This window comes from Anopheles ziemanni, chromosome 3 (assembly GCF_943734765.1).
Source record: "Anopheles ziemanni chromosome 3, idAnoZiCoDA_A2_x.2, whole genome shotgun sequence".
Lineage (NCBI taxonomy): Eukaryota > Metazoa > Arthropoda > Insecta > Diptera > Culicidae > Anopheles > Anopheles ziemanni.
This window is the reverse complement of record NC_080706.1, coordinates 59883489-59955577: the sequence shown is the minus strand read 5'-3', so window position 1 is coordinate 59955577 and position 72089 is coordinate 59883489. Positions and strand designations below refer to the sequence as shown.

The following is a 72089-nucleotide window of genomic DNA, read 5'->3' as shown; positions in this document are numbered from 1 at the left end:
GATTAACGACACGTTTGTCCCCCCATTCCGTTTGCTAAGTCTTGGGCGCTTCCTGTTCCATTTTGTACGGAGACCATTTGTGAGATTTACAAACACATCAGAGCTATATGAAATCCAACTTGCTAGATAGAAGCAGTCACTACCACAAACATCCTCGGTGTAAGATCACAACGCAGTTTTGCAAATAGAATACCTTTTAGTTTTTGAGTAGTATCTTATGGCACTTTATGACTCAACATCCTAGTTGACATATTGCTTTGTATGTGTTGCATCGCGTCGTAGGGGGCACATTTCATGTACCCTTCGTCTATTCGATATCAACCAGTCGTGTCATCGGTATTTACAGAATTCAATATCGCAAGTGAAGGATCCTACAATGGTTTTGTTTGATATTTAAAAAGTTTGTAATTCAAAAATTCCAATCAGGTCAATGACACGAACAAAAATTTTAAGGATGTGATCAAACGTGAAAGCATTGATCCATTTCAATAAGACCCATATAAGTACCATAGTCGGTGGAAAATAAAACAAAACTCCAATTGTTCTTACGTGTATCTGTTCTTTCCCAAAGAACCAACACCATTCCACTGCATCACGAGTGTATGTATGCATCCGACGAGTGTGACAAATTGGGCAGTAAAAATCTGTGAGTCTGTTAGCATTTTTCCAACCAACATTTCAAGATGAATGAAACCCACGATCCAATGGTATCCTTTCTAAGGGCAAGTGGTACTGTGCTACACCTCGTTTGGTTCAAGTCGTAAAATATTTTCCATAGGGTTTTCTGGAAGTATTCATATGAGTAAATAAGACGTTCTTTTCACGAGTTGGTTAGACCCAGCCACAGTTAATTTTATGATTGGCCATGGACGGGAGCAACAACAGAAAAACAAATAGAAATGAATTGATGTGGTTTCGAGCCATGGTTTTGCGTAAACGTTTTGGCACTTTGCACTGGTTGTACTTTATTATATTCATACAAATGTGGTCAAAACTTCGCTTTCGTGATTAGTTTTATCAATTAAAATTCAAGAATACACGAAAACATGAATAATTGCTACGTATAACACGAACCTTTGTTGTCAAAAAAGTAACAGCCAAGAAATTGAATTAGTGAAAAAGTTTGAATACTGTTCACGTCGGCTTTGGCACCCCTAGCAGGAAAGAGAGAACAACTGTAGAACAATTTGAATCGATCATGTTCATCAACAGTTCATGAATTTGTGTTAGGGAGACATCGTTCATTCGAGAGAACCTTAAGGATTTTCTCTCACAGATTGCAGTACATCCTTCTCAGTTGGTTATTCAAGTAAGGTTTTTCCTCATCGCAGATCGACAAGATCGAGTAGCGAGTTTTCCGCAGTCTCACTATACCACTGAAGATTCTCTCTCGATAAGATGTGTGGAGCCTCGGAGAGCGATCGTCTTTACTATCTCAGTTTGTACACGTTGAAGCGGTTCTTTGGTGTTCGTCATTTGAGACTGGTCATTCTGTGTTTGAAAGTCTTTGTACATGGAAGTGTTTCGCGGACATTTAGTGATAGTTATTAGAGCCACACCTATTGTCGCGACTAGCATTGATTTGGTGGTAGGCCTTTTGTAAGAAGACGGAGATGAAGATAAGTTAGAAGTGCAAGAGTTGTAGAAGTGACGATTGTAGAAGCAACTTTAATATCTGAAACGATGTAGCGAGTAGGGCTTTCAAGGTCCTGAAGTTACTGCATAGTCTCCATTTGTCGTCGGTTTTTGGCTTGATGAAGTACAAACATAGATGTAAAAACGTGTAGGCTAGAGTGAACATGTGGTAAGCAAACGGTTGTGATACCGGCCAAGTGTAGTTGTACAACATCACTGATATACTGGTGATCTCGTAAAGTTAGGAAAGTTTTGTTTGTTGGTGACTTATTGTTTTGTGTTTTGTAGATCAGCAGTGAGAAATCGAATATACCAACGGGTAATTGAAATAATACTTGATCGATTTAATCGTCTTCTTGTGAGGGGCAATCCACCCATGCTTTGTATTGGAAAAAGCGTGTGTGGATGCTTCCGCACAATGAGATTGATACAACCACCGAAAGACGACGCACAATCAAAACGATGGCGAAAACTTATACCATGTATAATGTAGCGAATATCCTAGGTCCTTAGTAATCATGTAAATGATCAAGGGAGTATCAGTGTGATTGGAGTTAAGCAGTTAAGTTTCATGAGGACTTATTGTTTTGTGTTTTGTAGATCAGCAGTGAGAAATCGAATATACCAACGGTCAATTCAAACAACACTTAATCCATAAAATCGTCTTCTTGTGAGGGGCAATCCACCCATGCTTTGTATTGGAAAAAGCGTGTGTGGATGCTTCCGCACAATGAGATTGATACAACCACCGAAAGACGACGCACAATCAAAACGATGGCGAAAACTTATACCATGTATAATGTAGCGAATATCCTAGGTCCTTAGTAATCATGTAAATGATCAAGGGACTATCAGTGTGATTGAAGTTAAGCAGTTTAGTTTCATGAGGACTTATTGTTTTGTGTTTTGTAGATCAGCAGTGAGAAATCGAGTATACCAACGGTCAATTCAAATAATACTTGATCGATTCAATCGTCTTCTTGTGAGGGGCAATCCACCCATGCTTTGTATTGGAAAAAGCGTGTGTGGATGCTTCCGCACAATGAGATTGATACAACCACCAAAAGACGACGCACGATCAAAACGATGGCGAAAATTTATACGATGTACAGTGTAGCGAATATCCTAAGTCCTTAGTAATCATGTAAATGATCAAGGGAGTATCAGTGTGATTGAAGTTAAGCAGTTTAGTTTCATGAGGACTTATTGTTTTGTGTTTTGTAGATCAGCAGTGAGAAATCGAATATACCAACGGGTAATTGAAATAATACTTGATCGATTTAATCGTCTTCTTGTGAGGGGCAATCCACCCATGCTTTGTATTGGAAAAAGCGTGTGTGGATGCCTCCGCACAATGAGATTGATACAACCACCGAAAGACGACGCACGATCAAAACGATGGCGAAAACTTATACGATGTACAGTGTAGCGAATATCCTAGGTCCTTAGTAATCATGTAAATGATCAAGGGAATATCAGTGTGATTGAAGTTAAGCAGTTTAGTTTCATGTGGACTTATTGTTTTGTGTTTTGCAGATCAGCAGTGAGAAATCGAGTATACCAACGGTCAATTCAAATAATACTTGATCGATTCAATCGTCTTCTTGTGAGGGGCAATCCACTCATGCTTTGTATTGGAAAAAGCGTGTGTGGATGCTTCCGCACAATGAGATTGATACAACCACCGAAAGACGACCCACGATCAAACCGATGGCGAAAACTTATACGATGTACAGTGTAGCGAATATCCTAGGTCCTTAGTAATCATGTAAATGATCAAGGGAGTATCAGTGTGATTGAAGTTAAGCAGTTTAGTTTCATGAGGACTTATTGTTTTGTGTTTTGTAGATCAGCAGTGAGAAATCGAATATACCAACGGGTAATTGAAATAATACTTGATCGATTTAATCGTCTTCTTGTGAGGGGCAATCCACCCATGCTTTGTATTGGAAAAAGCGTGTGTGGATGCCTCCGCACAATGAGATTGATACAACCACCGAAAGACGACGCACGATCAAAACGATGGCGAAAACTTATACGATGTACAGTGTAGCGAATATCCTAGGTCCTTAGTAATCATGTAAATGATCAAGGGAATATCAGTGTGATTGAAGTTAAGCAGTTTAGTTTCATGTGGACTTATTGTTTTGTGTTTTGCAGATCAGCAGTGAGAAATCGAGTATACCAACGGTCAATTCAAATAATACTTGATCGATTCAATCGTCTTCTTGTGAGGGGCAATCCACTCATGCTTTGTATTGGAAAAAGCGTGTGTGGATGCTTCCGCACAATGAGATTGATACAACCACCGAAAGACGACCCACGATCAAACCGATGGCGAAAACTTATACGATGTACAGTGTAGCGAATATCCTAGGTCCTTAGTAATCATGTAAATGATCAAGGGAGTATCAGTGTGATTGAAGTTAAGCAGTTTAGTTTCATGTGGACTTATTGTTTTGTGTTTTGTAGATCAGCAGTGAGAAATCGAATATACCAACGGGTAATTGAAATAATACTTGATCGATTCAATCGTCTTCTTGTGAGGGGCAATCCACCCATGCTTTGTATTGGAAAAAGCGTGTGTGGATGCCTCCGCACAATGAGATTGATACAACCACCGAAAGACGACGCACGATCAAAACGATGGCGAAAACTTATACGATGTACAGTGTAGCGAATATCCTAGGTCCTTAGTAATCATGTAAATGATCAAGGGAATATCAGTGTGATTGAAGTTAAGCAGTTTAGTTTCATGTGGACTTATTGTTTTGTGTTTTGCAGATCAGCAGTGAGAAATCGAGTATACCAACGGTCAATTCAAATAATACTTGATCGATTCAATCGTCTTCTTGTGAGGGGCAATCCACTCATGCTTTGTATTGGAAAAAGCGTGTGTGGATGCTTCCGCACAATGAGATTGATACAACCACCGAAAGACGACCCACGATCAAACCGATGGCGAAAACTTATACGATGTACAGTGTAGCGAATATCCTAGGTCCTTAGTAATCATGTAAATGATCAAGGGAGTATCAGTGTGATTGAAGTTAAGCAGTTTAGTTTCATGAGGACTTATTGTTTTGTGTTTTGTAGATCAGCAGTGAGAAATCGAATATACCAACGGGTAATTCAAATAATACTTGATCGATTCAATCGTCTTCTTGTGAGGGGCAATCCACTCATGCTTTGTATTGGAAAAAGCGTGTGTGGATGCTTCCGCACAATGAGATTGATACAACCACCGAGAGACGACGCACAATCAAAACGATGGCGAAAACTTATAGGATGTACAGTGTAGCGAATATCCTAAGTCCTTAGTAATCATGTAAATGATCAAGGGAGTATCAGTGTGATTGAAGTTAAGCAGTTAAGTTTCATGAGGACTTATTGTTTTGTGTTTTGTAGATCAGCAGTGAGAAATCGAATATACCAACGGTTAATTCAAAAAATATTTGATCGATTCAATCGTCTTCTTGTGAGGGGCAATCTACTCATGCTTTGTATTGGAAAAAGCGTGTGTGGATGCTTCCGCACAATGAGATTGATACAACCACCGAAAGACGACCCACGATCAAACCCATGGCGAAAACTTATACGATGTACAGTGAAGCGAATATCCTAGGTCCTTAGTAATCATGTAAATGATCAAGGGACTATCAGTGTGATTGAAGTTAAGCAGTTTAGTTTCGTGAGGACTTATTGTATTGTGTTTTGTAGATTAAGTGAGAAATCGAATATACCAACGGTTAATTCAAACAACACTTAATCCATAAAATCGTCTTCTTGTGAGGGGCAATTCACCCATGCTTTGTATTGCAAAAAGCGTGTGTGGATGCTTCCGCACAATGAGATTGATACAACCACCGAAAGACGACCCACGATCAAACCGATGGCGAAAACTTATACGATGTACAGTGTAGCGAATATCCTAGGTCCTTAGTAATCATGTAAATGATCAAGGGACTATCAGTGTGATTGAAGTTAAGCAGTTAAGTTTCATGAGGACTTATTGTTTTGTGTTTTGTAGATCAGCAGTGAGAAATCGAATATACCAACGGTTAATTCAAAAAATATTTGATCGATTCAATCGTCTTCTTGTGAGGGGCAATCTACTCATGCTTTGTATTGGAAAAAGCGTGTGTGGATGCTTCCGCACAATGAGATTGATACAACCACCGAGAGACGACCTACGATCAAACCGATGGCGAAAACTTATACCATGTACAGTGTAGCGAATATCCTAGGTATCAGTGTGATTGAAGTTAAGCAGTTTAGTTTCGTGAGGACTTATTGTATTGTGTTTTGTAGATCAGCAGTGAGAAATCGAATATACCAACGGTTAATTCAAATAATGCTTAATCGATTCAATCGTCTTCTTGTGAGGGGCAATCCACTCATGCTTTGTATTGGAAAAAGCGTGTGTGGATGCTTCCGCACAATGAGATTGATACAACCACCGAAAGACGACCCACGATCAAACCGATGGCGAAAACTTATACGATGTACAGTGTAGCGAATATCCTAGGTCCTTAGTAATCATGTAAATGATCAAGGGAGTATCAGTGTGATTGAAGTTAAGCAGTTTAGTTTCATGAGGACTTATTGTTTTGTGTTTTGTAGATCAGCAGTGAGAAATCGAATATACAAACGGGTAATTGAAATAATACTTGATCGATTTAATCGTCTTCTTGTGAGGGGCAATCCACTCATGCTTTGTATTGGAAAAAGCGTGTGTGGATGCCTCCGCACAATGAGATTGATACAACCACCGAAAGACGACGCACAATCAAAACGATGGCGAAAACTTATACGATGTACAGTGTAGCGAATATCCTAGGTCCTTAGTAATCATGTAAATGATCAAGGGAGTATCAGTGTGATTGAAGTTAAGCAGTTTAGTTTCGTGAGGACTTATTGTATTGTGTTTTGTAGATCAGCAGTGAGAAATCGAATATACCAACGGTTAATTCAAATAATGCTTAATCGATTCAATCGTCTTCTTGTGAGGGGCAATCCACTCATGCTTTGTATTGGAAAAAGCGTGTGTGGATGCTTCCGCACAATGAGATTGATACAACCACCGAAAGACGACCCACGATCAAACCGATGGCGAAAACTTATACGATGTACAGTGTAGCGAATATCCTAGGTCCTTAGTAATCATGTAAATGATCAAGGGAGTATCAGTGTGATTGAAGTTAAGCAGTTTAGTTTCGTGAGGACTTATTGTATTGTGTTTTGTAGATCAGCAGTGAGAAATCGAATATACCAACGGTTAATTCAAACAACACTTAATCCAAAAAATCGTCTTCTTGTGAGGGGCGATGCACCCATGCTTGGTATTGGAAAAAGCGTGTGTGGATGCTTCCGCACAATGAGATTGATACAACCACCGAAAGACGACCCACGATCGAACCGATGGTGAAAACTTATACCATGTACAGTGTAGCGAATATCCTAGGTATCAGTGTGATTGAAGTTAAGCAGTTTAGTTTCATGAGGACTTATTGTATTGTGTTTTGTAGATCAGCAGTGAGAAATCGAATATACCAACGGGTAATTGAAATAATACTTGATCGATTCAATCGTCTGCTTGTGAGGGGCAATCCACCCATGCTTTGTATTGGAAAAAGCGTGTGTGGATGCTTCCGCACAATGAGATTGATACAACCACCGAAAGACGACCCACGATCAAACCCATGGCGAAAACTTATACGATGTACAGTGAAGCGAATATCCTAGGTATCAGTGTGATTGAAGTTAAGCAGTTTAGTTTCGTGAGGACTTATTGTATTGTGTTTTGTAGATCAGCAGTGAGAAATCGAATATACCAACGGTTAATTCAAATAATGCTTAATCGATTCAATCGTCTTCTTGTGAGGGGCAATCCACTCATGCTTTGTATTGGAAAAAGCGTGTGTGGATGCTTCCGCACAATGAGATTGATACAACCACCGAAAGACGACCCACGATCAAACCGATGGCGAAAACTTATACGATGTACAGTGTAGCGAATATCCTAGGTCCTTAGTAATCATGTAAATGATCAAGGGAGTATCAGTGTGATTGAAGTTAAGCAGTTTAGTTTCATGAGGACTTATTGTTTTGTGTTTTGTAGATCAGCAGTGAGAAATCGAATATACAAACGGGTAATTGAAATAATACTTGATCGATTTAATCGTCTTCTTGTGAGGGGCAATCCACTCATGCTTTGTATTGGAAAAAGCGTGTGTGGATGCCTCCGCACAATGAGATTGATACAACCACCGAAAGACGACGCACAATCAAAACGATGGCGAAAACTTATACGATGTACAGTGTAGCGAATATCCTAGGTCCTTAGTAATCATGTAAATGATCAAGGGAGTATCAGTGTGATTGAAGTTAAGCAGTTTAGTTTCGTGAGGACTTATTGTATTGTGTTTTGTAGATCAGCAGTGAGAAATCGAATATACCAACGGTTAATTCAAATAATGCTTAATCGATTCAATCGTCTTCTTGTGAGGGGCAATCCACTCATGCTTTGTATTGGAAAAAGCGTGTGTGGATGCTTCCGCACAATGAGATTGATACAACCACCGAAAGACGACCCACGATCAAACCGATGGCGAAAACTTATACGATGTACAGTGTAGCGAATATCCTAGGTCCTTAGTAATCATGTAAATGATCAAGGGAGTATCAGTGTGATTGAAGTTAAGCAGTTTAGTTTCGTGAGGACTTATTGTATTGTGTTTTGTAGATCAGCAGTGAGAAATCGAATATACCAACGGTTAATTCAAACAACACTTAATCCAAAAAATCGTCTTCTTGTGAGGGGCGATGCACCCATGCTTGGTATTGGAAAAAGCGTGTGTGGATGCTTCCGCACAATGAGATTGATACAACCACCGAAAGACGACCCACGATCGAACCGATGGTGAAAACTTATACCATGTACAGTGTAGCGAATATCCTAGGTATCAGTGTGATTGAAGTTAAGCAGTTTAGTTTCATGAGGACTTATTGTTTTGTGCTTTGTAGATCAGCAGTGAGAAATCGAATATACCAACGGGTAATTGAAATAATACTTGATCGATTCAATCGTCTGCTTGTGAGGGGCAATCCACCCATGCTTTGTATTGGAAAAAGCGTGTGTGGATGCTTCCGCACAATGAGATTGATACAACCACCGAAAGACGACCCACGATCGAACCGATGGTGAAAACTTATACCATGTACAGTGTAGCGAATATCCTAGGTCCTTAGTAATCATGTAAATGATCAAGGGACTATCAGTGTGATTGAAGTTAAGCAGTTTAGTTTCGTGAGGACTTATTGTATTGTGTTTTGTAGATCAGCAGTGAGAAATCGAATATACCAACGGTCAATTCAAACAACACTTAATCCATAAAATCGTCTTCTTGTGAGGGGCAATGCACCCATGCTTGGTATTGGAAAAAGCGTGTGTGGATGCTTCCGCACAATGAGATTGATACAACCACCGAAAGACGACCCACGATCGAACCGATGGTGAAAATTTATACCATGTACAGTGTAGCGAATATCCTAGGTCCTTAGTAATCATGTAAATGATCAAGGAAGTATCAGTGTGATTGAAGTTAAGCAGTTTAGTTTCGTGAGGACTTATTGTATTGTGTTTTGTAGATCAGCAGTGAGAAATCGAATATACCAACGGTCAATTCAAACAACACTTAATCCATAAAATCGTCTTCTTGTGAGGGGCAATGCACCCATGCTTGGTATTGGAAAAAGCGTGTGTGGATGCTTCCGCACAATGAGATTGATACAACCACCGAAAGACGACCCACGATCGAACCGATGGTGAAAACTTATACCATGTACAGTGTAGCGAATATCCTAGGTCCTTAGTAATCATGTAAATGATCAAGGGACTATCAGTGTGATTGAAGTTAAGCAGTTTAGTTTCGTGAGGACTTATTGTATTGTGTTTTGTAGATCAGCAGTGAGAAATCGAATATACCAACGGTTAATTCAAACAACACTTAATCCATAAAATCGTCTTCTTGTGAGGGGCAATTCACCCATGCTTTGTATTGGAAAAAGCGTGTGTGGATGCTTCCGCACAATGAGATTGATACAACCACCGAAAGACGACCCACGATCAAACCGATGGCGAAAACTTATACCATGTACAGTGTAGCGAATATCCTAGGTCCTTAGTAATCATGTAAATGATCAAGGAAGTATCAGTGTGATTGAAGTTAAGCAGTTTAGTTTCGTGAGGACTTATTGTATTGTGTTTTGTAGATCAGCAGTGAGAAATCGAATATACCAACGGTCAATTCAAACAACACTTAATCCATAAAATCGTCTTCTTGTGAGGGGCAATGCACCCATGCTTGGTATTGGAAAAAGCGTGTGTGGATGCTTCCGCACAATGAGATTGATACAACCACCGAAAGACGACCCACGATCGAACCGATGGTGAAAACTTATACCATGTACAGTGTAGCGAATATCCTAGGTCCTTAGTAATCATGTAAATGATCAAGGGACTATCAGTGTGATTGAAGTTAAGCAGTTTAGTTTCGTGAGGACTTATTGTATTGTGTTTTGTAGATCAGCAGTGAGAAATCGAATATACCAACGGTTAATTCAAACAACACTTAATCCATAAAATCGTCTTCTTGTGAGGGGCAATTCACCCATGCTTTGTATTGGAAAAAGCGTGTGTGGATGCTTCCGCACAATGAGATTGATACAACCACTGAAAGACGACGCACAATCAAAACGATGGCGAAAACTTATAGGATGTACAGTGTAGCGAATATCCTAAGTCCTTAGTAATCATGTAAATGATCAAGGGACTATCAGTGTGATTGAAGTTAAGCAGTTTAGTTTCGTGAGGACTTATTGTATTGTGTTTTGTAGATCAGCAGTGAGAAATCGAAAATACCAACGGTTAATTCAAACTACACTTAATCCATAAAATCGTCTTCTTGTGAGGGGCAATTCACCCATGCTTTGTATTGGAAAAAGCGTGTGTGGATGCTTCCGCACAATGAGATTGATACAACCACCGAAAGACGACCCACGATCAAACCGATGGCGAAAACTTATACCATGTACAGTGTAGCGAATATCCTAGGTCCTTAGTAATCATGTAAATGATCAAGGAAGTATCAGTGTTATTGAAGTTAAGCAGTTTAGTTTCATGAGGACTTATTGTTTTTTGTTTTGTAGATGAGCAGTGAGAAATCGAATATACCAACGGTTAATTCAAACAACACTTAATCCATAAAATCGTCTTCTTGTGAGGGGCAATTCACCCATGCTTTGTATTGGAAAAAGCGTGTGTGGATGCTTCCGCACAATGAGATTGATACAACCACCGAAAGACGACCCACGATCGAACCGATGGTGAAAACTTATACCATGTACAGTGTAGCGAATATCCTAGGTCCTTAGTAATCATGTAAATGATCAAGGGACTATCAGTGTGATTGAAGTTAAGCAGTTTAGTTTCGTGAGGACTTATTGTATTGTGTTTTGTAGATCAGCAGTGAGAAATCGAATATACCAACGGTTAATTCAAACAACACTTAATCCATAAAATCGTCTTCTTGTGAGGGGCAATTCACCCATGCTTTGTATTGGAAAAAGCGTGTGTGGATGCTTCCGCACAATGAGATTGATACAACCACTGAAAGACGACGCACAATCAAAACGATGGCGAAAACTTATAGGATGTACAGTGTAGCGAATATCCTAAGTCCTTAGTAATCATGTAAATGATCAAGGGACTATCAGTGTGATTGAAGTTAAGCAGTTTAGTTTCGTGAGGACTTATTGTATTGTGTTTTGTAGATCAGCAGTGAGAAATCGAATATACCAACGGTTAATTCAAACAACACTTAATCCATAAAATCGTCTTCTTGTGAGGGGCAATTCACCCATGCTTTGTATTGGAAAAAGCGTGTGTGGATGCTTCCGCACAATGAGATTGATACAACCACCGAAAGACGACCCACGATCGAACCGATGGCGAAAACTTATACCATGTACAGTGTAGCGAATATCCTAGGTCCTTAGTAATCATGTAAATGATCAAGGGACTATCAGTGTGATTGAAGTTAAGCAGTTTAGTTTCGTGAGGACTTATTGTATTGTGTTTTGTAGATCAGCAGTGAGAAATCGAATATACCAACGGTTAATTCAAACAACACTTAATCCATAAAATCGTCTTCTTGTGAGGGGCAATTCACCCATGCTTTGTATTGGAAAAAGCTTGTGTGGATGCTTCCGCACAATGAGATTGATACAACCACCGAAAGACGACCCACGATCGAACCGATGGTGAAAACTTATACCATGTACAGTGTAGCGAATATCCTAGGTCCTTAGTAATCATGTAAATGATCAAGGGACTATCAGTGTGATTGAAGTTAAGCAGTTTAGTTTCGTGAGGACTTATTGTATTGTGTTTTGTAGATCAGCAGTGAGAAATCGAATATACCAACGGTTAATTCAAACAACACTTAATCCATAAAATCGTCTTCTTGTGAGGGGCAATTCACCCATCCTTTGTATTGGAAAAAGCGTGTGTGGATGCTTCCGCACAATGAGATTGATACAACCACCGAAAGACGACCCACGATCAAACCGATGGCGAAAACTTATACCATGTACAGTGTAGCGAATATCCTAGGTCCTTAGTAATCATGTAAATGATCAAGGGACTATCAGTGTGATTGAAGTTAAGCAGTTTAGTTTCGTGAGGACTTATTGTATTGTGTTTTGTAGATCAGCAGTGAGAAATCGAATATACCAACGGTTAATTCAAACAACACTTAATCCATAAAATCGTCTTCTTGTGAGGGGCAATTCACCCATGCTTTGTATTGGAAAAAGCGTGTGTGGATGCTTCCGCACAATGAGATTGATACAACCACTGAAAGACGACGCACAATCAAAACGATGGCGAAAACTTATAGGATGTACAGTGTAGCGAATATCCTAAGTCCTTAGTAATCATGTAAATGATCAAGGGACTATCAGTGTGATTGAAGTTAAGCAGTTTAGTTTCGTGAGGACTTATTGTATTGTGTTTTGTAGATCAGCAGTGAGAAATCGAAAATACCAACGGTTAATTCAAACTACACTTAATCCATAAAATCGTCTTCTTGTGAGGGGCAATTCACCCATGCTTTGTATTGGAAAAAGCGTGTGTGGATGCTTCCGCACAATGAGATTGATACAACCACCGAGAGACGACCTACGATCAAATCGATGGCGAAAACTTATACCATGTACAGTGTAGCGAATATCCTAGGTATCAGTGTGATTGAAGTTAAGCAGTTTAGTTTCATGAGGACTTATTGTTTTGTGCTTTGTAGATCAGCAGTGAGAAATCGAATATACCAACGGGTAATTGAAATAATACTTGATCGATTCAATCGTCTGCTTGTGAGGGGCAATCCACCCATGCTTTGTATTGGAAAAAGCGTGTGTGGATGCTTCCGCACAATGAGATTGATACAACCACCGAAAGACGACGCACAATCAAAACGATGGCGAAAACTTATACGATGTACAGTGTAGCGAATATCCTAGGTCCTTAGTAATCATGTAAATGATCAAGGGAGTATCAGTGTTATTGAAGTTAAGCAGTTTAGTTTCGTGAGGACTTATTGTATTGTGTTTTGTAGATCAGCAGTGAGAAATCGAATATACCAACGGTTAATTCAAACAACACTTAATCCATAAAATCGTCTTCTTGTGAGGGGCAATTCACCCATGCTTTGTATTGGAAAAAGCGTGTGTGGATGCTTCCGCACAATGAGATTGATACAACCACCGAAAGACGACCCACGATCAAACCGATGGCGAAAACTTATACCATGTAAAGTGTAGCGAATATCCTAGGTCCTTAGTAATCATGTAAATGATCAAGGGAGTATCAGTGTGATTGAAGTTAAGCAGTTTAGTTTCGTGAGGACTTATTGTATTGTGTTTTGTAGATCAGCAGTGAGAAAACGAATATACCAACGGTTAATTCAAACAACACTTAATCCATAAAATCGTCTTCTTGTGAGGGGCAATTCACCCATGCTTTGTATTGGAAAAAGCGTGTGTGGATGCTTCCGCACAATGAGATTGATACAACCACCGAAAGACGACCCACGATCAAACCGATGGCGAAAACTTATACCATGTACAGTGTAGCGAATATCCTAGGTCCTTAGTAATCATGTAAATGATCAAGGGAGTATCAGTGTGATTGAAGTTAAGCAGTTTAGTTTCATGAGGACTTATTGTTTTGTGTTTTGTAGATCAGCAGTGAGAAATCGAATATACCAACGGGTAATTCAAATAATACTTGATCGATTCAATCGTCTTCTTGTGAGGGGCAATCCACTCATGCTTTGTATTGGAAAAAGCGTGTGTGGATGCTTCCGCACAATGAGATTGATACAACCACCGAGAGACGACGCACAATCAAAACGATGGCGAAAACTTATAGGATGTACAGTGTAGCGAATATCCTAAGTCCTTAGTAATCATGTAAATGATCAAGGGAGTATCAGTGTGATTGAAGTTAAGCAGTTAAGTTTCATGAGGACTTATTGTTTTGTGTTTTGTAGATCAGCAGTGAGAAATCGAATATACCAACGGTTAATTCAAAAAATATTTGATCGATTCAATCGTCTTCTTGTGAGGGGCAATCTACTCATGCTTTGTATTGGAAAAAGCGTGTGTGGATGCTTCCGCACAATGAGATTGATACAACCACCGAAAGACGACCCACGATCAAACCCATGGCGAAAACTTATACGATGTACAGTGAAGCGAATATCCTAGGTCCTTAGTAATCATGTAAATGATCAAGGGACTATCAGTGTGATTGAAGTTAAGCAGTTTAGTTTCGTGAGGACTTATTGTATTGTGTTTTGTAGATTAAGTGAGAAATCGAATATACCAACGGTTAATTCAAACAACACTTAATCCATAAAATCGTCTTCTTGTGAGGGGCAATTCACCCATGCTTTGTATTGCAAAAAGCGTGTGTGGATGCTTCCGCACAATGAGATTGATACAACCACCGAAAGACGACCCACGATCAAACCGATGGCGAAAACTTATACGATGTACAGTGTAGCGAATATCCTAGGTCCTTAGTAATCATGTAAATGATCAAGGGACTATCAGTGTGATTGAAGTTAAGCAGTTAAGTTTCATGAGGACTTATTGTTTTGTGTTTTGTAGATCAGCAGTGAGAAATCGAATATACCAACGGTTAATTCAAAAAATATTTGATCGATTCAATCGTCTTCTTGTGAGGGGCAATCTACTCATGCTTTGTATTGGAAAAAGCGTGTGTGGATGCTTCCGCACAATGAGATTGATACAACCACCGAGAGACGACCTACGATCAAACCGATGGCGAAAACTTATACCATGTACAGTGTAGCGAATATCCTAGGTATTAGTGTGATTGAAGTTAAGCAGTTTAGTTTCGTGAGGACTTATTGTATTGTGTTTTGTAGATCAGCAGTGAGAAATCGAATATACCAACGGTTAATTCAAATAATGCTTAATCGATTCAATCGTCTTCTTGTGAGGGGCAATCCACTCATGCTTTGTATTGGAAAAAGCGTGTGTGGATGCTTCCGCACAATGAGATTGATACAACCACCGAAAGACGACCCACGATCAAACCGATGGCGAAAACTTATACGATGTACAGTGTAGCGAATATCCTAGGTCCTTAGTAATCATGTAAATGATCAAGGGAGTATCAGTGTGATTGAAGTTAAGCAGTTTAGTTTCATGAGGACTTATTGTTTTGTGTTTTGTAGATCAGCAGTGAGAAATCGAATATACCAACGGTTAATTCAAATAATGCTTAATCGATTCAATCGTCTTCTTGTGAGGGGCAATCCACTCATGCTTTGTATTGGAAAAAGCGTGTGTGGATGCTTCCGCACAATGAGATTGATACAACCACCGAAAGACGACCCACGATCAAACCGATGGCGAAAACTTATACGATGTACAGTGTAGCGAATATCCTAGGTCCTTAGTAATCATGTAAATGATCAAGGGAGTATCAGTGTGATTGAAGTTAAGCAGTTTAGTTTCGTGAGGACTTATTGTATTGTGTTTTGTAGATCAGCAGTGAGAAATCGAATATACCAACGGTTAATTCAAATAATGCTTAATCGATTCAATCGTCTTCTTGTGAGGGGCAATCCACTCATGCTTTGTATTGGAAAAAGCGTGTGTGGATGCCTCCGCACAATGAGATTGATACAACCACCGAAAGACGACGCACAATCAAAACGATGGCGAAAACTTATACGATGTACAGTGTAGCGAATATCCTAGGTCCTTAGTAATCATGTAAATGATCAAGGGAGTATCAGTGTGATTGAAGTTAAGCAGTTTAGTTTCGTGAGGACTTATTGTATTGTGTTTTGTAGATCAGCAGTGAGAAATCGAATATACCAACGGTTAATTCAAATAATGCTTAATCGATTCAATCGTCTTCTTGTGAGGGGCAATCCACTCATGCTTTGTATTGGAAAAAGCGTGTGTGGATGCTTCCGCACAATGAGATTGATACAACCACCGAAAGACGACCCACGATCAAACCGATGGCGAAAACTTATACGATGTACAGTGTAGCGAATATCCTAGGTCCTTAGTAATCATGTAAATGATCAAGGGAGTATCAGTGTGATTGAAGTTAAGCAGTTTAGTTTCGTGAGGACTTATTGTATTGTGTTTTGTAGATCAGCAGTGAGAAATCGAATATACCAACGGTTAATTCAAACAACACTTAATCCAAAAAATCGTCTTCTTGTGAGGGGCGATGCACCCATGCTTGGTATTGGAAAAAGCGTGTGTGGATGCTTCCGCACAATGAGATTGATACAACCACCGAAAGACGACCCACGATCGAACCGATGGTGAAAACTTATACCATGTACAGTGTAGCGAATATCCTAGGTATCAGTGTGATTGAAGTTAAGCAGTTTAGTTTCATGAGGACTTATTGTTTTGTGCTTTGTAGATCAGCAGTGAGAAATCGAATATACCAACGGGTAATTGAAATAATACTTGATCGATTCAATCGTCTGCTTGTGAGGGGCAATCCACCCATGCTTTGTATTGGAAAAAGCGTGTGTGGATGCTTCCGCACAATGAGATTGATACAACCACCGAAAGACGACCCACGATCAAACCGATGGCGAAAACTTATACCATGTACAGTGTAGCGAATATCCTAGGTCCTTAGTAATCATGTAAATGATCAAGGGACTATCAGTGTGATTGAAGTTAAGCAGTTTAGTTTCGTGAGGACTTATTGTATTGTGTTTTGTAGATTAAGTGAGAAATCGAATATACCAACGGTTAATTCAAACAACACTTAATCCATAAAATCGTCTTCTTGTGAGGGGCAATTCACCCATCCTTTGTATTGGAAAAAGCGTGTGTGGATGCTTCCGCACAATGAGATTGATACAACCACCGAAAGACGACCCACGATCAAACCGATGGCGAAAACTTATACCATGTACAGTGTAGCGAATATCCTAGGTCCTTAGTAATCATGTAAATGATCAAGGAAGTATCAGTGTGATTGAAGTTAAGCAGTTTAGTTTCGTGAGGACTTATTGTATTGTGTTTTGTAGATCAGCAGTGAGAAATCGAAAATACCAACGGTTAATTCAAACTACACTTAATCCATAAAATCGTCTTCTTGTGAGGGGCAATTCACCCATGCTTTGTATTGGAAAAAGCGTGTGTGGATGCTTCCGCACAATGAGATTGATACAACCACCGAAAGACGACCCACGATCGAACCGATGGTGAAAACTTATACCATGTACAGTGTAGCGAATATCCTAGGTCCTTAGTAATCATGTAAATGATCAAGGGACTATCAGTGTGATTGAAGTTAAGCAGTTTAGTTTCGTGAGGACTTATTGTATTGTGTTTTGTAGATTAAGTGAGAAATCGAATATACCAACGGTTAATTCAAACAACACTTAATCCATAAAATCGTCTTCTTGTGAGGGGCAATTCACCCATCCTTTGTATTGGAAAAAGCGTGTGTGGATGCTTCCGCACAATGAGATTGATACAACCACCGAAAGACGACCCACGATCAAACCGATGGCGAAAACTTATACCATGTACAGTGTAGCGAATATCCTAGGTCCTTAGTAATCATGTAAATGATCAAGGAAGTATCAGTGTGATTGAAGTTAAGCAGTTTAGTTTCGTGAGGACTTATTGTATTGTGTTTTGTAGATCAGCAGTGAGAAATCGAATATACCAACGGTCAATTCAAACAACACTTAATCCATAAAATCGTCTTCTTGTGAGGGGCAATGCACCCATGCTTGGTATTGGAAAAAGCGTGTGTGGATGCTTCCGCACAATGAGATTGATACAACCACCGAAAGACGACCCACGATCGAACCGATGGTGAAAACTTATACCATGTACAGTGTAGCGAATATCCTAGGTCCTTAGTAATCATGTAAATGATCAAGGGACTATCAGTGTGATTGAAGTTAAGCAGTTTAGTTTCGTGAGGACTTATTGTATTGTGTTTTGTAGATTAAGTGAGAAATCGAATATACCAACGGTTAATTCAAACAACACTTAATCCATAAAATCGTCTTCTTGTGAGGGGCAATTCACCCATCCTTTGTATTGGAAAAAGCGTGTGTGGATGCTTCCGCACAATGAGATTGATACAACCACCGAAAGACGACCCACGATCAAACCGATGGCGAAAACTTATACCATGTACAGTGTAGCGAATATCCTAGGTCCTTAGTAATCATGTAAATGATCAAGGAAGTATCAGTGTGATTGAAGTTAAGCAGTTTAGTTTCGTGAGGACTTATTGTATTGTGTTTTGTAGATCAGCAGTGAGAAATCGAATATACCAACGGTCAATTCAAACAACACTTAATCCATAAAATCGTCTTCTTGTGAGGGGCAATGCACCCATGCTTGGTATTGGAAAAAGCGTGTGTGGATGCTTCCGCACAATGAGATTGATACAACCACCGAAAGACGACCCACGATCGAACCGATGGTGAAAACTTATACCATGTACAGTGTAGCGAATATCCTAGGTCCTTAGTAATCATGTAAATGATCAAGGGACTATCAGTGTGATTGAAGTTAAGCAGTTTAGTTTCGTGAGGACTTATTGTATTGTGTTTTGTAGATCAGCAGTGAGAAATCGAATATACCAACGGTTAATTCAAACAACACTTAATCCATAAAATCGTCTTCTTGTGAGGGGCAATTCACCCATGCTTTGTATTGGAAAAAGCGTGTGTGGATGCTTCCGCACAATGAGATTGATACAACCACTGAAAGACGACGCACAATCAAAACGATGGCGAAAACTTATAGGATGTACAGTGTAGCGAATATCCTAAGTCCTTAGTAATCATGTAAATGATCAAGGGAGTATCAGTGTGATTGAAGTTAAGCAGTTTAGTTTCATGAGGACTTATTGTTTTGTGTTTTGTAGATCAGCAGTGAGAAATCGAATATACCAACGGGTAATTCAAATAATACTTGATCGATTCAATCGTCTTCTTGTGAGGGGCAATCCACTCATGCTTTGTATTGGAAAAAGCGTGTGTGGATGCTTCCGCACAATGAGATTGATACAACCACCGAGAGACGACGCACAATCAAAACGATGGCGAAAACTTATAGGATGTACAGTGTAGCGAATATCCTAAGTCCTTAGTAATCATGTAAATGATCAAGGGAGTATCAGTGTGATTGAAGTTAAGCAGTTAAGTTTCATGAGGACTTATTGTTTTGTGTTTTGTAGATCAGCAGTGAGAAATCGAATATACCAACGGTTAATTCAAATAATATTTGATCGATTCAATCGTCTTCTTGTGAGGGGCAATCTACTCATGCTTTGTATTGGAAAAAGCGTGTGTGGATGCTTCCGCACAATGAGATTGATACAACCACCGAAAGACGACCCACGATCAAACCCATGGCGAAAACTTATACGATGTACAGTGAAGCGAATATCCTAGGTCCTTAGTAATCATGTAAATGATCAAGGGACTATCAGTGTGATTGAAGTTAAGCAGTTTAGTTTCGTGAGGACTTATTGTATTGTGTTTTGTAGATTAAGTGAGAAATCGAATATACCAACGGTTAATTCAAACAACACTTAATCCATAAAATCGTCTTCTTGTGAGGGGCAATTCACCCATGCTTTGTATTGCAAAAAGCGTGTGTGGATGCTTCCGCACAATGAGATTGATACAACCACCGAAAGACGACCCACGATCAAACCGATGGCGAAAACTTATACGATGTACAGTGTAGCGAATATCCTAGGTCCTTAGTAATCATGTAAATGATCAAGGGACTATCAGTGTGATTGAAGTTAAGCAGTTAAGTTTCATGAGGACTTATTGTTTTGTGTTTTGTAGATCAGCAGTGAGAAATCGAATATACCAACGGTTAATTCAAAAAATATTTGATCGATTCAATCGTCTTCTTGTGAGGGGCAATCTACTCATGCTTTGTATTGGAAAAAGCGTGTGTGGATGCTTCCGCACAATGAGATTGATACAACCACCGAGAGACGACCTACGATCAAACCGATGGCGAAAACTTATGCCATGTACAGTGTAGCGAATATCCTAGGTCCTTGGTAATCATGTAAATGATGAAGGTTGTATCAGTGTGATTGAACTTAAACAATTTAGTTTCATGAGGACTTATTGTTTAGTGTTTTGTAGATCAGCAGTGAGAAATCGAATATACCAACGGTTAATTCAAATAATGCTTAATCGATTCAATCGTCTTCTTGTGAGGGGCAATCCACTCATGCTTTGTATTGGAAAAAGCGTGTGTGGATGCTTCCGCACAATGAGATTGATACAACCACCGAAAGACGACCCACGATCAAACCGATGGCGAAAACTTATACGATGTACAGTGTAGCGAATATCCTAAGTCCTTAGTAATCATGTAAATGATCAAGGGAGTATCAGTGTGATTGAAGTTAAGCAGTTTAGTTTCATGAGGACTTATTGTTTAGTGTTTTGTAGATCAGCAGTGAGAAATCGAATATACCAACGGTTTATTCAAATAATGCTTAATCGATTCAATCGTCTTCTTGTGAGGGGCAATCCACTCATGCTTTGTATTGGAAAAAGCGTGTGTGGATGCTTCCGCACAATGAGATTGATACAACCACCGAAAGACGACCCACGATCAAACCGATGGCGAAAACTTATACCATGTACAGTGTAGCGAATATCCTAGGTCCTTAGTAATCATGTAAATGATCAAGGGAGTATCAGTGTGATTGAAGTTAAGCAGTTTAGTTTCGTGAGGACTTATTGTATTGTGTTTTGTAGATCAGCAGTGAGAAATCGAATATACCAACTGTTCGACCAACTACTATCATTTGGTCGAAAGGGCGAATTAGTGCGTTCTCATTGAATCGCCATCTCCAACTGACACTCACTACGTATGAAATCGCCTTTTTATACCCGGATCAACCGCGCTTTTTATTACCCGCGAATTAACCACCGCCCGCGACTATAAAAGGAGTGGATTTCCGCGAAATCGCTCTCTTGCACCTGAACCACCAACCTAGAAGGAAGGAAGACCACCTGAACCTAGAAGGAAGGAAGACCATAGCAACCAGCAGACCCTAAGCAACAGTTCTTTTCAGAACTAAACATTCGTTTACCCGAATCACGTCGCCACCTGTGATTCGGCTTTTGCGACACGTGCAGCATCCTTGCAAGCAGCAACGGGAGCAGAGCGGGACCCACCGTAAGTAAGCGAGTGAGAGAGAGAAGCGTAACCAGCGAGGGGAAAGTCCTTCACCGCTCCAAGGAAGACGTTGGAGGGAGCTTCTTCCTAGCATCCTGTGGTGCCGCAACCGACCACGGAGGGCGCTGCTGTACCAGCTATATCCTACAACGGGCCGACACGAAGAAGTAGCAGAAGAAGCAGAAGAAGAAAAAGAAGGAGAAGTGAAGAAGAAGTGAAGAAAAAGTGAAGAACAAGAAGAAGAAGAAGAGGAAAAATAAAAACACAACGTAGGGGCGCACCAAGAGTCCGTACCCTGACGGAACATTTGGTGCCGTGACCAGGATACCCGATACCAACCAGAGCCACTCACACGCCGACCCGCTTCCGTTATCGTTCCAACCTAAACCTGTTTCCGAGTTGATCCGGACCGTGATCTCCTCACCACCGGAACGATAGCACCTGTGAAATATCCTGTCCAGTGAGTGACTCATCCCAGTAATCCTTCCAAAAGGTGCAGAGAGCAGTAAAAACCATGTCACCAACCCAGCGTGCTCGAGAGTTGAAGCGGCAGAATGCCCTCGACTATATAGAGAGAACCCGTGCCTTCGTCACCAACTACAACGAAGAGCAACAGCATCTAGTCGAACCGAGACTAGACCGTTTGGAGAAAACCTGGCTGGTTTTTGAAACAGCACAAGATGCCTTGGAGGAGCTATCAGAAACTCCTGAGCAAGATGCCGAGAACCGCAAGCTTCGAGGATCAGCTGAGGAGCTATACCTACAGCTGATAGCCGAACTACAGCTATTGTTGCCTATAGCCCCCAAAAAAGAAGTCAAGGATGAAACTTCAAATCCACGTATAAAGCTTCCTACCATTTCCTTGCCGGAATTCACCGGAAACTATAGCGACTGGATCACATACCATGACACCTTCTTGTCTATGATCCACCAGTCGGCTGATATTTCCGAAGTGCAAAAATTCCACTACCTGAGGGCGTCTTTAAAAGGCGAACCGGCTAGCCTTATTCAACCGATAGCGCTTACCGCAGCCAATTATAAGGTAGCCTGGAATACTTTGTTGGGACGCTACTCCAACAAACCTCTGTTGAAAAAGAAGCACGTAAGAGAGCTGCTTACTTTCCCAAAAATGCCGAACAGCAGTGTAGAGGCGATACAAACCACCGTGGACGCTTTCCAGCGTCACACCCAACTTCTTGAACAATTGGGAGAAAATGTGCAACAGAACTGCTCCATGTTCCTAGTTGAGCTCCTAGGATCCAAGCTAGATGAAGCTTCGTTAGCCGCATGGGAAGAAGCACAAGGCGACCGCGAACCTACATTTGCAGGCATGCTTGTCTTTCTGCAACGCCGAGCCCGTGTGCTAGAAACGATCGCCATGTCCAAAGGTTCAGATCCAAAGACAAGTAAAAAACCCATACTACCAAAGATGAGTGCACATCCGGCTGTGTCTGCTACAAAGGAACCACCAAAATGCCCTGTATGTACAAACCAGCATCATCAGCTAATTCGTTGTCCGCGCTTTGCCAACCTTAACTCGATCGCCCGGAACGAAGTCATTAAGGAAAACAAATTGTGTTTTAACTGTTTCGGAGCTGCTCACTATACCCGTGATTGCACATCGAAGTACAGCTGCCGGCAGTGCGGAAAAAGGCATCACTCTATGCTACATCCCGACAGTGAAGCAAATCCATCTTCAGAAAGTGTATCAACGACAATGATGGCTACCGCTGCGCAAGGAAGTATTACCAAAAATATTCTTCTATCTACAGTGGTAATTCAAATACGAGATGCGTATGGCCAACCTCACATGGCAAGAGCATTGTTGGACAATGGCTCCCAACCGAATGCCATCAGTGAACGGTTGTGTCAACTACTGCGGCTTCCAAGGCAAAAAACGAATATTGCCATTACCGGCATTGATAAAACCACTACAACTGCCAAACATCTGGTTACTGCTGAAATCCAGTCCCGCACAACTAACTACAAGCGCAGTATAACTTTCCTGGTACTTAGGAAAGTAGCCAGTGAAACACCAACTACCACCATCCCAATTCACCATTGGCACATACCACCAGGCTATCCTCTCGCGGACCCAGAGTTTAGCAAATCCGGCCAGATCGACATCATAATTGGCGCGGAGCATTTCTACTCCCTGTTAATGGAAGGACGCCATCCTCTTCCGGAAGTAGGAAATGTGTTAGTGGAAAGTGTCTTCGGCTGGATTGTAGCAGGATCAATGCCGAATATTAATCCACCGGTGACTGTTAGATGTCACACCGCAGCTATCGCTCCTACCGTCGATGAGCTGCTACAACGATTTTGGGACATCGAAGAACTGCAAGACAACGCACTAACCAACGAAGAAAACGAATGCGAAAAGTATTACCAGCAGACCGTCTCCCGTGACCCATCGGGTCGATACATCGTCCGTATGCCGAAACATCCTGAGCATGAACAACTCTTGGGTGAATCCAAGCCAGCTGCCATTCGACGTTTCCATCTGCTCGAAAAACGCCTAACAAAAGATCCTGAGCTTAAGGAACAATACCATAACTTCATGAGCGAATATCTGCAGTTGGGCCACATGACTGCCATTGAAAATAATTCATCCGAGCATGGTGCGTATTACCTTCCACACCACCCCGTTGTGAAATCCTCTAGTACTACTACCAAAGTACGAGTTGTTTTCGACGGCTCTGCAAAAACTAGTTCCGGTAACTCCCTCAACGATACCTTGCTCATTGGACCAGTAGTGCAAGACGAACTTCTCGCCCAGATAATTCGTTTTCGCAAATTTCGGATTGCGCTGGTAGGCGATATTGAGAAGATGTATCGGCAAGTCAGCATGCATCCTTCTGATCGGCCATTGCAGAGAATTTTGTGGCGCTTCGATGAATCCAAACCAATTCAAACCTATGAATTGGCCACCGTTACTTATGGATTGGCACCATCTTCGTTTCTTGCTACGCGAACACTATTGGAACTAACGAAAGATGAGGGTGAGCTTTACCCGAGAGCAAGTGAAGCCGTTCGAAAAAACATCTACGTCGACGATCTTCTTGCTGGAGCAGATACCGTAGAATCAGCGAAGCAATTGCGTAAGGAAATGACCGAACTACTTGCCAAAGGTGGATTTAGCATGCGAAAATGGTGCTCAAATTCATTGGAAGTAATGGAAGGGATACCTCCTGAGGCGTTAGGTACCAGATCACCCATGCAATTCGAACCCAATGAGAGTGTGAAAGCTTTAGGAATAACATGGGAACCAGAAGCCGATATCTTCCGATTTTCCGCATCCATGAACAACAAACAGGAACAGAATTCAAAGCGTAGCATCCTATCATCAATAGCTCAACTGTACGACCCATTAGGACTGTTGGCTCCAGTGATCATTACAGCAAAGATTTTGATGCAGAATCTTTGGCTTCTGACTCTTGGCTGGGATGATAACGTTCCCGAAAATCTACAGAGCAAGTGGTATGAATTCTGCCAGAAACTGGAATACCTAAACACCTTCACGATAGAACGCTCCGCATTTACGCCCGGATACCATCAAGCTGAGCTACATTGTTTTGCAGACGCATCAGAATCAGCGCTTGGTGCATGCATCTATATCCGCTCAACTGACCCCGACGGCATCACCCAAGTGAGCTTACTTGCAGCCAAGTCGAAAGTAGCTCCATTAAAATCTGTAACGATTCCTCGGCTTGAACTTTGTGCTGCGTTGCTTGCCTCTCGACTCTATCAAAAGGTAATCAGTGCTTTGGATATGCCTTTCAACAATGCATATTTTTGGTCTGATTCAACTGTAACTCTGCAATGGATCAACGCCCCTCCAAGAACATGGAAAACATATGTGGCTAACCGTGTCAACAAAATTCAGAGTGCAACCCACGCTTCCTGCTGGCATCACGTGTCCGGAAAGCAAAACCCTGCCGATTTAATATCCCGTGGAATTCCCGCCGACATATTTGTCCATAGCGAAGTATGGAAATATGGTCCGTCATGGCTTCGAGAAGAAAAATCGTCGTGGCCTATCTCATCTCCTGCTTGTTCCAATCTAACTGACGAAGAGTTAGAAGTGAAAAAGGACGTCGTATTACTTATGCAGACAACGCAGCCAAATGACATCTTCACCAGATACTCCTCATACCAGACTCTGCTGAGAGTAATCGGATTTTGCTTCCGCTTCTTCAACAACGCTCATATTCGAACCAACCGGAATTCTGCTTTCCTACATGTGGATGAACTGCAACGAGCAAAAATTGCGCTAGTGAAGCTAGTCCAAACCGAATACTTTGCCAAGGAGATAACTCAACTTCAGAAAAACAAACTCGTCAGCAAAACTTCGTCACTCCGGTTGCTGAATCCATTCCTAGACGGTGATGGGTTAATACGAGTTGGTGGTCGACTACTCCGCTCCGACATTTCATATGGAGCAAAGCACCAGCTTGTTATTCCGGGATTTCATCCATTCACTCGACTATTAATCCTGCATCATCACCTGAGGATGGTTCATGGCGGTTTATCGCTTACTTTGTCCGTTGTCCGTGACGAGTTTTGGCCTATTAACGGAAAGCGGGCAGTACGCAGTGCATTGCGCAATTGTGTTGGCTGCATCAAGGCTAATCCAACACCTATGCAGCAACCAATGGGACAACTACCTATTTCTCGAGTGACCGCCAACGAAGTCTTCGCATGTACTGGTGTTGATTATTGCGGACCCGTATACCTTAAGCCAACACACCGCAAAGCAGCATCCCGCAAATGTTACATTTGTGTTTTCGTTTGCATGAGTACTAAGGCAGTGCACCTAGAGCTGGTCTCCGACCTTAGCACCCAAGCGTTTCTAATGGCTTTGGATCGCTTCATTTGGAGAAAAAATAAACCTCAGCACATTTACTCTGATAATGGCACAAATTTCATCGGTGCCAAGAATGAGCTCCACAACATCTACAAAATGCTGAAAGAAGACAACGACGAAATCGCAAAGCACCTTACCAAAGAAGACATCCAATGGCACCTCATACCACCGCGTGCACCAAACTTCGGAGGATTGTGGGAGGCAGCAGTCAAAGTTGCGAAGACTCACCTAGTTCGACAACTCGGTTCTTCGTTGCTATCGTACGAAGAACTATCGACTGTTCTTACCAAAGTGGAGGGTTGTATGAACTCTCGTCCGCTGATGCCTTTATCCGACGATCCCAACGACCTTTCGGTGCTCACTCCAGCACATTTCCTGGTGAAAGGATCACTACAACCTCTACCTGAACCTGACCTGCAGCAAGTACCAACCAACCGGCTAAACCAGTATCAAAGGCTGCAAAGATACTCGCAGGATATCTGGCATCGTTGGAGGAACGAGTACCTCAAAACCCTGAACATCCAACATCACGCCAATAGACAAGCTCGCCAAATAGCAGAAGGTGAAATTGTTATAATGAAGGATGACCAGCTTCCTCCTGCTCGATGGCCACTCGCCCGTGTGATCTCGCTACACCCTGGACCGGATGGCGTTGTTCGAGTAGCCACTCTGAAAACACCAACGGGGATCACAAAAAGGGCAGTATGTAAAATCTGCCCACTTGAATGCGTCTAATTTCGAAAAATTGGATTTTTCAAGGGGGGCCGGTATGTTCGACCAACTACTATCATTTGGTCGAAAGGGCGAATTAGTGCGTTCTCATTGAATCGCCATCTCCAACTGACACTCACTACGTATGAAATCGCCTTTTTATACCCGGATCAACCGCGCTTTTTATTACCCGCGAATTAACCACCGCCCGCGACTATAAAAGGAGTGGATTTCCGCGAAATCGCTCTCTTGCACCTGAACCACCAACCTAGAAGGAAGGAAGACCACCTGAACCTAGAAGGAAGGAAGACCATAGCAACCAGCAGACCCTAAGCAACAGTTCTTTTCAGAACTAAACATTCGTTTACCCGAATCACGTCGCCACCTGTGATTCGGCTTTTGCGACACGTGCAGCATCCTTGCAAGCAGCAACGGGAGCAGAGCGGGACCCACCGTAAGTAAGCGAGTGAGAGAGAGAAGCGTAACCAGCGAGGGGAAAGTCCTTCACCGCTCCAAGGAAGACGTTGGAGGGAGCTTCTTCCTAGCATCCTGTGGTGCCGCAACCGACCACGGAGGGCGCTGCTGTACCAGCTATATCCTACAACGGGCCGACACGAAGAAGTAGCAGAAGAAGCAGAAGAAGAAAAAGAAGGAGAAGTGAAGAAGAAGTGAAGAAAAAGTGAAGAACAAGAAGAAGAAGAAGAGGAAAAATAAAAACACAACGTAGGGGCGCACCAAGAGTCCGTACCCTGACGGAACACCAACGGTTAATTCAAATAATGCTTAATCGATTCAATCGTCTTCTTGTGAGGGGCAATCCACTCATGCTTTGTATTGGAAAAAGCGTGTGTGGATGCTTCCGCACAATGAGATTGATACAACCACCGTAAGACGACCCACGATCAAACCGATGGCGAAAACTTATACGATGTACAGTGTAGCGAATATCCTAAGTCCTTAGTAATCATGTAAATGATCAAGGGAGTATCAGTGTGATTGAAGTTAAGCAGTTTAGTTTCATGAGGACTTATTGTTTAGTGTTTTGTAGATCAGCAGTAAGAAATCGAATATACCAACGGTTTATTCAAATAATGCTTAATCGATTCAATCGTCTTCTTGTGAGGGGCAATCCACTCATGCTTTGTATTGGAAAAAGCGTGTGTGGATGCTTCCGCACAATGAGATTGATACAACCACCGAAAGACGACCTACGATCAAACCGATGGCGAAAACTTATACCATGTACAGTGTAGCGAATATCCTAGGTCCTTAGTAATCATGTAAATGATCAAGGGAGTATCAGTGTGATTGAAGTTAAGCAGTTTAGTTTCGTGAGGACTTATTGTATTGTGTTTTGTAGATCAGCAGTGAGAAATCGAAAATACCAACGGTTAATTCAAACAACACTTAATCCAAAAAATCGTCTTCTTGTGAGGGGCGATGCACCCATGCTTGGTATTGGAAAAAGCGTGTGTGGATGCTTCCGCACAATGAGATTGATACAACCACCGAAAGACGACCCACGATCGAACCGATGGTGAAAACTTATACCATGTACAGTGTAGCGAATATCCTAGGTATCAGTGTGATTGAAGTTAAGCAGTTTAGTTTCATGAGGACTTATTGTTTTGTGCTTTGTAGATCAGCAGTGAGAAATCGAATATACCAACGGGTAATTGAAATAATACTTGATCGATTCAATCGTCTGCTTGTGAGGGGCAATCCACCCATGCTTTGTATTGGAAAAAGCGTGTGTGGATGCTTCCGCACAATGAGATTGATACAACCACCGAAAGACGACCCACGATCAAACCCATGGCGAAAACTTATACGATGTACAGTGAAGCGAATATCCTAGGTCCTTAGTAATCATGTAAATGATCAAGGGACTATCAGTGTGATTGAAGTTAAGCAGTTTAGTTTCGTGAGGACTTATTGTATTGTGTTTTGTAGATTAAGTGAGAAATCGAATATACCAACGGTTAATTCAAACAACACTTAATCCATAAAATCGTCTTCTTGTGAGGGGCAATTCACCCATGCTTTGTATTGGAAAAAGCGTGTGTGGATGCTTCCGCACAATGAGATTGATACAACCACCGAAAGACGACCCACGATCAAACCGATGGCGAAAACTTATACCATGTACAGTGTAGCGAATATCCTAGGTCCTTAGTAATCATGTAAATGATCAAGGAAGTATCAGTGTGATTGAAGTTAAGCAGTTTAGTTTCGTGAGGACTTATTGTATTGTGTTTTGTAGATCAGCAGTGAGAAATCGAATATACCAACGGTCAATTCAAACAACACTTAATCCATAAAATCGTCTTCTTGTGAGGGGCAATGCACCCATGCTTGGTATTGGAAAAAGCGTGTGTGGATGCTTCCGCACAATGAGATTGATACAACCACCGAAAGACGACCCACGATCGAACCGATGGCGAAAACTTATAGGATGTACAGTGTAGCGAATATCCTAGGTCCTTAGTAATCATGTAAATGATCAAGGGACTATCAGTGTGATTGAAGTTAAGCAGTTTAGTTTCGTGAGGACTTATTGTATTGTGTTTTGTAGATCAGCAGTGAGAAATCGAATATACCAACGGTTAATTCAAACAACACTTAATCCATAAAATCGTCTTCTTGTGAGGGGCAATTCACCCATGCTTTGTATTGGAAAAAGCGTGTGTGGATGCTTCCGCACAATGAGATTGATACAACCACTGAAAGACGACGCACAATCAAAACGATGGCGAAAACTTATAGGATGTACAGTGTAGCGAATATCCTAAGTCCTTAGTAATCATGTAAATGATCAAGGGACTATCAGTGTGATTGAAGTTAAGCAGTTTAGTTTCGTGAGGACTTATTGTATTGTGTTTTGTAGATCAGCAGTGAGAAATCGAAAATACCAACGGTTAATTCAAACTACACTTAATCCATAAAATCGTCTTCTTGTGAGGGGCAATTCACCCATGCTTTGTATTGGAAAAAGCGTGTGTGGATGCTTCCGCACAATGAGATTGATACAACCACCGAGAGACGACCTACGATCAAATCGATGGCGAAAACTTATACCATGTACAGTGTAGCGAATATCCTAGGTATCAGTGTGATTGAAGTTAAGCAGTTTAGTTTCATGAGGACTTATTGTTTTGTGCTTTGTAGATCAGCAGTGAGAAATCGAATATACCAACGGGTAATTGAAATAATACTTGATCGATTCAATCGTCTGCTTGTGAGGGGCAATCCACCCATGCTTTGTATTGGAAAAAGCGTGTGTGGATGCTTCCGCACAATGAGATTGATACAACCACCGAAAGACGACGCACAATCAAAACGATGGCGAAAACTTATACGATGTACAGTGTAGCGAATATCCTAGGTCCTTAGTAATCATGTAAATGATCAAGGGAGTATCAGTGTTATTGAAGTTAAGCAGTTTAGTTTCGTGAGGACTTATTGTATTGTGTTTTGTAGATCAGCAGTGAGAAATCGAATATACCAACGGTTAATTCAAACAACACTTAATCCATAAAATCGTCTTCTTGTGAGGGGCAATTCACCCATGCTTTGTATTGGAAAAAGCGTGTGTGGATGCTTCCGCACAATGAGATTGATACAACCACCGAAAGACGACCCACGATCAAACCGATGGCGAAAACTTATACCATGTAAAGTGTAGCGAATATCCTAGGTCCTTAGTAATCATGTAAATGATCAAGGGAGTATCAGTGTGATTGAAGTTAAGCAGTTTAGTTTCGTGAGGACTTATTGTATTGTGTTTTGTAGATCAGCAGTGAGAAAACGAATATACCAACGGTTAATTCAAACAACACTTAATCCATAAAATCGTCTTCTTGTGAGGGGCAATTCACCCATGCTTTGTATTGGAAAAAGCGTGTCTGGATGCTTCCGCACAATGAGATTGATACAACCACCGAAAGACGACCCACGATCAAACCGATGGCGAAAACTTATACCATGTACAGTGTAGCGAATATCCTAGGTCCTTAGTAATCATGTAAATGATCAAGGGACTATCAGTGTGATTGAAGTTAAGCAGTTTAGTTTCGTGAGGACTTATTGTATTGTGTTTTGTAGATCAGCAGTGAGAAATCGAATATACCAACGGTTAATTCAAACAACACTTAATCCATAAAATCGTCTTCTTGTGAGGGGCAATTCACCCATGCTTTGTATTGGAAAAAGCGTGTGTGGATGCTTCCGCACAATGAGATTGATACAACCACTGAAAGACGACGCACAATCAAAACGATGGCGAAAACTTATAGGATGTACAGTGTAGCGAATATCCTAAGTCCTTAGTAATCATGTAAATGATCAAGGGAGTATCAGTGTGATTGAAGTTAAGCAGTTTAGTTTCGTGAGGACTTATTGTATTGTGTTTTGTAGATCAGCAGTGAGAAATCGAATATACCAACGGTTAATTCAAACAACACTTAATCCATAAAATCGTCTTCTTGTGAGGGGCAATTCACCCATGCTTTGTATTGGAAAAAGCGTGTGTGGATGCTTCCGCACAATGAGATTGATACAACCACCGAAAGACGACCTACGATCAAACCGATGGCGAAAACTTATAGGATGTACAGTGTAGCGAATATCCTAGGTATCAGTGTGATTGAAGTTAAGCAGTTTAGTTCCATGAGGACTTATTGTTTTGTGTTTTGTAGATCAGCAGTGAGAAATCGAGTATACCAACGGTTAATTCAAATAATACTAGATCGATTCAATCGTCTTCTTGTGAGGGGCAATCCACCCATGCTTTGTATTGGAAAAAGCGTGTGTGGATGCTTCCGCACAATGAGATTGACACAACCAACAAAAAACGACCCACCATCAAACCGATGGCGAAAACTTATACCATGTATAATGTAGCGAATATCCTAGGTCCTTAGTCATCATGTAAATGATCAAGGGAGTATCAGTGTGATTGGAGTTAAGCAGTTTAGTTTCATGAGGACTTATTGTATTGTGTTTTGTAGATCAGCAGTGAGAAATCGAATATACCATTGGTTAATTCAAATAATACTTGATCGATTTAATCGTCTTCTTGTGAGGGGCAATTCACCCATGCTTTGTATTGGAAAAAGCGTGTGTGGATGCTTCCGCACAATGAGATTGATACAACCACCGAAAGACGACCTACGATCAAACCGATGGCGAAAACTTATAGGATGTACAGTGTAGCGAATATCCTAGGTATCAGTGTGATTGAAGTTAAGCAGTTTAGTTCCATGAGGACTTATTGTTTTGTGTTTTGTAGATCAGCAGTGAGAAATCGAATATACCAACGGTCAATTCAAATAATACTTGATCGATTCAATCGTCTTCTTGTGAGGGGCAATCTACTCATGCTTTGTATTGGAAAAAGCGTGTGTGGATGCCTCCGCACAATGAGATTGATACAACCACCGAAAGACGACGCACGATCAAAACGATGGCGAAAACTTATACGATGTACAGTGTAGCGAATATCCTAGGTCCTTAGTAATCATGTAAATGATCAAGGGACTATCAGTGTGATTGAAGTTAAGCAGTTAAGTTTCATAAGGACTTATTGTTTTGTGTTTTGTAGATCAGCAGAGACAAATCGAATATACCAACGGGTAATTGAAATAATACTTGATCGATTCAATCGTCTTCTTGTGAGGGGCAATCCACCCATGCTTTGTATTGGAAAAAGCGTGTGTGGATGCTTCCGCACAATGAGATTGATACAACCACCGAGAGACGACCTACGATCAAACCGATGGCGAACAATTATAGGATGTACAGTGTAGCGAATATCCTAGGTCCTTAGTAATCATGTAAATGATCAAGGGACTATCAGTGTGATTGAAGTTAAGCAGTTTAGTTTCATGAGGACTTATTGTTTTGTGTTTTGTAGATCAGCAGTGAGAAATCGAGTATACCAACGGTTAATTCGAATAATACTTGATCGATTAAATCGTCTTCTTGTGAGGGGCAATCCACTCATGCTTTGTATTGGAAAAAGCGTGTGTGGATGCTTCCGCACAATGAGATTGATACAACCACCGAAAGACGACCCACGATCAAACCGATGGCGAAAACTTATACGATGTACAGTGTAGCGAATATCCTAGGTCCTTAGTAATCATGTAAATGATCAAGGGAGTATCAGTGTGATTGAAGTTAAGCAGTTTAGTTTCATGAGAACTTATTGTTTTGTGTTTTGTAGATCAGCAGTGAGAAATCGAATATACCAACGGGTAATTCAAATAATACTTGATCGATTAAATCGTCTTTTTGTGAGGGGCAATCCACCCATGCTTTGTATTGGAAAAAGCGTGTGTGGATGCTTCCGCACAATGAGATTGATACAACCACCGAGAGACGACCTACGACCAAACCGATGGCGAAAACTTATACGATGTACAGTGTAGCGAATATCCTAAGTCCTTAGTAATCATGTAAATGATCAAGGGAGTATCAGTGTGATTGAAGTTAAGCAGTTTAGTTTCATGAGGACTTATTGTTTTGTGTTTTGTAGATCAGCAGTGAGAAATCGAATATACCAACGGTTTATTCAAATAATACTTGATCGATTCAATCGTCTTCTTGTGAGGGGCAATCCACCCATGCTTTGTATTGGAAAAAGCGTGTGTGGATGCTTCCGCACAATGACATTGATACAACCACCGAAAGACGACCTACGATCAAACCGATGGCGAAAACTTATAGGATGTACAGTGTAACGAATATCCTAGGTCCTTAGTAATCATGTAAATGATCAAGGGAGTATCAGTGTGATTGAAGTTAAGCAATTTAGTTTCATGTGGACTTATTGTTTAGTGTTTTGTAGATCAGCAGTAAGAAATCGAATATACCAACGGTCAATTCAAATAATACTTGATCGATTCAATCGTCTTCTTGTGAGGGGCAATCCACCCATGCTTTGTATTGGAAAAAGCGTGTGTGGATGCTTCCGCACAATGAGATTGATACAACCACCGAAAGACGACGCACGATCAAACCGATGGCGAAAACTTATACGATGTACAGTGTAGCGAATATCCTAGGTCCTTAGTAATCATGTAAATGATCAAGGGAGTATCAGTGTGATTGAAGTAAAGCAGTTAAATTTCACGAGGACTTATTGTTTTGTGTTTTGTAGATCAGCAGTGAGAAATCGAATATACCAACGGTCAATTCAAACAACACTTAATCCATAAAATCGTCTTCTTGTGAGGGGCAATCCACCCATGCTTTGTATTGGAAAAAGCGTGTGTGGATGCTTCCGCACAATGAGATTGATACAACCACCGAAAGACGACGCACGATCAAACCGATGGCGAAAACTTATACGATGTACAGTGTAGCGAATATCCTAAGTCCTTAGTAATCATGTAAATGATCAAGGGTGTATCAGTGTGTTTTACGTTAGGCAGTTTAGTTTCATGAGGACTTATTGTTTTGTGTTTTGTAGATCAGCAGAGACAAATCGAATATACCAACGGTCACTTCAAATAATACTCGATCGATTCAATCGTCTTCTTGTGAGGGGCAATCCACCCATGCTTTGTATTGGAAAAAGCGTGTGTGGATGCTTCCGCACAATGAGATTGATACAACCACCGAACGACGACGCACGATCAAACCGATGGCGAAAACTTATACGATGTACAGTGTAGCGAATATCCTAGGTCCTTAGTAATCATGTAAATGATCAAGGGAGTATCAGTGTGATTGAAGTAAAGCAGTTAAATTTCATGTGGACTTATTGTTTTGTGTTTTGTAGATCAGCAGTGAGAAATCGAATATACCAACGGGTAATTAAAATAATACTTGATCGATTCAATCGTCTTCTTGTGAGGGGCAATCCACCCATGCTTTGTATTGGAAAAAGCGTGTGTGGATGCTTCCGCACAATGAGATTGATACAACCACCGAAAGACGACGCACGATCAAACCGATGGCGAAAACTTATACGATGTACAGTGTAGCGAATATCCTAAGTCCTTAGTAATCATGTAAATGATCAAGGGAGTATCAGTGTGATTGAAGTTAAGCAGTTTAATTTCATGTGGACTTATTGTTTTGTGTTTTGTAGATCAGCAGTGAGAAATCGAATATACCAACGGGTAATTAAAATAATACTTGATCGATTCAATCGTCTTCTTGTGAGGGGCAATCCACCCATGCTTTGTATTGGAAAAAGCGTGTGTGGATGCTTCCGCACAATGAGATTGATACAACCACCAAAAGACGACCTACGATCAAACCGATGGCGAAAACTTATACAATGTACAGTGTAGCGAATATCCTAGGTCCTTAGTAATCATGTAAATGATCAAGGGAGTATCAGTGTGATTGAACGTAAACAATTTAATTTCATGAGGACTTATTGTTTTGTGTTTTGTAGATCAGCAGTGAGAAATCGAATATACCAACGGGTAATTAAAATAATACTTGATCGATTCAATCGTCTTCTTGTGAGGGGCAATCCACCCATGCTTTGTATTGGAAAAAGCGTGTGTGGATGCTTCCGCACAATGAGATTGATACAACCACCGACAGACGACCTACGATCAAACCGATGGCGAACAATTATACCATGTACAGTGTAGCGAATATCCTAAGTCCTTAGTAATCATGTAAATGATCGAGGGAGTATCAGTGTGATTGACGTTAAGCAGTTTAGTTTCATGTGGACTTATTGTTTTGTGTTTTGTAGATCAGCAGTGAGAAATCGAATATACCAACGGTCAATTCAAACAACACTTAATCCATAAAATCGTCTTCTTGTGAGGGGCAATCCACCCATGCTTTGTATTGGAAAAAGCGTGTGTGGATGCTTCCGCACAATGAGATTGATACAACCACCAAAAGACGACCTACGATCAAACCGATGGCGAAAACTTATACAATGTACAGTGTAGCGAATATCCTAGGTCCTTAGTAATCATGTAAATGATCAAGGGAGTATCAGTGTGATTGAACGTAAATAATTTAATTTCATGAGGACTTGTCTTATTGTTTTGTGTTTTGTAGATCAGCAGTGAGAAATCGATGTACAGTGTAGCGAATATCCTAAGTCCTTAGTAATCATGTAAATGATCAAGGGAGTATCAGTGTGATTGACGTTAAGCAATTTAGTTTCATGTGGACTTATTGTTTTGTGTTTTGTAGATCAGCAGTGAGAAATCGAATTTACCAACGGTTTATTCAAATAATACTTGATCGATTCAATCGTCTTCTTGTGAGGGGCAATCCACCCATGCTTTGTATTGGAAAAAGCGTGTGTGGATGCTTCCGCACAATGAGATTGATACAACCACTGAAAGACGACCTACGATCAAACCGATGGCGAACAATTATACCATGTACAGTGTAGCGAATATCCTAGGTCCTTAGTAACCATGTAAATGATCAAGGGAGTATCAGTGTGATTGAAGTTAAGCAATTTAGTTTCATGTGGACTTATTGTTTTGTGTTTTGTAGATCAGCAGTGAGAAATCGAATTTACCAACGGGTAATTGAAATAATACTTGATCGATTCAATCGTCTTCTTGTGAGGGGCAATCCACCCATGCTTTGTATTGGAAAAAGCGTGTGTGGATGCTTCCGCACAATGAGATTGATACAACCACCGAGAGACGACCTACGATCAAACCAAATTCGAAAACTTGTACGATGTACAGTGTAGCGAATATCCTAAGTCCTTAGTAATCATGTAAATGATCAAGGGAGTATCAGTGTGATTGAACTTAAACAATTTAATTTCATGAGGACTTATTGTTTTGTGTTTTGTAGATCAGCAGTGAGAAATCGAATATACGAACGGGTAATTAAAATAATACTTGATCGATTCAATCGTCTTCTTGTGAGGGGCAATCCACCCATGCTTTGTATTGGAAAAAGCGTGTGTGGATGCTTCCGCACAATGAGATTGATACAACCACCGAGAGACGACCTACGATCAAACCGATGGCGAAAACTTATACGATGTACAGTGTAGCGAATATCCTAAGTCCTTAGTAATCATGTAAATGATCAAGGGAGTATCAGTGTGATTGAACTTAAACAATTTAATTTCATGAGGACTTATTGTTTTGTGTTTTGTAGATCAGCAGTGAGAAATCGAATATACGAACGGGTAATTAAAATAATACTTGATCGATTCAATCGTCTTCTTGTGAGGGGCAATCCACCCATGCTTTGTATTGGAAAAAGCGTGTGTGGATGCTTCCGCACAATGAGATTGATACAACCACCGAGAGACGACCTACGATCATACCAAATTCGAAAACTTATACCATGTACAGTGTAGCGAATATCCTAGGTCCTTAGTAATCATGTAAATGATCAAGGGAGTATCAGTGTGATTGACGTTAAGCAGTTTAGTTTCATGTGGACTTATTGTTTTGTGTTTTATAGATCAGCAGTGAGAAATCGAATATACCAACGGTTAATTCAAACACCAATTAATCCATAAAATCGTCTTCTTGTGAGGGGCAATCCACCCATGCTTTGTATTGGAAAAAGCGTGTGTGGATGCTTCCGCACAATGAGATTGATACAACCACCGAGAGACGACCTACGATCAAACCGATGGCGAACAATTATACCATGTACAGTGTAGCGAATATCCTAGGTCCTTAGTAATCATGTAAATGAACAAGGGAGTATCAGTGTGATTGAAGTTAAGCAGTTTTGTTCTAGGAGGACTTATTGTTTTGTGTTTTATAGATCAGCAGTGAGAAATCGAATTTACCAACGGGTAATTGAAATAATACTTGATCGATTCAATCGTCTTCTTGTGAGGGGCAATCCACCCATGCTTTGTATTGGAAAAAGCGTGTATGGATGCTTCCGCACAATGAGATTGATACAACCACCGAGAGACGACCTACGATCAAACCGATGGCGAAAACTTATACGATGTACAGTGTAGCGAATATCCTAAGTCCTTAGTAATCATGTAAATGATCAAGGGAGTATCAGTGTGATTGAACTTAAACAATTTAATTTCATGAGGACTTATTGTTTTGTGTTTTGTAGATCAGCAGTGAGAAATCGAATATACGAACGGGTAATTAAAATAATACTTGATCGATTCAATCGTCTTCTTGTGAGGGGCAATCCACCCATGCTTTGTATTGGAAAAAGCGTGTGTGGATGCTTCCGCACAATGAGATTGATACAACCACCGAGAGACGACCTACGATCATACCAAATTCGAAAACTTATACCATGTACAGTGTAGCGAATATCCTAGGTCCTTAGTAATCATGTAAATGATCAAGGGAGTATCAGTGTGATTGACGTTAAGCAATTTAGTTTCATGTGGACTTATTGTTTTGTGTTTTGTAGATCAGCAGTGAGAAATCGAATTTACCAACGGGTAATTGAAATAATACTTGATCGATTCATTCGTCTTCTTGTGAGGGGCAATCCACCCATGCTTTGTATTGGAAAAAGCGTGTGTGGATGCTTCCGCACAATGAGATTGATACAACCACCGAGAGACGACCTACGATCAAACCGATGGCGAAAACTTATACGATGTACAGTGTAGCGAATATCCTAAGTCCTTAGTAATCATGTAAATGATCAAGGGAGTATCAGTGTGATTGAACTTAAACAATTTAATTTCATGAGGACTTATTGTTTTGTGTTTTGTAGATCAGCAGTGAGAAATCGAATATACGAACGGGTAATTAAAATAATACTTGATCGATTCAATCGTCTTCTTGTGAGGGGCAATCCACCCATGCTTTGTATTGGAAAAAGCGTGTGTGGATGCTTCCGCACAATGAGATTGATACAACCACCGAGAGACGACCTACGATCATACCAAATTCGAAAACTTATACCATGTACAGTGTAGCGAATATCCTAGGTCCTTAGTAATCATGTAAATGATCAAGGGAGTATCAGTGTGATTGACGTTAAGCAGTTTAGTTTCATGTGGACTTATTGTTTTGTGTTTTATAGATCAGCAGTGAGAAATCGAATATACCAACGGTTAATTCAAACACCAATTAATCCATAAAATCGTCTTCTTGTGAGGGGCAATCCACCCATGCTTTGTATTGGAAAAAGCGTGTGTGGATGCTTCCGCACAATGAGATTGATACAACCACCGAGAGACGACCTACGATCAAACCGATGGCGAACAATTATACCATGTACAGTGTAGCGAATATCCTAGGTCCTTAGTAATCATGTAAATGAACAAGGGAGTATCAGTGTGATTGAAGTTAAGCAGTTTTGTTCTAGGAGGACTTATTGTTTTGTGTTTTATAGATCAGCAGTGAGAAATCGAATTTACCAACGGGTAATTGAAATAATACTTGATCGATTCAATCGTCTTCTTGTGAGGGGCAATCCACCCATGCTTTGTATTGGAAAAAGCGTGTATGGATGCTTCCGCACAATGAGATTGATACAACCACCGAGAGACGACCTACGATCATACCAAATTCGAAAACTTATACGATGTACAGTGTAGCGAATATCCTAGGTCCTTAGTAATCATGTAAATGATCAAGGGAGTATCAGTGTGATTGACGTTAAGCAGTTTAGTTTCATGTGGACTTATTGTTTTGTGTTTTATAGATCAGCAGTGAGAAATCGAATATACCAACGGTCACTTCACACAACACTTAATCCATTAAATCGTCGTCTTGTGAGGGGCAATCCACCCATGCTTTGTATTGGAAAAAGCGTGTGTGGATGCTTCCGCACAATGAGATTGATACAACCACCGAGAGACGACCTACGATCAAACCGATGGCAAAAACTTATACGATGTACAGTGTAGCGAATATCCTAAGTCCTTAGTAATCATGTAAATGATCAAGGGAGTATCAGTGTGATTGACGTTAAGCAATTTAGTTTCATGTGGACTTATTGTTTTGTGTTTTGTAGATCAGCAGTGAGATATCGAATTTACCAACGATTAATTCAAATAATACTTGATCGATTCAATCGTCTTCTTGTGAGGGGCAATCCACCCATGCTTTGTATTGGAAAAAGCGTGTGTGGATGCTTCCGCACAATGAGATTGATACAACCACTGAAAGACGACCTACGATCAAACCGATGGCGAACAATTATACCATGTACAGTGTAGCGAATATCCTAGGTCCTTAGTAATCATGTAAATGATCAAGGGAGTATCAGTGTGATTGAAGTTAAGCAATTTAGTTTCATGTGGACTTATTGTTTTGTGTTTTGTAGATCAGCAGTGAGAAATCGAATTTACCAACGGGTAATTGAAATAATACTTGATCGATTCAATCGTCTTCTTGTGAGGGGCAATCCACCCATGCTTTGTATTGGAAAAAGCGTGTGTGGATGCTTCCGCACAATGAGATTGATACAACCACCGAGAGACGACCTACGATCATACCAAATTCGAAAACTTATACCAAGTACAGTGTAGCGAATATCCTAGGTCCTTAGTAATCATGTAAATGATCAAGGGAGTATCAGTGTGATTGACGTTAAGCAGTTTAGTTTCATGTGGACTTATTGTTTTGTGTTTTGTAGATCAGCAGTGAGAAATCGAATATACCAACGGTTAATTCAAACAACACTTAATCCATAAAATCGACTTCTTGTGAGGGGCAATCCACCCATGCTTTGTATTGGAAAAAGCGTGTGTGGATGCTTCCGCACAATGAGATTGATACAACCACCGAGAGATGACCTACGATCAAACCGATGGCGAACAATTATACCATGTACAGTGTAGCGAATATCCTAGGTCCTTAGTAATCATGTAAATGATCAAGGGAGTATCAGTGTGATTGAACTTAAACAATTTAGTTTCATGTGGACTTATTGTTTTGTGTTTTGTAGATCAGCAGTGAGAAATCGAATATACCAACGGTCAATTCAAACAACACTTAATCCATAAAATCGTCTTCTTGTGAAGGGCAATCCACCCATGCTTTGTATTGGAAAAAGTGTGTGTGGATGCTTCCGCACAATGAGATTGATACAACCACTGAAAGACGACGCCCAATTAAACCGATGGCGTAAACTTATACGATGTACAGTGTAGCGAATATCCTAGGTCCTTAGTAATCATGTAAATGATCAAGGGAGTATCAGTGTGATTGAACTTAAGCAATTTAGTTTCATGTGGACTTATTGTTTTGTGTTTTGTAGATCAGCAGTGAGACATCGAATATACCAACGGTCAATTCAAACAACACTTAATCCATTAAATCGTCTTCTTGTGAGGGGCAATCCACCCATGCTTTGTATTGGAAAAAGCGTGTGTGGATGCTTCCGCACAATGAGATTGATACAACCACCGAGAGACGACCTACGATCATACCAAATTCGAAAACTTATACCATGTACAGTGTAGCGAATATCCTAGGTCCTTAGTAATCATGTAAATGATCAAGGGAGTATCAGTGTGATTGACGTTAAGCAGTTTAGTTTCATGTGGACTTATTGTTTTGTGTTTTATAGATCAGCAGTGAGAAATCGAATATACCAACGGTTAATTCAAACACCAATTAATCCATAAAATCGTCTTCTTGTGAGGGGCAATCCACCCATGCTTTGTATTGGAAAAAGCGTGTGTGGATGCTTCCGCACAATGAGATTGATACAACCACTGAAAGACGACGCCCAATCAAACCGATGGCGAAAACTTATACGATGTACAGTGTAGCGAATATCCTAAGTCCTTAGTAATCATGTAAATGATCAAGGGAGTATCAGTGTGATTGAACTTAAACAATTTAGTTTCATGTGGACTTATTGTTTTGTGTTTTGTAGATCAGCAGTGAGAAATCGAATTTACCAACGGGTAATTAAAATAATACTTGATCGATTCAATCGTCTTCTTGTGAGGGGCAATCCACCCATGCTTTGTATTGGAAAAAGAGTGTGTGGATGCTTCCGTACAATGAGATTGATACAACCACCGAAAGACGACGCACAATCAAAACGATGGCGAAAACTTATACGATGTACAGTGTAGTGAATATCCTAAGTCCTTAGTAATCATGTAAATGATCAAGGGAGTATCAGTGTGATTGACGTTAAGCAGTTTAGTTTCATGTGGACTTATTGTTTTGTGTTTTATAGATCAGCAGTGAGAAATCGAATATACCAACGGTTAATTCAAACACCAATTAATCCATAAAATCGTCTTCTTGTGAAGGGCAATCCACCCATGCTTTGTATTGGAAAAAGCGTGTGTGGATGCTTCCGCACAATGAGATTGATACAACCACCGAGAGACGACCTACGATCATACCAAATTCGAAAACTTATACCATGTACAGTGTAGCGAATATCCTAGGTCCTTAGTAATCATGTAAATGATCAAGGGAGTATCAGTGTGATTGACGTTAAGCAGTTTAGTTTCATGTGGACTTATTGTTTTGTGTTTTATAGATCAGCAGTGAGAAATCGAATATACCAACGGTTAATTCAAACACCAATTAATCCATAAAATCGTCTTCTTGTGAGGGGCAATCCACCCATGCTTTGTATTGGAAAAAGCGTGTGTGGATGCTTCCGCACAATGAGATTGATACAACCACTGAAAGACGACGCCCAATCAAACCGATGGCGAAAACTTATACGATGTACAGTGTAGCGAATATCCTAAGTCCTTAGTAATCATGTAAATGATCAAGGGAGTATCAGTGTGATTGAACTTAAACAATTTAGTTTCATGTGGACTTATTGTTTTGTGTTTTGTAGATCAGCAGTGAGAAATCGAATTTACCAACGGGTAATTGAAATAATACTTGATCGATTCAATCGTCTTCTTGTGAGGGGCAATCCACCCATGCTTTGTATTGGAAAAAGCGTGTGTGGATGCTTCCGCACAATGAGATTGATACAACCACTGAAAGACGACGCCCAATCAAACCGATGGCGAAAACTTATACGATGTACAGTGTAGCGAATATCCTAAGTCCTTAGTAATCATGTAAATGATCAAGGGAGTATCAGTGTGATTGAACTTAAGCAGTTTAGTTTCATGAGGACTTATTGTTTTGTGTTTTGTAGATCAGCAGTGAGAAATCGAATTTACCAACGGGTAATTGAAATAATACTTGATCGATTCAATCGTCTTCTTGTGAGGGGCAATCCACCCATGCTTTGTATTGGAAAAAGCGTGTGTGAATGCTTCCGCACAATGAGATTGATACAACCACTGAAAGACGACGCCCAATCAAACCGATGGCGAAAACTTATACGATGTACAGTGTAGCGAATATCCTAGGTCCTTAGTAATCATGTAAATGATCAAGGTTGTATCAGTGTGATTGAACTTAAGCAGTTTAGTTTCATGAGGACTTATTGTTTTGTGTTTTGTAGATCAGCAGTGAGAAATCGAATATACCAACGGGTAATTGAAATAATACTTGATCGATTCAATCGTCTTCTTGTGAGGGGCAATCCACCCATGCTTTGTATTGGAAAAAGCGTGTGTGGATGCTTCCGCACAATGAGATTGATACAACCACTGAAAGACGACGCCCAATCAAACCGATGGCGAACAATTATACCATGTACAGTGTAGCGAATATCCTAGGTCCTTAGTAATCATGTAAATGATCAAGGGAGTATCAGTGTGATTGACGTTAAGCAGTTTAGTTTCATGAGGACTTATTGTTTTGTGTTTTGTAGATCAGCAGAGACAAACCGAATATACCAACGGTTTATTCAAATAATGCATGATCGATTCAATCGTCTTCTTGTGAGGGGCAATCCACCCATGCTTTGTATTGGAAAAAGCGTGTGTGGATGCTTCCGCACAATGAGATTGATACAACCACCGAAAGACGACCTACGATCAAACCGATGGCGAACAATTATACCATGTACAGTGTAGCGAATATCCTAGGTCCTTAGTAATCATGTAAATGATCAAGGGAGTATCAGTGTGATTGAACTTAAACAATTTAGTTTCATGTGGACTTATTGTTTTGTGTTTTGTAGATCAGCAGTGAGAAATCGAATATACCAACGGTCAATTCAAACAACACTTAATCCATAAAATCGTCTTCTTGTGAGGGGCAATCCACCCATGCTTTGTATTGGAAAAAGCGTGTGTGGATGCTTCCGCACAATGAGATTGATACAACCACCGAAAGACGACGCCCAATCAAACCGATGGCGAAAACTTATACGATGTACAGTGTAGCGAATATCCTAGGTCCTTAGTAATCATGTAAATGATCAAGGTTGTATCAGTGTGATTGAACTTAAGCAGTTTAGTTTCATGAGGACTTATTGTTTTGTGTTTTGTAGATCAGCAGTGAGAAATCGAATATACCAACGGGTAATTGAAATAATACTTGATCGATTCAATCGTCTTCTTGTGAGGGGCAATCCACCCATGCTTTGTATTGGAAAAAGCGTGTGTGAATGCTTCCGCACAATGAGATTGATACAACCACTGAAAGACGACGCCCAATCAAACCGATGGCGAAAACTTATACGATGTACAGTGTAGCGAATATCCTAGGTCCTTAGTAATCATGTAAATGATCAAGGTTGTATCAGTGTGATTGAACTTAAGCAGTTTAGTTTCATGAGGACTTATTGTTTTGTGTTTTGTAGATCAGCAGTGAGAAATCGAATATACCAACGGGTAATTGAAATAATACTTGATCGATTCAATCGTCTTCTTGTGAGGGGCAATCCACCCATGCTTTGTATTGGAAAAAGCGTGTGTGGATGCTTCCGCACAATGAGATTGATACAACCACTGAAAGACGACGCCCAATCAAACCGATGGCGAAAACTTATACGATGTACAGTGTAGCGAATATCCTAAGTCCTTAGTAATCATGTAAATGATCAAGGGAGTATCAGTGTGATTGAACTTAAGCAATTTAGTTTCATGTGGACTTATTGTTTTGTGTTTTGTAGATCAGCAGTGAGAAATCGAATTTACCAACGGGTAATTGAAATAACACTTGATCGATTCAATCGTCTTCTTGTGAGGGGCAATCCACCCATGCTTTGTATTGGAAAAAGCGTGTGTGAATGCTTCCGCACAATGAGATTGATACAACCACTGAAAGACGACGCCCAATCAAACCGATGGCGAAAACTTATACGATGTACAGTGTAGCGAATATCCTAGGTCCTTAGTAATCATGTAAATGATCAAGGTTGTATCAGTGTGATTGAACTTAAGCAATTTAGTTTCATGTGGACTTATTGTTTTGTGTTTTGTAGATCAGCAGTGAGAAATCGAATTTACCAACGGGTAATTGAAATAACACTTGATCGATTCAATCGTCTTCTTGTGAGGGGCAATCCACCCATGCTTTGTATTGGAAAAAGCGTGTGTGAATGCTTCCGCACAATGAGATTGATACAACCACTGAAAGACGACGCCCAATCAAACCGATGGCGAAAACTTATACGATGTACAGTGTAGCGAATATCCTAAGTCCTTAGTAATCATGTAAATGATCAAGGGAGTATCAGTGTGATTGAACTTAAGCAATTTAGTTTCATGTGGACTTATTGTTTTGTGTTTTGTAGATCAGCAGTGAGAAATCGAATTTACCAACGGGTAATTGAAATAACACTTGATCGATTCAATCGTCTTCTTGTGAGGGGCAATCCACCCATGCTTTGTATTGGAAAAAGCGTGTGTGAATGCTTCCGCACAATGAGATTGATACAACCACTGAAAGACGACGCCCAATCAAACCGATGGCGAAAACTTATACGATGTACAGTGTAGCAAATATCCTAGGTCCTTAGTAATCATGTAAATGATGAAGGTTGTATCAGTGTGATTGAACTTAAACAATTTAGTTTCATGAGGACTTATTGTTTTGTGTTTTGTAGATCAGCTGTGAGAAATCGAATATACCAACGGTTAATTCAAACACCACTTAATCCATAAAATCGTCTTCTTGTGAGGGGCAATCCACCCATGCTTTGTATTGGAAAAAGCGTGTGTGGATGCTTCCGCACAATGAGATTGATACAACCACCGAAAGACGACCTACGATCAAACCGATGGCGAACAATTATACCATGTACAGTGTAGCGAATATCCTAGGTCCTTAGTAATCATGTAAATGATCAAGGTTGTATCAGTGTGATTGAACTTAAGCAATTTAGTTTCATGTGGACTTATTGTTTTGTGTTTTGTAGATCAGCTGTGAGAAATCGAATATACCAACGGTTAATTCAAACACCACTTAATCCATAAAATCGTCTTCTTGTGAGGGGCAATCCACCCATGCTTTGTATTGGAAAAAGCGTGTGTGGATGCTTCCGCACAATGAGATTGATACAACCACCGAAAGACGACCTACGATCAAACCGATGGCGAACAATTATACCATGTACAGTGTAGCGAATATCCTAGGTCCTTAGTAATCATGTAAATGATCAAGGTTGTATCAGTGTGATTGAACTTAAGCAATTTAGTTTCATGTGGACTTATTGTTTTGTGTTTTGTAGATCAGCAGTGAGAAATCGAATTTACCAACGGGTAATTGAAATAACACTTGATCGATTCAATCGTCTTCGTGTGAGGGGCAATCCACCCATGCTTTGTATTGGAAAAAGCGTGTGTGGATGCTTCCGCACAATGAGATTGATACAACCACCGAAAGACGACCTACGATCAAACCGATGGCGAACAATTATACCATGTACAGTGTAGCGAATATCCTAGGTCCTTAGTAATCATGTAAACGATCAAGGGAGTATCAGTGTGATTGAACTTAAACAATTTAGTTTCATGTGGACTTATTGTTTTGTGTTTTGTAGATCAGCTGTGAGAAATCGAATATACCAACGGTTAATTCAAACACCACTTAATCCATAAAATCGTCTTCTTGTGAGGGGCAATCCACCCATGCTTTGTATTGGAAAAAGCGTGTGTGGATGCTTCCGCACAATGAGATTGATACAACCACCGAAAGACGACCTACGATCAAACCGATGGCGAACAATTATACCATGTACAGTGTAGCGAATATCCTAGGTCCTTAGTAATCATGTAAATGATCAAGGTTGTATCAGTGTGATTGAACTTAAGCAATTTAGTTTCATGTGGACTTATTGTTTTGTGTTTTGTAGATCAGCAGTGAGAAATCGAATTTACCAACGGGTAATTGAAATAATACTTGATCGATTCAATCGTCTTCTTGTGAGGGGCAATCCACCCATGCTTTGTATTGGAAAAAGCGTGTGTGGATGCTTCCGCACAATGAGATTGATACAACCACCGAAAGACGACCTACGATCAAACCGATGGCGAACAATTATACCATGTACAGTGTAGCGAATATCCTAGGTCCTTAGTAATCATGTAAATGATCAAGGGAGTATCAGTGTGATTGAACTTAAACAATTTAGTTTCATGTGGACTTATTGTTTTGTGTTTTGTAGATCAGCTGTGAGAAATCGAATATACCAACGGTCAATTCAAACAACACTTAATCCATAACAACGTCTTCTTGTGAGGGGCAATCCACCCATGCTTTGTATTGGAAAAAGCGTGTGTGGATGCTTCCGCACAATGAGATTGATACAACCACCGAAAGACGACCTACGATCAAACCGATGGCGAACAATTATACCATGTACAGTGTAGCGAATATCCTAGGTCCTTAGTAATCATGTAAATGATCAAGGTTGTATCAGTGTGATTGAACTTAAGCAATTTAGTTTCATGTGGACTTATTGTTTTGTGTTTTGTAGATCAGCAGTGAGAAATCGAATTTACCAACGGGTAATTGAAATAATACTTGATCGATTCAATCGTCTTCTTGTGAGGGGCAATCCACCCATGCTTTGTATTGGAAAAAGCGTGTGTGGATGCTTCCGCACAATGAGATTGATACAACCACCGAAAGACGACCTACGATCAAACCGATGGCGAACAATTATACCATGTACAGTGTAGCGAATATCCTAGGTCCTTAGTAATCATGTAAATGATCAAGGGAGTATCAGTGTGATTGAACTTAAGCAATTTAGTTTCATGTGGACTTATTGTTTTGTGTTTTATAGATCAGCAGTGAGAAATCGAATTTACCAACGGGTAATTGAAATAATACTTGATCGATTCAATCGTCTTCTTGTGAGGGGCAATCCACCCATGCTTTGTATTGGAAAAAGCGTGTGTGGATGCTTCCGCACAATGAGATTGATACAACCACCGAAAGACGACCTACGATCAAACCGATGGCGAACAATTATACCATGTACAGTGTAGCGAATATCCTAGGTCCTTAGTAATCATGTAAATGATCAAGGGAGTATCAGTGTGATTGAACTTAAACAATTTAGTTTCATGTGGACTTATTGTTTTGTGTTTTGTAGATCAGCTGTGAGAAATCGAATATACCAACGGTCAATTCAAACAACACTTAATCCATAAAATCGTCTTCTTGTGAGGGGCAATCCACCCATGCTTTGTATTGGAAAAAGCGTGTGTGGATGCTTCCGCACAATGAGATTGATACAACCACCGAAAGACGACCTACGATCAAACCGATGGCGAACAATTATACCATGTACAGTGTAGCGAATATCCTAGGTCCTTAGTAATCATGTAAATGATCAAGGGAGTATCAGTGTGATTGAACTTAAACAATTTAGTTTCATGTGGACTTATTGTTTTGTGTTTTATAGATCAGCAGTGAGAAATCGAATTTACCAACGGGTAATTGAAATAACACTTGATCGATTCTATCGTCTTCTTGTGAGGGGCAATCCACCCATGCTTTGTATTGGAAAAAGCGTGTGTGAATGCTTCCGCACAATGAGATTGATACTACCACCGAAAGACGACCTACGATCAAACCGATGGCGAACAATTATACCATGTACAGTGTAGCGAATATCCTAGGTCCTTAGTAATCATGTAAATGATCAAGGGAGTATCAGTGTGATTGAACTTAAACAATTTAGTTTCATGTGGACTTATTGTTTTGTGTTTTATAGATCAGCAGTGAGAAATCGAATTTACCAACGGGTAATTGAAATAACACTTGATCGATTCTATCGTCTTCTTGTGAGGGGCAATCCACCCATGCTTTGTATTGGAAAAAGCGTGTGTGGATGCTTCCGCACAATGAGATTGATACAACCACCGAAAGACGACGCCCAATCAAACCGATGGCGAAAACTTATACGATGTACAGTGTAGCGAATATCCTAGGTCCTTAGTAATCATGTAAATGATCAAGGTTGTATCAGTGTGATTGAACTTAAGCAATTTAGTTTCATGTGGACTTATTGTTTTGTGTTTTATAGATCAGCAGTGAGAAATCGAATTTACCAACGGGTAATTGAAATAATACTTGATCGATTCAATCGTCTTCTTGTGAGGGGCAATCCACCCATGCTTTGTATTGGAAAAAGCGTGTGTGGATGCTTCCGCACAATGAGATTGATACAACCACTGAAAGACGACCTACGATCAAACCGATGGCGAACAATTATACCATGTACAGTGTAGCGAATATCCTAGGTCCTTAGTAATCATGTAAATGATCAAGTAAGTATCAGTGTGATTGAAGTTAAGCAATTTAGTTTCATGTGGACTTATTGTTTTGTGTTTTGTAGATCAGCAGTGAGAAATCGAGTTTACCAACGGGTAATTGAAATAATACTTGATCGATTCAATCGTCTTCTTGTGAGGGGCAATCCACCCATGCTTTGTATTGGAAAAAGCGTGTGTGGATGCTTCCGCACAATGAGATTGATACAACCACCGAAAGACGACCTACGATCGAACCGATGGCGAACAATTATACCATGTAAAGTGTAGCGAATATCCTAGGTCCTTAGTAATCATGTAAATGATCAAGGGAGTATCAGTGATATTGACGTTAGGCAGTTTAGTTTCATGTGGACTTATTGTTTTGTGTTTTGTAGATCAGCAGTGAGAAATCGAATATGCCAACGGTTAATTCAAATAATACTTGATCGATTCTATCGTCTTCTTGTGAGGGGCAATCCACCCATGCTTTGTATAGGAAAAAGCGTGTGTGGATGCTTCCGCACAATGAGATTGATACAACCACCGAGAGACGACCTACGATCAAACCGATGGCGAACAATTATACCATGTACAGTGTAGCGAATATCCTAGGTCCTTAGTAATCATGTAAATGATCAAGGGAGTATCAGTGTGATTGAACTTAAACAATTTAGTTTCATGTGGACTTATTGTTTTGTGTTTTGTAGATCAGCAGTGAGAAATCGAGTTTACCAACGGGTAATTGAAATAATACTTGATCGATTCAATCGTCTTCTTGTGAGGGGCAATCCACCCATGCTTTGTATTGGAAAAAGCGTGTGTGGATGCTTCCGCACAATGAGATTGATACAACCACCGAAAGACGACCTACGATCAAACCGATGGCGAACAATTATACCATGTAAAGTGTAGCGAATATCCTAGGTCCTTAGTAATCATGTAAATGATCAAGGGAGTATCAGTGATATTGACGTTAGGCAGTTTAGTTTCATGTGGACTTATTGTTTTGTGTTTTGTAGATCAGCAGTGAGAAATCGAATATGCCAACGGTTAATTCAAATAATACTTGATCGATTCTATCGTCTTCTTGTGAGGGGCAATCCACCCATGCTTTGTATAGGAAAAAGCGTGTGTGGATGCTTCCGCACAATGAGATTGATACAACCACCGAGAGACGACCTACGATCAAACCGATGGCGAACAATTATACCATGTACAGTGTAGCGAATATCCTAGGTCCTTAGTAATCATGTAAATGATCAAGTAAGTATCAGTGTGATTGAAGTTAAGCAATTTAGTTTCATGTGGACTTATTGTTTTGTGTTTTGTAGATCAGCAGTGAGAAATCGAGTTTACCAACGGGTAATTGAAATAATACTTGATCGATTCAATCGTCTTCTTGTGAGGGGCAATCCACCCATGCTTTGTATTGGAAAAAGCGTGTGTGGATGCTTCCGCACAATGAGATTGATACAACCACCGAAAGACGACCTACGATCAAACCGATGGCGAACAATTATACCATGTACAGTGTAGCGAATATCCTAGGTCCTTAGTAATCATGTAAATGATCAAGGGAGTATCAGTGTGATTGAACTTAAACAATTTAGTTTCATGTGGACTTATTGTTTTGTGTTTTGTAGATCAGCAGTGAGAAATCGAATATACCAACGGTCAATTCAAACAACACTTAATCCATAATAACGTCTTCTTGTGAGGGGCAATCCACCCATGCTTTGTATTGGAAAAAGCGTGTGTGGATGCTTCCGCACAATGAGATTGATACAACCACCGAAAGACGACCTACGATCAAACCGATGGCGAACAATTATACCATGTACAGTGTAGCGAATATCCTAGGTCCTTAGTAATCATGTAAATGATGAAGGTTGTATCAGTGTGATTGAACTTAAGCAATTTAGTTTCATGTGGACTTATTGTTTTGTGTTTTATAGATCAGCAGTGAGAAATCGAATTTACCAACGGGTAATTGAAATAACACTTGATCGATTCTATCGTCTTCTTGTGAGGGGCAATCCACCCATGCTTTGTATTGGAAAAAGCGTGTGTGAATGCTTCCGCACAATGAGATTGATACAACCACCGAAAGACGACCTACGATCAAACCGATGGCGAACAATTATACCATGTACAGTGTAGCGAATATCCTAGGTCCTTAGTAATCATGTAAATGATGAAGGTTGTATCAGTGTGATTGAACTTAAGCAATTTAGTTTCATGTGGACTTATTGTTTTGTGTTTTATAGATCAGCAGTGAGAAATCGAATTTACCAACGGGTAATTGAAATAACACTTGATCGATTCTATCGTCTTCTTGTGAGGGGCAATCCACCCATGCTTTGTATTGGAAAAAGCGTGTGTGAATGCTTCCGCACAATGAGATTGATACTACCACCGAAAGACGACCTACGATCAAACCGATGGCGAACAATTATACCATGTACAGTGTAGCGAATATCCTAGGTCCTTAGTAATCATGTAAATGATCAAGGGAGTATCAGTGTGATTGAACTTAAACAATTTAGTTTCATGTGGACTTATTGTTTTGTGTTTTATAGATCAGCAGTGAGAAATCGAATTTACCAACGGGTAATTGAAATAACACTTGATCGATTCTATCGTCTTCTTGTGAGGGGCAATCCACCCATGCTTTGTATTGGAAAAAGCGTGTGTGGATGCTTCCGCACAATGAGATTGATACAACCACCGAAAGACGACGCCCAATCAAACCGATGGCGAAAACTTATACGATGTACAGTGTAGCGAATATCCTAGGTCCTTAGTAATCATGTAAATGATCAAGGTTGTATCAGTGTGATTGAACTTAAGCAGTTTAGTTTCATGAGGACTTATTGTTTTGTGTTTTGTAGATCAGCAGTGAGAAATCGAATATACCAACGGGTAATTGAAATAATACTTGATCGATTCAATCGTTTTCTTGTGAGGGGCAATCCACCCATGCTTTGTATTGGAAAAAGCGTGTGTGGATGCTTCCGCACAATGAGATTGATACAACCACCGAAAGACGACGCCCAATCAAACCGATGGCGAAAACTTATACGATGTACAGTGTAGCAAATATCCTAGGTCCTTAGTAATCATGTAAATGATCAAGGTTGTACCAGTGTGATTGAACTTAAGCAATTTAGTTTCATGTGGACTTATTGTTTTGTGTTTTATAGATCAGCAGTGAGAAATCGAATTTACCAACGGGTAATTGAAATAATACTTGATCGATTCAATCGTCTTCTTGTGAGGGGCAATCCACCCATGCTTTGTATTGGAAAAAGCGTGTGTGGATGCTTCTGCACAATGAGATTGATACAACCACTGAAAGACGACCTACGATCAAACCGATGGCGAACAATTATACCATGTACAGTGTAGCGAATATCCTAGGTCCTTAGTAATCATGTAAATGATCAAGTAAGTATCAGTGTGATTGAAGTTAAGCAATTTAGTTTCATGTGGACTTATTGTTTTGTGTTTTGTAGATCAGCAGTGAGAAATCGAATTTACCAACGGGTAATTGAAATAATACTTGATCGATTCAATCGTCTTCTTGTGAGGGGCAATCCACCCATGCTTTGTATTGGAAAAAGCGTGTGTGGATGCTTCCGCACAATGAGATTGATACAACCACCGAAAGACGACCTACGATCAAACCGATGGCGAACAATTATACCATGTACAGTGTAGCGAATATCCTAGGTCCTTAGTAATCATGTAAATGATCAAGGGAGTATCAGTGTGATTGAAGTTAAGCAGTTTAGTTTCATGAGGACTTATTGTTTTGTGTTTTGTAGATCAGCTGTGAGAAATCGAATATACCAACGGTCACTTCACACAACACTTAATCCATTAAATCGTCTTCTTGTGAGGGGCAATCCACCCATGCTTTGTATTGGAAAAAGCGTGTGTGAATGCTTCCGCACAATGAGATTGATACAACCACCGAGAGACGACCTATGATCAAACCGATGGCGAAAACTAATACCATGTATAATGTAGCGAATATCCTAGTAATCATGTAAATGAACAAGGGAGTATCAGTGTTATTGAAGTTAAGCAGTATAGTTTCATGAGGACTTATTGTTTTGTGTTTTGTAGATCAGCAGTGAGAAATCGAATATACCAACGGTCAATTCAAACAACACTTAATCCATTAAATCGTCGTCTTGTGAGGGGCAATCCACTCATGCTTTGTATTGGAAAAAGCGTGTGTGGATGCTTCCGCACAATGAGATTGATACAACCACCGAAAGACGACCTACGATCAAACCGATGGCGAACAATTATACCATGTACAGTGTAGCGAATATCCTAGGTCCTTAGTAATCATGTAAATGATCAAGGGAGTATCAGTGTGATTGAACTTAAACAATTTAGTTTCATGTGGACTTATTGTTTTGTGTTTTGTAGATCAGCAGTGAGAAATCGAATATACCAACGGTCAATTCAAACAACACTTAATCCATTAAATCGTCGTCTTGTGAGGGGCAATCCACTCATGCTTTGTATTGGAAAAAGCGTGTGTGGATGCTTCCGCACAATGAGATTGATACAACCACCGAAAGACGACCTACGATCAAACCGATGGCGAAAACTTATACGATGTACAGTGTAGCGAATATCCTAGGTCCTTAGTAATCATGTAAATGATCAAGGTTGTATCAGTGTGATTGAACTTAAGCAGTTTAGTTTCATGAGGACTTATTGTTTTGTGTTTTGTAGATCAGCAGTGAGAAATCGAATATACCAACGGGTAATTGAAATAATACTTGATCGATTCAATCGTCTTCTTGTGAGGGGCAATCCACCCATGCATTGTATTGGAAAAAGCGTGTGTGAATGCTTCCGCACAATGAGATTGATACAACCACTGAAAGACGACGCCCAATCAAACCGATGGCGAAAACTTATACGATGTACAGTGTAGCGAATATCCTAGGTCCTTAGTAATCATGTAAATGATCAAGGTTGTATCAGTGTGATTGAACTTAAGCAGTTTAGTTTCATGTGGTCTTATTGTTTTGTGTTTTATAGATCAGCAGTGAGAAATCGAATTTACCAACGGGTAATTGAAATAATACTTGATCGATTCAATCGTCTTCTTGTGAGGGGCAATCCACCCATGCTTTGTATTGGAAAAAGCGTGTGTGGATGCTTCCGCACAATGAGATTGATACAACCACCGAAAGACGACCTACGATCAAACCGATGGCGAACAATTATACCATGTACAGTGTAGCGAATATCCTAGGTCCTTAGTAATCATGTAAATGATCAAGGGAGTATCAGTGTGATTGAAGTTAAGCAATTTAGTTTCATGTGGACTTATTGTTTTGTGTTTTGTAGATCAGCAGTGAGAAATCGAATTTACCAACGGGTAATTGAAATAATACTTGATCGATTCAATCGTCTTCTTGTGAGGGGCAATCCACCCATGCTTTGTATTGGAAAAAGCGTGTGTGAATGCTTCCGCACAATGAGATTGATACAACCACTGAAAGACGACGCCCAATCAAACCGATGGCGAAAACTTATACGATGTACAGTGTAGCGAATATCCTAGGTCCTTAGTAATCATGTAAATGATCAAGGGAGTATCAGTGATATTGACGTTAGGCAGTTTAGTTTCATGTGGACTTATTGTTTTGTGTTTTGTAGATCAGCTGTGAGAAATCGAATATACCAACGGTCAATTCAAACAACACTTAATCCATAACAACGTCTTCTTGTGAGGGGCAATCCACCCATGCTTTGTATTGGAAAAAGCGTGTGTGGATGCTTCCGCACAATGAGATTGATACAACCACCGAAAGACGACCTACGATCAAACCGATGGCGAACAATTATACCATGTACAGTGTAGCGAATATCCTAGGTCCTTAGTAATCATGTAAATGATCAAGGGAGTATCAGTGTGATTGAACTTAAACAATTTAGTTTCATGTGGACTTATTGTTTTGTGTTTTGTAGATCAGCTGTGAGAAATCGAATTTACCAACGGTCAATTCAAACAACACTTAATCCATAATAACGTCTTCTTGTGAGGGGCAATCCACCCATGCTTTGTATTGGAAAAAGCGTGTGTGGATGCTTCCGCACAATGAGATTGAAACAACCACCGAAAGACGACGCCCAATCAAACCGATGGCGAAAACTTATACGATGTACAGTGTAGCGAATATCCTAGGTCCTTAGTAATCATGTAAATGATCAAGGTTGTATCAGTGTGATTGAACTTAAGCAATTTAGTTTCATGTGGACTTATTGTTTTGTGTTTTATAGATCAGCAGTGAGAAATCGAATTTACCAACGGGTAATTGAAATAATACTTGATCGATTCAATCGTCTTCTTGTGAGGGGCAATCCACCCATGCTTTGTATTGGAAAAAGCGTGTGTGGATGCTTCCGCACAATGAGATTGATACAACCACCGAAAGACGACCCACGATCAAACCCATGGCGAAAACTTATACGATGTACAGTGAAGCGAATATCCTAGGTCCTTAGTAATCATGTAAATGATCAAGGGAGTATCAGTGTGATTGAAGTTAAGCAATTTAGTTTCATGTGGACTTATTGTTTTGTGTTTTGTAGATCAGCAGTGAGAAATCGAATTTACCAACGGGTAATTGAAATAATACTTGATCGATTCAATCGTCTTCTTGTGAGGGGCAATCCACCCATACTTTGTATTGGAAAAAGCGTGTGTGGATGCTTCCGCACAATGAGATTGATACAACCACCGAAAGACGACCTACGATCAAACCGATGGCGAACAATTATACCATGTACAGTGTAGCGAATATCCTAGGTCCTTAGTAATCATGTAAATGATCAAGGGAGTATCAGTGTGATTGAAGTTAAGCAGTTTAGTTTCATGTGGACTTATTGTTTTGTGTTTTGTAGATCAGCAGTGAGAAATCGAATTTACCAACGGGTAATTGAAATAATACTTGATCGATTCAATCGTCTTCTTGTGAGGGGCAATCCACCCATGCTTTGTATTGGAAAAAGCGTGTGTGAATGCTTCCGCACAATGAGATTGATACAACCACTGAAAGACGACGCCCAATCAAACCGATGGCGAAAACTTATACGATGTACAGTGTAGCGAATATCCTAGGTCCTTAGTAATCATGTAAATGATCAAGGGAGTATCAGTGTGATTGAACTTAAGCAATTTAGTTTCATGTGGACTTATTGTTTTGTGTTTTGTAGATCAGCAGTGAGAAATCGATTATACCAACGGGTAATTGAAATAATACTTGATCGATTCAATCGTCTTCTTGTGAGGGGCAATCCACCCATACTTTGTATTGGAAAAAGCGTGTGTGGATGCTTCCGCACAATGAGATTGATACAACCACCGAAAGACGACCTACGATCAAACCGATGGCGAACAATTATACCATGTACAGTGTAGCGAATATCCTAGGTCCTTAGTAATCATGTAAATGATCAAGGGAGTATCAGTGTGATTGAAGTTAAGCAATTTAGTTTCATGTGGACTTATTGTTTTGTGTTTTGTAGATCAGCAGTGAGAAATCGAATTTACCAACGGGTAATTGAAATAATACTTGATCGATTCAATCGTCTTCTTGTGAGGGGCAATCCACCCATGCTTTGTATTGGAAAAAGCGTGTGTGGATGCTTCCGCACAATGAGATTGATACAACCACCGAAAGACGACCTACGATCAAACCGATGGCGAAAACTTATACGATGTACAGTGTAGCGAATATCCTAGGTCCTTAGTAATCATGTAAATGATCAAGGGAGTATCAGTGTGATTGAAGTTAAGCAGTTTAGTTTCATGTGGACTTATTGTTTTGTGTTTTGTAGATCAGCAGTGAGAAATCGATTATACCAACGGGTAATTGAAATAATACTTGATCGATTCAATCGTCTTCTTGTGAGGGGCAATCCACCCATGCTTTGTATTGGAAAAAGCGTGTGTGGATGCTTCCGCACAATGAGATTGATACAACCACCGAAAGACGACCTACGATCAAACCGATGGCGAAAACTTATACGATGTACAGTGTAGCGAATATCCTAGGTCCTTAGTAATCATGTAAATGATCAAGGGAGTATCAGTGTTATTGAAGTTAAGCAGTTTAGTTTCATGAGGACTTATTGTTTAGTGTTTTGTAGATCAGCAGTGAGAAATCGAATATACCAATGGTCAATTCAAATAATACTTGATCGATTCAATCGTCTTCTTGTGAGGGGCAATCCACCCATGCTTTGTATTGGAAAAAGCGTGTGTGGATGCTTCCGCACAATGAGATTGATACAACCACCGAGAGACGACCTACGATCAAACCGATGGCGAACAATTATACCATGGATCAAGGGAGTATCAGTGTGATTGAAGTTAAGCAGTTTAGTTTCATGTGGACTTATTGTTTTGTGTTTTGTAGATCAGCAGTGAGAAATCGATTATACCAACGGGTAATTGAAATAATACTTGATCGATTCAATCGTCTTCTTGTGAGGGGCAATCCACCCATGCTTTGTATTGGAAAAAGCGTGTGTGGATGCTTCCGCACAATGAGATTGATACAACCACCGACAGACGACCTACGATCAAACCGATGGCGAAAACTTATACGATGTACAGTGTAGCGAATATCCTAGGTCCTTAGTAATCATGTAAATGATCAAGGGAGTATCAGTGTGATTGAAGTTAAGCAGTTTAGTTTCATGAGGACTTATTGTTTTGTGTTTTGTAGATCAGCAGTGAGAAATCGAATATACCAACGGTCACTTCACACAACACTTAATCCATTAAATCGTCTTATTGTGAGGGGCAATCCACCCATGCTTTGTATTGGAAAAAAGCGTGTGTGGATGCTTCCGCACAATGAGATTGATACAACCACCGAGAGACGACCCACGATCAAACGATGGCAAAACTTATACCATGTATAATGTAGCGAATATCCTACGTCCTTAGTAATCATGAAAATGTCCAAGGGAGTATAAGTGTTATTGAAGTTAAGCAGTTTAGTTTCATGAGGACTTATTGTTTTGTGTTTTGTAGATCAGCAGTGAGAAATCGAAAATACCAACGATTAATTCAAACAACACTTAATCCATTCAATCGTCTTCTTGTGAGGAGCAATCCACTCATGCTTTGTATTGGAAAAAGCGTGTGTGGATGCTTCCGCACAATGACATTGATACAATCACCGAAAGACGACGCACGATCAAACCGATGGCGAAAACTTATACCATGTACAGTGTAGCGAATATCCTAGGTCCTTAGTAATCATGTAAATGATCAAGGGAGTATCAGTGTGATTGAAGTTAAGCAATTTAGTTTCATGTGGACTTACACTGTTTTCAGGGCCAATTCGTCGGCATCAAGCTGCTCTTTGTTGGTAGTAGGCAGTGAATTGCACGCGCAAGGTTTTTGTTTGGCATCGTTAGGAACCAGTTTGGGCTTATTAAGTTTAACTTTGCCATTATCGGTAGCAACATTGACGCGACGAGAAAATGTCGCGTTGTTGTCGCGCCAATGTTGCTACCGATAATGGCAAAGTTAAACTTAACAAACCCAAAGTGCTTCCTAACGAAACCAAACAAAAACCGTGCGCGTGCAATTGACTGCATACTACCAACAAAGAGCAGCTTGATGCCGACGAATTGGCCCTGAAAACAGTGTATTGTTTTGTGTTTTGTAAATCAGCAGTGAGAAATCGAATATATCATCGGGTAATTGAAATAATACTTGATCGATTCAATCGTCTTCTTGTGAGGGGCAATCCACCCATGCTTTGTATTGGAAAAAGCGTGTGTGGATGCTTCCGCACAATGAGATTGATACAACCACCGAGAGACGACGCACAATCAAAACGATGGCGAAAACTTATACCATGTACAGTGTAGCGAATATCCTAGGTCCTTAGTAATCATGTAAATGATCAAGGGAGTATCAGTGTGATTGAAGTTAAGCAGTTTAGTTTCATGAGGACTTATTGTTTTGTGTTTTGTAGATCAGCAGTGAGAAATAGAATATACCAACGGTCAATTCAAACAACACGTAATCCATTAAATCGTCTTCTTGTGAGGGGCAATCCACCCATGCTTTGTATTGGAAAAAAGCGTGTGTGGATGCTTCCGCACAATGAGATTGATACAACCACCGAAAGACGACCCACGATCAAACGATGGCAAAACTTATACCATGTATAATGTAGCGAATATCCTACGTCCTTAGTAATCATGAAAATGTCCAAGGGAGTATAAGTGTTATTGAAGTTAAGCAGTTTAGTTTCATGAGGACTTATTGTTTTGTGTTTTGTAGATCAGCAGTGAGAAATCGAAAATACCAACGATTAATTCAAACAACACTTAATCCATAAAATCGTCTTCTTGTGAGGGGCAATCCACCCATGCTTTGTATTGGAAAAAGCGTGTGTGGATGCTTCCGCACATTGAGATTGATACAACCACCGAAACCGTTGAGCGCTACCGTATGGAAATGTCTAGCGGACGTATGTCGAAAGTGCGATCCGGTTGCATACATTCCGGCGTAAAACTCGATCCTAACCGGTACGATAGTTTGTTGCTTTCAACGTACAGTAAAATTGGACCCTCGTAAATGAGACGGTCTGCTGTCTTTTCGCAAGCCTTCAGCATTCCCGAAACCGAACGTTGACCCTTAACGTATACATTTCTTTTCGTTAACTCTTTCACTATGTAAGTAAATTGAAAACGAAATCAAAATCGATTGTTTTACGCGAAATCAAAATGTGCGCGAAGACCCGAAAGGGGACACGCAAGTAAAATCGGACAAGTAGTTTTCTTTGCCGTTTGGTGGCCGATGTCGTTATACCGACACATTTATAAATTGGCCACTATTGTTCTTTGTATTTATGTTATTGGTACCCAAAATATCATTTAATTCAGTATTTAATCATCTTAGGACTGACTATCCACGTACACAAAATGGTAAAGCATCTCGTAAGCCCTTAATGTGAAGGCATGACCAACAAGGCCCTTACGCCAAGAAGAAGAAGAAGAAGAAGAGAAAAAATAGTTCATACTAAAAGGGCGCAGAACGCCGCTATTTCGTGTATGTGCAGTGTGAGCTCTGCTTGTACCTTGGATGAATACTTTCTGGTTGCCAAAAAATTGTTCACAGAAATGTTCTTTCTTTTTATTTCTTTTCGGAAACATTATTTTAACAAATTCAAAGAATGAAATTAAATGTTTAAATATTTTTTTAATATATTTATCAATGTCTATAATAGCCTTTTGCATCACTACGTGATTGTTAATATGTGTATGAGAGTTTCCGAGAGAATTCTGTGTAATGAACAGTTTTCACCCTATACTACGCCACTGAACTGATTCATTCATGTAATAAACAACACAATGTACTGCAATGCTGTCATACTACGATTAATATAGCAGGAATACAAATCGTTCAGCCTCCTAGAAGAGATAATTATAGGGTGTTGAATAATCAATGCAGGAAAACAATTTCCACTGCGAGGAAAATAAATGGAGATTATAAAATTAAGTCGAAATAGTACAGCTTTTTCTAGCTTTTCTTGATTTGTACCTCAAAGTATAGCAAAAACGAATAGTAACATATAAAGTCCTCGGTGCTGCACTGTACTGCTAATTGCACCGTTTTGGGGATAGTTTATTTTAGATTGACTGTATCGAATCGAATACCTTGTTGGGGGCCAAAACTTGTCTCACTTCTAGAAAAGTGCTACACTAGTACAGAAATGTATCGTCTATAGCTACACTATTACAGCGCTTCCTCAAGTTCGGTTCCAGGAGCTATTAACGCGTAGTATTGCACTCGGTATAAACCTGATATCGACTTTCCAACAAATTAGAGATCAGATTCTAAAATAGCCTTTTGGGAACTGAATCAAGGAAGAAAACGGTGCTCATCTCGTCATGAATCTAGGCGCTTCACAGTATGTTCTTTTTTACTTTGGCATTCGGTTCTACTAACACGGTAATCCCACACAATATTATTGTTTATAGTTAGCCTCTCATCGTTTTTCATTATTCTTCTCTTCTCTGATCCGCTCTCTCTCTCTTTTTCTTTCTTTCTCTATTTCTAGAAACCGATTGTAGTGTATCGATTTGCGTCGACCTCCTGATTCCTCATAATTGATCCAACGCAATTCAGCTTCGACCAACCTATTCACATACTTATCGACGTATCAAAGAACCTATGAAGAATTAATGTAACGTGAAATGGGGAAGAAACCAGTGAATTTCATCAAACATAAAAACCACACCGCGTATATCACAACATTTGAAACGACATTTCACCTTCGACCTGCGCTACATCGTTTATACTTTACATACACTTTATATATTTTTCCTCGCCTTTTTCCTTCTTAGCCCATCCCTACATTCCATGCTTCAGCCGACATAATCATTCATCATTTCTGTCCAACTCGTTTTCATCTAACCTGGGCTATCTTTATGCGTACTTCTGCTCGATAACGCTCCAAATGCGTTCCTTTCATCTCGTTCCGTTGTTCTCCAGAACAAAACAATTATTGTCACCAATGGAAATCAAAACGATAACCCAGCAAACCAATCATTCGGTAAGGAAATTGAAGGATCTGTTCGCTAAACAAAAGTATTCTTCTGTTGGTAATGCCCTGCAAACCTAACGCGTACGGGTTTCAGCATCTACTACTCGATCAAATTGCTCTGCTTTCTACTCTGATGATGCTTTTTGGCTTAACTGAGGCCTTTAATTTTCCTGCTGCTATCAACAATTAAGTGTGAACCTTTCACGTACTGTGAATCCTGCGCTCGGACGGCACGGGACCTCAAGGCATTATCAGCATGTAGACAAACGGTTAAAGGTGCTGTTTAAAAATGTATGTATGCATTGCTTCACTTGCTTCACTTTGCTATGAAACTGACCGACAAGTTGCATGTACAAAGCTATCGGGACTAAAACGTGCTCCTTACCGTCCACGAAAATCTCTTCAAAAGCGACAGAACGTCCTGGACCTGTGGTGCTTCCTAATTCGGCGGTTGTCCACCGCTCATAGAATCTGTGCAATGACAGGCTCGAGAAGACACATATGCTCGGCCCCGCGTACGGGCAGGCGGTTCAGACAAAAGTGCCGTATCATGTCCGGTATGGTTGGGAACGGGCGGCTGAACTGTCCGAGAATGAACTGTCCCGAGTCGGCATCCCGTTGGATCCGCATGTGCATAAAACCTTTGGCGCTCCTGAAATAAGGTGAGTGATTAACATCAAATGGCAAAACGTGCACCGCATTCACCTTCTTTGCGCCCATCTACTTACTTTAAGGTCAGCGAATAGTCTTGTCGTGTGGATTCACTGTTTCGCACCAGGAAGCTGCCCTCCGACAGCGGACGCAGTATCTTTTCGGCATCGATACGGCTGATGGAACCATGGTACCAGCTGATGGGTGGAGAAAGGGATGCAGGTGTTCAGTGGTGAGCCAGCGATCATAAATCGAATACATCAACTCATGAATGACACTTGTCCACTACTTACCCCTGACGATCGAGAGGGATGGAAGCGTCGATAACGTCCACGTGCGGGCGGTTCGATCCCAGATTCAGCCCGAGGTCGAGCGTGCCGAACTTTTTCGGCGGTCTGCTGCCACATTCGTTCAGATTTAGGGTAAGGCTTTGTTTAAATAGACCTGTTGTAATCATATAAAGAAAACACATGGTTTATAAAACAATAAACTTTGTATGTTTAGAATCGTGAATATGTTTTGAATTTCGTAGTATTAGACCCGAAAAGAAAATTGGTATCGTAGCTTTAGAGGCGAAAACACGGTGTACAATAAATTCTCATTCTCTACCCATTAAGGGCTTACGAGACTTTTACCCTATGTGTACGTGGATAGTCAGTCCTCTCATATAGGGGAGAGTACGGTCTCGTTTGGGATTCGAACCCACGCCGTCGAGGTGGTGAGCCCCGGTGCTCATGGGGCGATTTTCTAACCGGCGCTACCGCTCGGCTGTCGCGGAAACCCCGTAATAATAATTAATATGTCAATATATGAACTGCAGTGGCGTTTCGTCCACCTGAGCAACCTGTGCACTGCACAGTCATGAATTTATAGAAAGAATCACAAAACTATTTGTTTAGTTATGGTATTGTAAATTCCACCCGCAATAGTTGCGTTCAAAATCTATTTAACGCTTTACAACGTTGCGCTGGGCACTTCTGCTGGTGCACCGCTGCTACAAACGAGCATCTTTAATCAAATAAGAAAAATTAAGTTCTCTTAACCACAGTCTCATAATACCATTCTCATTACGAACGGTGAAGAAGCGCTAGTTTTCTTAATAGCAAGAGTCAAAATCCAGTTGGAAAGTCGATCAGTTTTGTTTACGGGTGGGCACTTCTGCCAGTGCACTAGCCAATCGTATATGTACACATTAGTTCTCTCGTGCATGTGTTGAATGCGTCCATGTGAAATTGTCGATGTATAGGTGGCTTTCCTGTGCACATTACATTGTACCCAGGTTGGACCTGAGGTGAGTTTGACTTGCCAAATAAGAATTTGATTCACAGACATTGACTAACCGCGAATATATTTATCGAGTAGATATTGACGTTCGTGAAGTGAATTTGGAAGAAAATAAAACTATGGAATAAAATCGAGGAAACAAACACGCAAATACAGCCAACAATTTAAAGCTAATTAAAAAATGTTTAACCAGGCACGCTGGACTGGGTAATATTGCGGGTGCACACACTTCCATTCGAAAGATTTTTCATGCAATTGGTCAATTTAGCGTGAAATTACCGGTCAATTTGTGTATAAGCTGTTAAATTCGTTTTTCAGGAAGATTCAAAAGTAGCAATCAAACATAGCAGAACTAAATAGACCATTCACGGTTCCTCAAACTATTCTTCCACTTAACATCCTGACCAACTTTGTCGTAGTGTGTCATGTCGTTCTGGTTCTAATAAATCACGCTGGTTTACCTAAGTAGGTATTACTTTTTTTAAAGGTGCACAACCATCTCATTTTGTCACCAGACGCCACTGATGAACTGTATTATCTCCACTACGGCTCGATATAATAAGTGTATAAGAATACATCGGACATCCGCGATACCTAGTATGTTTCAGTTTTGTCTTTAGAAGATCGAAAATATGATCCGACGCTGTCAGTTTTTGTGCTATAGTTTTTAATCAGAAGTCGAACCACTCTAGTAAGTCGCGAAGATGATAGATTCGTTTTAGGCCTTCCAGTATCTTTTGCATTATTTATTCCATTTTGATTTTGAAAGGACATAATTTCAGAATAATTGAGCTTTCTAATATTTGTTTTCTTTCCTTATCTATTTTCAAACTTTAACCAACCCCAGTCGGACATAGTATCATTGTATTTTCATGAAACAATGATAAAACACTTTTAATGGTCGACTCATGCTCGTGCGATCGCTAATTGCATTGCACCACAACGAGGCTCTATTGTCTTGTTCATGGTTCGGTTAGCATAATCCGTGCAATTGTGTAGAGTTGTCATTAGATGTTTCCTCGCTGAGTGAAAACGACCCCGCAACCCGCACGACATACAACTGCCCTATCCTACCTAATGCACAGTCCTGCCACCCTTAACCAACCCCATCGCGATTATCGGCGGTAATGCTGATTGTTATTGTTTGACATCATCGGTTGCAATGCACGTCTTTCGTCAGCCATCGTCCTGAACATGTTTATTGTGGAGTGTGAGTAGCGGCAGCAAAGAGAGTCGTCGGCGTTGTCGTAATGGTCGCATCGTAGCTAGACAAAAATTTCCACGAACGTGCTTGGAATGCGGCAATCGGGGTTTCACGATTATCCGCCCTCTCCGAACATGACCGTGCGCGGTGCCCCTGCTCTCGGACGCCAATTACTTTCTAACTGATTAATTCATTATTTATTCCCCACACATGTGCGGCTGACGGTTGGTCGATTCTATGATTTAAATTTCTCACATCACACTCTCCCGTTCGGCACTGCAAGGCGGTAGCAGCGCGGGCATACATTAAACATTAACAATTGCTTGCTCGGTGAAGCAGTAATTACGTGGAGACTCGTTGTGGGCGCTCGTGGTCGCGGTTTACGGCATGGACGGACACCCGAACGATCCTGTGACCTGTGCGGATGCTGCGACACATGTTACACACACGCGGTGGGCTGGCTTTCTACCGCCAGCGCGCCACTTGAGTCACGGCTTGGTTGAAGGGAAATAACAAAACAGAAACGAACAAGTTGGATAGAGCATGAGGGAAATAGAATAAAAAAATACCAATGCTAAATACATCACGTCAACTTGTTCCATGTCCAGCCGCGTCTAAGAACTTTGGTTGGGGTCGGCAACACACCATCGAGATAGAGAAGAGCGATAATGTTTACAACATTTTTCACTCACAACATGCTGTACCGTAACTCATCCTCCTTCGGTCTCATATCCCTTCACTTGGGTAAAGAGTCCTGCCAACTGCACACGGTTGTACGAATGGGGGGAACGAAACCACAAAACTTGTGCAGCTACTACCGAGGAATTGGGAAACTTCATGTGGGGTACGCCTTTCCCGCGCAACGATTTCCCGATATACGAAGGGTCAGCGAAACATGTCTGCAAACAATGTGCTAAACGATTGTTTATCACAATGTACCCCAACGACAACGTTGGCGACATCCCGCACCGCACACACACACCGATTGGGTATTGGTCAATTTTTGGAGGGCGAAACTGTCACATCTCTTTCGCGTCGGACATAGGAAAAGCCTGCTAGTCCCCTACTGTTGATGCAGGAAAACTTCAAACAGGCACGTAGGCGAAACGATTCCCTACTCCGACGGAATAGGGAACGTCACTGAACACTCGGTAGGAGCGATGCTGGGCTGTTCAGTAAGTCCACAATACACGCAGTTCGATGCATAATTTACAAATACTGCGTACCCAACCGAGAGCCTGAATGTGTGAGCTTATGTAGCCAAAGGTAACGATTGAACAGGAAGTCCTAAGTTCAGATGGAAATTAAATGTCTCGTTCGTTTGTGCAATCGGTCTTTTGTTTGGTGTGCCTATGAGTTGCGTGTAGATTTTACGAGGATGGCGTCGAAAAATCCCATTCTGAACAACTCAATTCAACGAAAACAACTGTATCCTATTGTGGTTTTTAATTATGTTGCTGCTTGTCTTTGGTTGATAACAGAATGCTTCACCATGCCACTTTGGTTTTATGAATGGACCACTTTATAGTGATTTCGTATTTTGATTACTTAGCAAAATAGCAAATAGAAATGTAGATACATAAATAAGTAAAAACGGAGTTGATACAATACATTGTTGATACAATTGAGGCACATTAGGCTGACAAAAAAAAAAGAATAACTATATTTGTTCCGATCAAAGAGTTCAACATAGTTCCGACCACTACGCGATGTTCAAGTTCTGAGCCTTAAGTGCCATATTGATTCTATAATATTTTTAAAATCACGTCTTTATAAAGATAAGAAAACATCGACACAGCAAACCAGATTACCCGGGGGCAACTTATACTATGGAATTGATTCAGCTAATAATAAATTTAACCTATGATATGATGAAAAAAAAAATGATATTTTTTAATGAATCCAAAAGCAACAAAACCATATAGCAACCTGATTTTACTTAAAAAAGTTAGGTTTAGGTACTTCAGTCGGTTTACATTTTGCTAGGCAATATATGGTAAATGGATTCAAAATAAAAGCATTCCTAGCTAGGATGCCCTGCCATTCCGGACGCACATAGCTAGGATAAACGTAAAACAATTTCTAGAGTGATATAGCTTAAACCGCAGTGTAACTATCTTAATGCAATGCTATCATGTCTTTGTATGCAAACCCATGCTTGACCACTGAATACTTGCGATCGCCCTCCGTTCCTTTCGACGGTTCCTGCGTCCGAGTGACAGGTGCGTCCTTTACCGTCATAAATCAGTTAGCATCCTAATGATGCATGGACACCCTCTATTGAAGGTAGCGCATAGCGTTGGAAGTGTTTCTTTTCATCCCGCGTGCATCGATGATGATGTCTCCCTCGAACAAACATACTTCATCCATTTATCTAGACGCAATGAAATGGTCATTACAACGATACGACATCAGCTCAGCTCCCAGCAAAGAGTTCTCCCGACGGAGGAACTCCCCATTAGACAGACGCCTACAATTCGTAACCAAAACACCAAGTGCTACAAGATGAAATCGATGTTACTCGATATGCCACAACTGGAAATTAATTATTAAAATGAATGTACACCATGTGCACGTGGTTTGGATGGGGTTGGGTTTCCCGTGTTGGGTGATTGAAATATCACATCCAAACCACACACCCATACACACACACACACAATCTGATTGTAACGGGTAGAAAGGGAATGCCAATCTATTTGCAGACGCTTGACGGTAGACACCAGCAATGCTTACCTCCACCCATGGCCAGCTTGTTATCGGAGTCTCGCATCGACAAGCTGGATGAGGCCTGCGATAGGCCACTAGATTCCGTGCTCGTCTGCAGGAGCATGGCCGCCGAGGTAGACGGTACGGTTGGAATGGATTGCTGCAGCAGCTGCTGCTGTTGTTGCTGTTGCAGTTGATGCTGCTGCTGCTGCTGATTCTGCGACAATCGCAAACGACGCCGTAGTTTCGGCATGTCAAAGGGTAAATCACCTACGTCCACCGACGTGACACTGCCCGACGTGCAGGGTTCCTGTAGGGTGAAAAGGAAGGAAACCATGGCAAACGAATGCATAAAATCTGCCAACTTTTGAGGGTTCATGGACTGAACTGGTTAAAATATCATACCTGCTGCAAATGGGCACGTCTTCTGCGTAGCTTTGGCATGTCGAATGGAAGATCGTGAAGGTCCTGCGGAAGAGCGGCCACCTTGCCATGATCGTTCTGCTTCTCCAGTCCCATCGAGGCTCGCTGAATGCCAAGGTTGAGGAAGTTCGTACGCGATTTGAGGTCTTCGCGCGAGTGGAGTGAGATTCCGCTGTCCGATCCTTGGATTTCAGGTCCTAAAAATACGATATCTTGTAACGTTACATCTTTTCAAACGTTGATGGTGCCTTAATCTGGACTTACCGGTTATCACCAACAACGCTTTGTTCGGCGCAGAACGTCTCTTTGTAACGCTCGTCTTCACAGCCTCGGTACCAATGAGCCCCGCTCCGCTGGTACATTCATCAACATCCTTCTTGGTGGAAGTAAGGGTACCGGTTCCGGCGGCAACGCCGGTCGCCGTAGCCATCCCGTCTACGGGAGACTGTTTCTGGGAGTTGTTGTTGCGATTGTTAATATCTGATGTCTCGGAACCGGGCTCCTGTGACGACTTGTCCGATATAGGACTGAGAATGTTGAGCTTGTTGTGCACCACCACCGGTACTCGCAGCGGATACGCCATCGATGGCCCCGAGTCGGAGCTGTGCGAGCTGAGCGAAGACGAGTGGCGCGAGTCGGAGCTCGAGGTACTCCGGTTACCCTCGCTGGTGCTGGATTTTAGCGACTCCATACTGCCACCGCTGCTTGATGTCGCCATGCTCTCAGTGGAGGAAAAATTACGGCCACGCTGTTGCTGCTGTTTTCCGTGGTGGTGATGGGCGGACCGATGGCCACGCTTCAGCTCGAGAACCCGCTCCGGCTCCAAACACAGCGTCGATCGGGGCCGTTCGCCGACTTTCGAGTTGTGGGCGAACGGGCCGTCGTTCATGCTGCCATCACAGCTCCCGGAAGGAACGTCGTTGTTGCGCACGTGCTGTATGTCTAGCCGGAGGTCCTTCAGTCGTGGATGCTGTGCACCGACGTTGGAAGCGGGAAGATTTGGGGCACTCTTAATGCTGTTGATGAAGAACCGATCGTGCTTGCCCGGGAACTTCATCGGTAGCGGTGCGGTCGACGGAGGGGACGGTGTGTATCCGCGCAAAGGAAGCTGAGAGGAAGACGTGGAGTTAGCGTTGGCGATATTGTCCATTTGTTTGTCAATCTGCAGCTTTTCCTGCAGGTCCTGTGACAGCTGCTCGGCCTGACTGCCGGCTTCTACGCTGGCGCCCGTCGCTTCAGTGTTGACTGCGGAAACAGCTGGGTTGCTGGAAGGCGTCTTGCTGGCTGCGGACTTGGTCCGCTTCGAATCGAGCCGCTTGTTGCGACTCTGGCTGGCCGATACCATATTGCTGGCGCTGCTACTATTGCTCTTGGTCAGCTGCAGCAGCACGCTCTGGTTGGTGATCCGGTCCACTTCGTCCAGATCGTCGTCCGAGCGGGTGATCTTCGAGTCGAACGCCGTCTCGTATATCTGACGGGTGCGCACGTTAGCCATGTCGTCGGCGGTGCCCGCCTCTGCTGGCGGTAGCACGGATGGGTCGCTCAGTAAACAGTCAGCGCAGTCTGTGGCGCCCGGCTGGTGCACATAGAAGATGCTCCGCGGACGGAAGAGTTCATCGTTATCCTCGCCGTAGGCAGGCGTCACACAGGCACAGACTGCCGCCGGACCAAGCAAACGGTGCGGTGGCATCGAACTAGCATCGAGCAGGGGTCCAATGTTACAGCTGGCTCTAGCAATGGCCAGTGCTTGCGCGTGCCAGGCGCGCCGCTTGCGACATTCGGAGCAGTCCGAATCGTCCGAGGTAGTCGTCGAGGGCGAATCGCAACGAATTATTCGCACGCCCTCTTCAGTGATCGAGTACCGCTTTGGCAGGCACACTTCCTTCTCTGCGCCCGGCGTGTCTAGGCTACTGCTCTTCTTGTATCGAACGCCAGCCTCTCGCGCTTGGCGAATATTTCCTGCAGCTGAAGTGCCAGATGTCTGCCTGTTCGAATCGGCTTCCTCTTCTGCTGGCTCCTGACGGGGCTGCTGATCAGTGCCCTGGTCCTGGTCGAGTTGCTGTTGTTGTTTATTCTTCAACAGATCAGAATAGTAATAGGGAGAAGGATTTCGAATCGAGTTGTTCGGACCGGTTGTTTTGATTGGACTTTGGCGCAACGGCAAAGGCTGTACCAAGTCGTCCGAAATACTATCGGGGGAGTTGAGCTCCGGTATCTTGCTTAATTCGTCCTCTTCTTCGTCGTTGTCCTCTTCCTCTGAGGTGATCGGTGCCGATGATCCTGCACAGTACACAAGGTTAGCAGCTCTTCTGTTAGAACTTCTCCCCGATTGAAACTCCTTCTTTTCCATACTTACCTGAGCTAAAATTTTGATTAATGTATTTGACTTCCGAACAGCTGTCCGGCCTTCGGGCACGGCTTCGTGTCCGGTGGCGTCCGGTCGCCTTGTAACTGCGATGCGTATCAAAGATTTCTTCTACGGTCTTGATGGCAACGGTGTTTGCCGCGGCCGCTGTCGCTGCGTCAACAGATTGTGGAGCACAGTTCGCAGGACCGGATGTCGTTGGAAGTGGAGGAAGCGTCGGTGGATGTCCACTGATCGTACCAACTGTTGCCGGGATACCAGATAATGTCGGTCCGATACCCGGTATGTTACTGTTGATGGTCGGAACCGCTGACAAGGGTTGTTGCAGTATTAATGGTTCAAGAAATGAAACCTAGAAAAAGGGATTGATTAACCTTAGTTAGTTAAATATTTGAATTTGTTTAAAACAATAAAAATACAAATTTAACATGTTGTTGGATTTCAAATTGATATTCAAAAACTAGCGAAATTTTGAACCACTTTTAATCATTTTAAGAGATCAAATTGATCCAAGACATTTTCGCTTAGTTGAACAAAAGAAATTATCTTATTTAAAAGTTTCTATAAATCTTAGCAGTTCACATAAGTGAAAATTCAACTATCAAACTGTTTTGTTTTATGCTAATATATCTGAAAAAACATTGTTTCTTTAGTTTAAGAACCCAAACATTTTTTCATATGAGTAAGAACCGACTTTAGATTTCCAGTTTTTCTCTGGTTTCTAGCAAAATAAATATACCTTTTTTTTCAAGTTCCATCCGAAACCATCAGATCATAAACTATCGATAATCTTTCATCCTACAAAAGCCAGTACGAATGTAACGGCACTTCTATCGAATCCCAACGCAACCGACCATAAACATTTCAAAAATCGATTATCTCCTCACCTCACGCGTTCAGAACATTATCGCCCTCAGGGAATCGTTTAACTCGAGGTGTCTCTCTTGCATGACCAAACGCTGATCTTCTGTGTGTTCCCCAAAAACCGTAACAGCCAGCCTTCCTCCAAAGTAGAAGTAGAAGGAGGGCAAGCCGGGAGGGAAGCTAGAAACAGACGGAACATGCCTAAGGGTTTCTGCGTCCCATGAACATCGCAACCAAGTCCCACGTGTGAGAATTGATGAATCCACTGGGGCTTCATTCACGCGATCCACACCGCATCGTGTCACCGCCGTGTGTATTGCACACCGTGTATTGTCAATGGTGCAGATCCTTCGCCACAATTTCGGCCGGCCGGAAAACGGTGTACTTTCAGAATATATTTTAAAAAATAAACAAACAACGGTTCCTAA

At 41.1% G+C, this 72089-nt stretch overlaps 2 protein-coding genes across 2 annotated transcripts in view; one reads left to right on the top strand and one right to left on the bottom strand.

The window, feature by feature from the left end:
• Positions 1-21976: 21976 nt before the first annotated feature.
• Positions 21977-25115, top strand: LOC131285146 (uncharacterized). Its single transcript, XM_058314007.1, has 2 exons — positions 21977-24139; positions 24990-25115. The coding sequence occupies exons 1-2, from the start codon at positions 21977-21979 to the stop codon at positions 25113-25115; spliced, it is 2289 nt and encodes a 762-aa protein (XP_058169990.1).
• Positions 25116-62626: 37511 nt separating this feature from the next.
• Positions 62627-72089, bottom strand: part of LOC131285145 (uncharacterized) — a 22424-nt gene continuing 12961 nt past the window's right edge. Inside the window, exons 4-10 of the mRNA XM_058314005.1 lie at positions 70789-71149; positions 68697-70712; positions 68415-68629; positions 68037-68319; positions 63109-63259; positions 62893-63012; positions 62627-62816 (exon numbers count right to left, since the gene is read on the bottom strand). Coding sequence (XP_058169988.1) covers positions 62627-62816; positions 62893-63012; positions 63109-63259; positions 68037-68319; positions 68415-68629; positions 68697-70712; positions 70789-71149 — 3336 coding nt within the window. The remainder of the gene's footprint in view (positions 62817-62892; positions 63013-63108; positions 63260-68036; positions 68320-68414; positions 68630-68696; positions 70713-70788; positions 71150-72089) is intronic.

Coding starts and splice junctions, on each gene's coding strand:
- LOC131285146 (XM_058314007.1), top strand. CDS start 21,977: ATGTCACCAACCCAGCGTGCTCGAGAGTTGAAGCGGCAGAATGCCCTC. Junction 24,140..24,989: donor CCTCTAGTACTACTACCAAA/GTACGAGTTGTT, acceptor CCTTCACGATAG/AACGCTCCGCATTTACGCCC.